The sequence below is a fragment of the Mytilus trossulus genome, chromosome 7, assembly GCF_036588685.1.
Source record: "Mytilus trossulus isolate FHL-02 chromosome 7, PNRI_Mtr1.1.1.hap1, whole genome shotgun sequence".
NCBI lineage: Eukaryota > Metazoa > Mollusca > Bivalvia > Mytilida > Mytilidae > Mytilus > Mytilus trossulus.
This window is the reverse complement of record NC_086379.1, coordinates 36018058-36090146: the sequence shown is the minus strand read 5'-3', so window position 1 is coordinate 36090146 and position 72089 is coordinate 36018058. Positions and strand designations below refer to the sequence as shown.

General features: G+C 32.2%; 2 protein-coding genes across 2 annotated transcripts; both read right to left on the bottom strand.

The window, feature by feature from the left end:
* Positions 1-44367: 44367 nt before the first annotated feature.
* LOC134725000 (uncharacterized) lies at positions 44368-48253 on the bottom strand. The gene is made up of 4 exons (XM_063588444.1): positions 47737-48253; positions 47345-47418; positions 46333-46454; positions 44368-45804 (listed from the first exon to the last, which is right to left on the bottom strand). The coding sequence occupies exons 1-4, from the start codon at positions 48096-48098 to the stop codon at positions 44704-44706; spliced, it is 1659 nt and encodes a 552-aa protein (XP_063444514.1). The 5' UTR covers positions 48099-48253; the 3' UTR covers positions 44368-44703.
* A 2096-nt stretch (positions 48254-50349) lies between these two features.
* On the bottom strand, positions 50350-70311 carry LOC134726990 (rhodopsin, GQ-coupled-like). Its single transcript, XM_063591377.1, has 3 exons — positions 69929-70311; positions 53909-54042; positions 50350-52274 (listed from the first exon to the last, which is right to left on the bottom strand). Exons 1-3 carry the CDS (start codon positions 70222-70224, stop codon positions 51463-51465), a joined length of 1242 nt encoding a protein of 413 aa, XP_063447447.1. The 5' UTR covers positions 70225-70311; the 3' UTR covers positions 50350-51462.
* Positions 70312-72089: the final 1778 nt, after the last annotated feature.

Genomic DNA, 72089 nt, shown 5'->3' with positions numbered 1-72089 from the left:
TTGAACGATACTGACTGGGATGATGTTGTTTTTAATTCAAATAATATAAATGATGTTTATATGAACTTTGTCAGAACATTTGAAAGTACTGTAAATAGATATATACCTACTAAAACTATTACAGTAAGACCAAATGATAAACCTTTTATGAACAACTTAATAAGAAACAAGATAAGACATCGTAATAGAATTCACCACATTGCGAAAACTTCAAATAATCCAGATCACTGGAAAAAATTTAGAGAAATTCGTAATGAAATTATCAGCTTAGTTAGAAAGGCAAAAGAAGAGTATAAGTGCAAACTGACATCTCAACTTATTGACAAAAATATTTCTCCTGGTAAATGGTGGCGCATTGCCAAGTCTGTATCAAATTTTACCAAAAATAGAGATTCTCCCCCTTTTTTTTGGAACATGATGGCCAAATTTTTATTCATCCATTGGACAAATCAGAGATCCTGAACAATCATTTTGCTAATATAGCTTATATTGATACAGAACCAGAAATTCCTGATAATAATGAGCCTCCTCCATGTCATTTAAATAAATTTGTCATCACTGAGAAAGAAATTTTAGATCAGTTAAAAGTCTTGAATGTTAACAAACCTCCTGGACCTGACGGTATCAGTCCTAGAATTTTAAAAGACGTTGCTAGCTTTATTTCTAAACCATTAACTAAGTTATTTAATATGTCTCTATCAGTTAAACAGGTTCCACTGTTATGGAAAATTGCACATGTTAATCCTATTTTTAAAGGAAAAGGTAGTCCACATTCAGCTCTAAACTATCGTCCAATATCTGTTACTAGTATTGTTTGTAAGATTATGGAAAAAGTTCTATTTAAACATTTGTATAATTGTCGGTGATTTAGAGACAGTTTAACTTACGCGTCAAACGTTAACACTTCTTTTAACGCCGTTTCCATTCACATTGTTAACGTCATCATATCTTCTGTTAACGTTGTGCTATTGTTATGTATCATGTTGCTATATTGAGTTTAGATTATACGCTCAAACGAACCAGACGTTGTTTTACTGCCTGTCTAGACTTTTAGCTAACCCATCCGTCACATTGGTGCTGTGACCAGAGGATATAATGACGAAAAAGAAAGCCATTAGAGTGGGCCATCGAGGAGCTGCAAGGAGATTAATGTCAAAGATTGAAGAGGAATTAGAGAAAAAAACAACACAACGCGACGAAATAGAAAGCCTATGTGAAACATTGAAGAAGAAGAGGGATATTCTTTCGGAACTTGATAATGAAATATTAGAGGAAATTGCAGAGGAAAACATGGAAGCAGAGATAGAAGACTCAGATCGGTATGTTTTAGATATAGAACGAATTTTGACAAAAGTACGCAATTCATCAAGTTCAAAACAGAAAAACAAATCAAATGAAACTAGCTCTAATCAGAATTTAAATCCAAATGCAGCAGATTTTGTTTTTATCAACTCCACATCTACATGTAATACTCCACATCCCATGCAGAATAATGATATGCTATACAGATCGTCAATGAGCGCAACAAATTCTAGCATCTACCACAAGCTACCAAAATTGAATCTACCATATTTTAATGGCAATTTGTTAAACTGGCAACCTTTCTGGGATGCGTATCAATCAACAATACACGATAACCAAACATTAACAGACGTGCAGAAATTTACGCATTTGCAAAATCAAATTCAGGGAATAGCCGCGCAATGTATCGCCGGTTTACCACTTACAAGTGCAAATTACTATCAAGCCGTATCAATACTGAGAGAGAGGTTTGGTCAGAACCACAAAATCACGAACGCATATATTCAGAATTTAATTGATTTACCCGCACCGAGGTCAAACGCAGACAGTTTGAGAAACTTTTCCGACAGAATTGAGTGTAGCATACGCGGATTAGAATCGTTAGGAACAAACGAGAGTACATTTGGAGCCATTCTTACGCCTATTATATACAATAAGTTGCCATCCGACGTACGAAAAAACATAACCCGAGATCGCGGAAACGACGACTGGGACATCGAATAATTGAGAACAGCAATAAAGAGGGAAGTATGCGTACAGGTTGCAAGGCAATCTACAGGTCCAAGTAATGAAGATTTAGAAATTTTACCGACCGCTTCGTTTATTGCAGAAACATTTTCAGGAAAGAACAGAAAACAGTCACGTAAGAAATGTTTATTTTGTGAAGAATCCCATCATCCAAATACATGCAAAAACGTGAAAGATGTTGAGAAACGAATAGAAATTGTGAAGCGAAAAAAGGTATGTTTTAACTGTTTCGGAAGGCATAGAGTAGCTGAATGTAAATCAGAATTTAAATGCCGCCAGTGCGGAAAGAGACATCACACGAGTATATATGTACAAGTACATAACACAGAACCAAAGAGCTTGACCGAAAACCAGTATAGTACACAAAAGACAGTAGCACATACCGCCGTAGAGGAAACGCCACTGGAGCTAACCACATCCTTACATTCTACTGTTACTGCACATAGAGATGTTTTACTGAAAACTGCCGTAACTCCAGTTTGGTCCGAAAATCGATCGATAATGACAAATATTTTACTTGACGAGGGAGCACAGAACTCATTCATAACTGAAGATTTAGCTAGAAAATTAGAAATTGAGTCCACCGAAAAGATTGCACTGAAAATATCTGGATTTGGAGGAAACGAAGGACAAGTTCGTCATCTCAATAAAGCAAACATAGCTATTGAAACAGTTGACAATCAAAGAATAGAAATAGAAGTAATAATTGTACCGAAAATTGCCGCTCCTGTTCAGACAAAATCACAAAAGGAAATCAAAGCACTGCCATACCTACGTGGTTTACGACTCGCACATCCGATATGCGCAGAAGACAAGTTCAACATATTTTTATTGATCGGCGCAGACTATTACTGGTCAATAGTTGAAGATGAAATAATAAGAGGAAATGGACCGACCGCAGTTAAGTCGAAAATTGGTTATCTCTTGTCGGGACCCGTACTTACTAAGAACGGAAGTACTTCGAAACAGTCATGCTGAATATTTTGACTGATCACAGAGCCGTGTTTTGCGACTTAGAACAGTTTTGGAACTTAGAATCGTTGGGGGTTTCAGGAAGCGATAATATTAAAAGTCAGTCTGAAGTTGTAAGAGAATACGGAGAAAAGTCTATAATACTAGAAAATAGAAAGTACACAGCTAAGTTACCATGGAAACCAGATTTCCTTCCGCTGCCGCATAACATGGAATTGGTTAAACAGAGAACAGGTAGCGTTATTAGACGTTTAGCAAACAAACCTGATTTACTTAAAATGTACGGAGATATCATAAAGGAGCAGGAGAGAAGACATTTTATTGAAAAGGTTGAGGAAACAAAACTTCCTACCGATCGATCCGTACACTATATCCCGCATCATCCTGTTTCCAAGGAATCATCTACTACGCCAATACGCATTGTTTATGATTGTAGCTGCAAAGATGGAAGAGACAATCCAAGTCTAAATGAATGCTTAGAATCACACCCACCTGTTATGAATGACATTACGGGAATACTTATGAGATTTCGCGCTAAGAAATATGCCAGAACTTCAGATTTAGAAAAGGCATTTCTACAAATACAGCTCGACGAGAAAGACCGAGATGCAACGAGGTTCTTATGGCTTAGCGATCCTACAAACACATCAAGTCCGCTAATAACATATCGCTTTAAGTCCGTACTCTTCGGAGCTACATGTTCGCCATTCATTTTGAGCCCCACACTTCTCAAGCACTTCAAAGACAATCCGGGGAAACTTTCAGATACAATTGAAAATGGGTTATATGTGGACAACATTTTAACTAGCTTTGATAACGAAAATGACGTAATAGATTATTACAGGAGATCGAGAGAATTACTTACGAAAGGCGGATTCAACCTACGCTCATGGAATTCAAACAGTCCAAAATTACAAGAAATCGCTAGCAAAGAAAAAACCTTAGACAAAGATGAGCTTACTAAAATTCTTGGTATGCAATGGAACGCTAAATCGGACAAGTTGTTTTATCAAAGTAACACTTTCGAGATGGACAAAAAAGGAAAACTGACTAAAAGATATATTTTACGGCAATCATCCAAGATTTTCGATCCGTTAGGACTATTAAGCCCAGTTACTGTAAAGGCGAAAATCTTTATGCAATCGACGTTCGGAAGATTAAAGAAGGCGATGTCGTTCAGATACACGACGAATCAAAGCGTGTGCATTGGAGACTTGGAGTTGTGCAGGACACTATTAAAGGCAAGGACGGCTTAGTACGCGTCGCTATGGTGCGTACCAAATCAGGAATTACAAATCGACCCGTGACGAAACTCTACCCATTAGAAGTCAACAGTATGGACTGTTATCTGAGACGAAGTGAACGAAGAAACTAACGTGTGTGAACAGACTTGTTAATTTTTCTTATTTGCGAAAGGACTGTAAATTCAAAGAGTTTTTTACGTAAATAATAATTTAATCCTTTTTTCATTATTTGTGAGATCAATCTATTTTTGTTCTTTCCGCATGCCACTATATATCACAGCTAATGGACATTACATCTGGTGGCCCCGAGTATGTCGGTGATTTAGAGACAGTTTAACTTACGCGTCAAACGTAAACACTTCTTTTAACGCTGTTTCCATTCACATTGTTAACGTCATCATATCTTCTGTTTACGTTGTGCTATTGTTATGTATCATGTTGCTATATTGAGTTGAGATTATACGATCAAACGAACCAGACGTTGTTTTACTGCCTGTCTAGACTTTTAGTGAGAAGTAATAACCTTTTGTCAAAGTTTCAATCTAGTTTCGAGCCAGGTGACTCAACTGGTAATCAGTTAATTGAAATATATCATAAAATTATTAGTAATATGGATAGTGGGAGGGATGTAAGGTTTGTATTTTGTGATGTATCTAGAGCTTTCGATAAAGTTTGGCATAAAGGACTTTTATTTAAACCTAAACAATCTGGCATAAATGGTCAGCTCTTATCTTGGATAGAGAGTTATCTTTCAGATCGTCAACAAAAGGTTGTTTCAGAAGGTTTTTCGTCAACTCTAAGAAGTATACATGCAGGTGTCCCCCAGGGATCAGTTTTAGAACCCTTTCTGTTTCTTATTTATATAAATGATATAGTTAATGACATTTCTAATGATATTATACTTTTTGCAGATGACACCTCTTTATTTGTTATAGTAGATGATGATCCTGATGTAGCAGCTGCTTCTTTGACTGATGACTTGGATGTTATCTCAAATTGGGCAAAATCATGGGCTGTTCAATTTAACTCTAAGAAAACTAAAAATATTGTATTTACTAGAAGGGAAAGGGAACACCCACCTGTATTTTTTGGGATAAATGGGGAAGAGGTTGAGATAATAAATATTCACTGTCATCTTGGGATATCATTTCAGTCATCAGCTTCATGGAACATACATATTGATATTATTTATAAAAAAGCATGCTCTCGTCTATCTGTGCTTCGTCAAGTCAAACATTTATTAGATAGGAGTTCACTTATACGTATTTATTATGCTTTTATTAGACCTATTTTAGAGTATGGTGATGTTGTATGGGGCAATTGCTCCCAGCACGAGTCTGAGCTTCTTGAAAGTATTCAGATAGAAGCCGCTAGAATTATTACAGGCTTACGACGTAATTCCTCCAGACAAAAACTTTATATTGAATTAGGTTTAGAAACTCTGGAGAATAGACGTAATAAACATAAGCTTATATTATTCTATAAAATTTTAAATGAGATGACACCTGCATACTTATATGAGTTAGTCCAGCCATATTTTCCCAAACAAACTTCTTATACTTTGAGGAATGAAAATAACACTTTTCATCCGCCTCTTGCTAGAACTAGCTCTTATTTTAATAGTTTCATTCCTTCCACTATAAGACTTTGGAATAGTCTTCCTTTGAGTTTACAAAAATCCCCAAGTTTGGGTATATTTAGAAGTGGACTGGATAAGTTTTATAGGACTGATGATATCTCTAAACCTTTTAACTATGGAATAAGGAAACTTAATATAAGTCATTGTCAACTCAGAAATAATGCTAGCAACCTAAAATCTCATCTGTTTAATCAGTTCTTATCAGAGAACACTGTTTGTGTAAACTGTAATCACCCTGTTGAGGATAACAAACATTTCTTTTTCATTTGCCCTAAGTACAATGATGTAAGACAGATCCTCCTTGATTCCATTAACTCCATTGCTGATAATGTTGATATAAATATTGAATTATTATAATTTTTGGAAACAGATTATTTTCATATGATATGAATATTGCTATTTTTAAATCTGTTCATAAATATATCAGTGACACTCATCGTTTTGTTTAAAACTTACCTGTTTTTTGTTTCATTTAGTTTTATTTTTTATTTTTCTTCTTCTCCACTTAAACATTATTTCATTTTATCCACTAAGCAAGCTTAGTGTCTCTTTCAAGCCATATATATATATATATATATATATATATATATTTCTAATGACTTATAAAGGATATTTGCATGTTTCAAGGTTCTTGAATACATCATGAGTAATTGCCTATATATACTTAAATATACTTTGCATTTAGTAAGTAACACTGTAAACATTTATTTTCTCGTGTGTGCTCATAAGTAGCATGCATGTTCCACTATATTGCATTATTTTAAATACAGTTGTTATAATTGAGTTATACCTTGAACATGTAATATGGAGAGAGCTTTTATAGGCTGTGCCTGTTGCTCAATCCTTTTCATATCTTAATGAATAAAATATGTTTAAAATCAAAAAATAAATATAAAGCGAACCCATGCAATTGTATTTTATTGGTTGAAAATTTGGTTAATCATAATTTTTAGCTGTATAAAAATGATTTTTAGGATAGATCGAATCAGTCAACCAAATATTTCTAGTTTGTTTCACTTTCAATTTTGACAATATTGTCCTTCTGATGACTGAACAAAACGAACACATGCTTAACCAAATTGTAAATAATGGGTTAAATGGAAGGACATATGAAGAGGGAGTCAATAAAGTCAGGTTTCAATTTCATAAATTATTAAAAAAAAAAAAAAAAATCATATTTCAACTTTTTTTCATATCTCGCGTAGCTTATGCCCCTTTAACAACATTCAAAAGTATGTAGTTTTGTAAACAATAAATCATTTTAAAGTTGGTACCCACAACACTCTAATCAGTTGCTTATTTCATTTTCTCTAACATTGCATTGTATAGTTCGGTATCGCAATTAATTGTTTCCAAATCTTTCTAACATTTTGAAATTTTGAAACAAAACCACAGACAAAATTGACAATCGATAGAATTGTTTTTTCGAGGTCATTTTTGTTATAGGAGTTGCTCAACTGTTTCAGCTCTTAAACATCCATCGATTTTAAATATTCGGCTTTGAGCATTCTCAATAAATACTTATCCAGAAAAGCGCATCAGACGCATCAAATCTATAGTGTTGTTTTTGCTCTTAACATTTTTCTACATTAAAATTGTCAAGTTTAAGAGTTTTTCAAATAATAAATCTTTTATGACAAGATAATAATATTTTAAAAGTATATCATCTTGGTCATAAAAGTAACAAAATAATAGATTCTTATAGTTTGTGTTAATAAGACTTTTATATTTATATTTCGGTTGTTTAAATTATTTGCTTTTTGTTCTACGTTAACACTAGCAAAATCTCGCTTAATATAAGCTATAATTAAAAGCTAAACATATCACAATAAAGTTGTTGTAAGGTTAAGGAAACATAAAAATCTGTTAATGGTAATTACTCAGAAATATTAGTAATACAGTTCATGCTATAGCCAGCCGATAACTTGTTTCTTACAGTATTTTTATATCCTTTATCGTGTAAGAAAATCACCTTTTCCAAAGAAAGCAACACATGAAGATGGAAGTATTAATTTTTAAGATGATTTATCACTTTGTCTTTATTCTTACATCAAGACAAAATGAATCTAAAATCAAATATCAAATTATTGAATGCACAAATAGATTACTCTATTTAACAAATGAAAAGAGATTTCGTTTACAATACTCTTCAATTTGGAACCTCCTACGTAAATAGCTGTCAAGATATAATAGAAGTAGAATGATTATGTGGACCTTTAATAAAGCAATATTTTGTCTTTGATGCATGCATGACTCTTACTTAGTTGTGTTTGGCTTTATACTAGCTGTCAGTATTAACGTGAACTCTCAGATCTGTATTAAGTGTCTTTATGTTGTTCGGATGTACATTACCCGGCCACACCCACTCTTTGTTTTTGTTTTGTGTATTTCTATTTACATCGAACGGATGGGCTTAACCTTTGTCAAATGAATTGCATAGTTTGTTTTTATGTTGTAACGTTACACGACTTAACTTGACAGACTCAGGACTTCAATTTTTTTAATTTTAAATGATTTGAATATTGTGTAGAGCCCGGTCTATTATTGAAGACAGTTTATTGCCAAAACTATTGTTTTTAGCTTTATATGTGGTTGTGTAGGGTCTTTATTTGTCACGTTGCCTATAATTTTTCAACATCATGACATTTAAGACCAATCTAACGTGATAAATTGATGGCAGAATTTTCGACAAATGTCAAAAGTTTCTAATTCGAATGAAACAAACGTTATCAACATATAAACTAACACTAATAGAGAGTCGAAAGATAACAGAGGAACATTAGAACACGAAAATAAACCGACAAAGTCATGGCTAAAAATGAAAACCACAAAGAGACAAATAATAGTACACAAGACGCAACATAGAAAACTAAAAACTGAGTAAAACGAACCCCACCAAAAACTGGAGTGATCTCAGGTGCTTCGGGAGGGTAAGTAGACCCTGCTCAACATCTACCCGTCGTTTTGGTCATGTAAATATAAACCCGGTAAATAGTATAATTTGGTATGTCACATTCATGAATAGGGAAGGGAATCGTAGTGTTGACGTAAAAAACATATTCGATATCATCTGTGAAACGGTTAATCTATTGTAACATTTCCAAATTGACAGTTACTTCTAATTTATGATTTCCAAATAAAAGAGATAGTATCATGTGACACACGTGGGCTTGAAAATTTGCACTAACATGATCACATAAAGGCAACAGTCATAAATCGATTAAGAGAAATAGAATCAGGGTAACAAACAAAAACACCAACTAAAAGAAGAAATATAAAAGAACCAAAAAGGAACACAGGAGTGCAACAAAAACAAACATCAACACACATAGACACAAAATATTTGATTACATCTGCCATATTCCTGACTTGGTACAGGATATTTTACATTGCTTGAAGAGCAAAAGGTGGGTTGGGACTTGTTTAATCAATGCCAAACTTGTCGACATTGTTAAAAAATATTGCTTAAACACTACGTGACAGAAATACAACAAAAACACACGCACGGCCATTCATTACAACAAATATAGTAAAGGATATTATCGAAGAAGACATCATGTCAAACCAATTATCACGTATTCGGATGATCGATTAAACTGGAAAAAATATTTTTAATTCATGTGTCACTGACGGTCAAAAAGGTTAACAGTAAGTAGTCCATACATACTGGCTATTCAATGGACATGTTTTATTACACATATAGTATCATGACCAATTTTAAGTACTTTAAACTAATTTGAGAGGGAATGTTCTGTAACCATGATATTAAGGGAATTACAACGTGAGCATTAAATTAACGTTGATACCAATCATTGTCTGGACTAATTTAATAACTTTTATAGAAGCACCATAACCTTATAATTTATTCCGAAAGCAAATAAAGTTTATAGGATACATCCACATTAAGATAAAGTTATAATGGACAATTTGATTCTTTTCACACGATCAAGATGGATCGAGCTGTGGGAATCAGTTAATACTAGGAATGTCAAACATTTAAATTATTTATTACCTTCAACTTTCTAGTTCATCGGTGTCAATACAAATTTTGAAAGTAGTAAACAAAACCACACACAGAATGTTCTTGTAATATTGTCTCTGATTTTGAATGCAGTAAAAATGTATTTTCCTAAATTGGTTTACTGTTTGATGTTCTTTAAACTTAAAAGTTCAATAAATTTAAACACACTTGGTATAGACAAGTAATATTTCTTTATGAATTTTACTCTAAGTTCCTTATATTTCGGAAACATTTAGATGAAATGGAATTTATCTTTTATACAGGTTGTCTGCTCTATGGTCGGAATGTTGTCGCTTTAACACATTCCCCATTTATTTTCTCAATTTTATTATGTTCTGCAAATGATATTGAAAGTACTGAACATAATGAAAAATGCACTGAATATAACGGCAGAAGTACCAAACATAATTTAAATAACACTGCATATAATAATGAAACTACATAATAAACAAAGCACCGAACATACTGTCAAAACTACTAAACATAATGTTAAAAATAATGAACATTATATGAAAACTACTGAACATTATATAGATTTTACTGAACATAAGGTATAAAGCACCGAACATATTAAACAATCAACATAAGAAGATCGTCATGTCGTTCCGTAATAGGAAGCATTATTTGTTACGTAGCCCATGACAGAATATACGTGTATCTAAGATTGTATCCTCCTTAAAATACTGAAGTTCATTCACCCAAACCTACAGATAGTTAACATCCGACCTGTAAATTACGGATAGTATCATTTCTTACCACAGATGCCATACCTATAGTAATTTAGTAATGAACTATCATTAAAACCAAACAATAAATAAAACTAAATTATCAAAACTTGTAGCAAGTTAAAAAACAAAATTGTTTCAGGGAGCCATAATTAATGACACAAGGTGTTTCTCTGTCCTGAGTGAAGTTGCATTTATTTGTACTGTAGTCCTAGCATTTAATGTTGTCATTTAAGTGTTATGTCTAACATTGCCATAAAAGCACGAGGTTTTGCTAGCCACAAAACCGTGATCAACCCACCATTTTTTTTAGATGTCCTGTATCAAGTCTGTACCAATTCTAGAAAAAGGCAGTTGTTAGCTAATAGTTCGTTTCTGTGTGTGTTGCATTATCTTTGTTTCTTGTTGCATTTCAGTGTTTTCTTTGTTTTCCTCTTATATTTGATGAGTTTCCCTCAGTTTTAGTTTGTAACACGGATTTGTTTTCTCTCAATCGGTTTATGACTTTCAAACAGTGGTATACTACTGTTGTCTTTATTTATGCTCGGACCAAGAATGTAAAGGCTACCTATGCCTAACTTTATTAATAAAGAACTGACATCGATGCATACTGGTCGATAATATTATAATGGGATATATTTCAACTGTTATCGTATTATCGAAGACACGACAAAATTTATAAAGACGAATAATAATTTTTCAAATCTCCTAGACCAACAATTTCCTTGTTGCGAATAAAGACAAGAGAGACATATTACATTACATTACTCATCAAAGCAATCAATATTACGAAAACTTCTAACAAACGAATCGTATCTGACAATAGTTTGAGTTTAAATACCCTGAATTATTAACAAAATATAAACTGCTTCAATGGGTCAACAAGGATAGTCCACAAACATTCACGAAAATCACAAACCAGTCAACAAATGAAATGTCTGACAAACAACTGTCATATTCTAGTGAAACTTAAAGCGATTTTTTTTTTATAGAAAAACATGTTCTGTTAGCAAAATGTAATGTATTTGAAAAATGATATGCATCTGTTTATTGAGAAGACTTCTGTATATTTCTTTTAAATCGCCTATATGTTCATCGAAGTCACTCTTTTTTGTCTGGTAAGTTTTTTTTATTTGATAATTCCTTTAGCAATGTTTTATAAATCATTAAAATGAGAGATATAAGATAAATGTCAATAAGACAAACATTCAAACCGCAAAGTGTGAGCAACAAAGCAAATTATTTTTTTCAGTTCAAACGTCAATATAAAGGAACAGCGGCTCATACTGTATGATGAACATCATATGTTCAAACAAAAGAAAGATCATAATTATACAGAAATTGATAATCACTGTATGGATAAAATGGATCCTAACAAAATTATCAGCAAATAAACTGTACTTAAATTATCCTTTTTTTAATATTTGCTTGTAGTGGATAGTACAAAAGGTGTATTGAGCACCAATTATATGACGCATATTAATTATTAACTTTACTTTGTACTTACTAAAAATAAGTTTTTATTTTGGAGGAATATTGGGAGTCTCCAGTGGTTGATTGACTTTTGCTCTCTTCATCATTATGTTTAAATCATTCGAACCATCTATAAGACATATATGTTCTTGTTGTACTCTACTGACCTCGTGGCATTTGCCGCATGACTGCTTACCACGAGTAATTTAGAAATAAAATTATAGACTGAAAGGCATATATTCCAAATAATATGAAAAGTTATTGTTCTATATCTTGGACAATATCCCTAATGCGCCTTGAAGTGAGGAACTCAAAAGTCATGTGTAAACAAAAAGTCTCTGTGAAGTGATATTTGACACATTTCTAGGATAAACAAATGACTGAGCTGAACCATTTGTGTTAATTTAAAAAGTAGGTGAACACAGAATAAATATGTAAAAACTATGGAACTATTAAATGTGTTCAAAGTATTAAATTTTCAATGATTTTATTGTGTTAAAAATGGGATGATTTTTATCAACGAGGAGCCGCATTACAAAAGGATACTCAGGGTTTGCTAATTTACAGAAAAAGTAATCTCACTTCGTACCACGAAAATTTAACCACATATGTGAAAATGTCTCAGCTTCGAAACGAGCCATCATACATATCTAAGTTAACGATATGTACTGAGCAACAGAAGAAAACGTTACCATTATGGCCTATGGAGAAACTAATACGCATCTTGACCCATCTGCATAAAAGTTAATACCATTTGAACTTATTTCCACTTAGAAAAAGGGTTTAATTTTATAACAATCCGATCTTCATTCAATGTTTGCACTGGACAATAAAAACGCGCGTCTGGCGTAGATATAAAATTTTAATCCTGGTATCTATGATGAATTTATTTACAACCACTGGGTCGTTACCACTGTTGATGGAGATTTATGTCCCAGAGAGTATCACTAGCCCAGTAGTCAGCACTTCTGTGTTGACTTGAGTTATCATTGATATGTTCATGATAATAAATTAACTGTGTACAAAGCTATGATTTTTTTAAATACTAAGCATTTTCTACCTCAGGGTAAGGAATTTTTGGTCTCCAATACTCTTCAACTTCGTCCTTTAAACATTTTTTTTCATTTTCGAGCATTACTGATGAGTCTTTTGTAGACGAAACGCGCGTCTGGCGTAAATATAAGATTTTAATCCTTGTATCTATGATAAGTTTATTTACCATAAATATTTTCAGTTAATTACATTAAAATCATCATACTAACATTACCCCCCAGATATTGGATGAGAAAAAACAAACCGACAAGATACCCTTCAGCTTCCAACACGAAAGTGAAGCAACAACCAAGTTTTCTATGTTATGAACCATAATGTAAAATAAAGTTGAAGAAATATTCTGTGTATGTATTGAAATTGTAATTTTTCTCTTACTTTATGGCCAAAAACCTCAAAAGACATTCATTATGACACAATAGTATCATTTCATTCATTGTTATGTTTATTAACTATTTCCCAATCAACAATATGAGGATATCGAATATGATGAATATGGACAGGGATTGCTCTTGTATCTCAGTTTTTATGAATGCTTTCAAAATTCGTGAGGCCACTCACCGATACCTACATAATGTTAACATCACATCAGAAATGTAATCAATAGAATCCTATATTGTAAGATGCGAAGCAATGTTAATTCAATGAAGCCTATTTAGACAAGGCCATTTTCGCCTCTAGACAAGGAAGATGTAGGCTTCATGTTTCTTACTACATCAGGAAATGAAATGACATATTGGTATAATGAATGGCGGTATGAGAAACACTAAACAAAGATAATGTCAATGATTAATAAACACAACCTGCTTCAAGGATTCATAGTAGTCAAAATTAGAGTTAGTAAACATCCACGAAATCCATAAATCAATCAACCGATAAAATGCGTGGCAAACAACTCTCATTTCTAGAAATGCTTTATGCTATTTGAATTTTGAGAGTAAAGGTTATATATAGATTATAGAAGAAGTGGTACGAATATCAATGATACAAATCTACATCCAAGTCACAACTTGTAAAAGTAGACTATTATATGCCAAAGTACAACTTTGTTTTCTTTTTTTGGCAAAATCTATTTGGAAAATCAAATGCCAATTTGTTTGTTGAAATTTCATTTGTATGTTTCTTGTTTCTCGTGACTATTTTCATTCAGTGAATTCTTGTTTGTCTGGTAAGTTTTACATTCTATTGTATTCTATATGAAAATTATGAAACGGAGAGATATTGGATAAATGTCAATAAGACAAACAATGAAACAGTATAGTTTGACCAACAAAGCAAACATATACCGACTTACAATCTTGAAAACTGAACGAAGGTATAAACTGTATGCTATCCTTCAAGTGACCCCATCTAGAAGAAATTAAACTTTTACACATAAATTCAATATGCCATGGCAGTTTATAGCATTTACTATCTTGATGTTGTATTATACATCGGGTACAATAAAATTGAGAATGGAAATGGGGAATGTGTCAAAGAGACAACAACCCGACCAAATTAAAAAAACACAACAGCAGAAGGTCACCAACAGGTCTTCAATGTAGCGAGAAATTCCCGCACCCGGAGGCGTCCTTCAGCTGGCCCCTAAACAAATATATACTAGTTCAGTGATAATGAACGCCATACTAATTTCCAAATTGTACACAAGAAACTAAAATTTAAATAATACAAGACTAACAAAGGCCAGAGGCTCCTGACTTGGGACAGGCGCAAAAATGCGGCGGGGTTAAACATGTTTGTGAGATCTCAACCCTCCCCCTATACCTCTAACCAGTGTAGAAAAGTAAAAGCATAACAATACGCACATTAAAATTCAGTTCAAGAGAAGTCCGAGTCTGATGTCAGAAGATGTAACCAAAGAAAATAAACAAAATGACAATAATACATAAATAACAGCAGACTACTAGCAGTTAACTGACATGCCAGCTCCAGACTTCAATTAAACTGACTGAAAGATTATGATTTCATCATATGAACATCAGGCACAATCCTTCCCGTAAGGGGTTTAGTATCATACCATCATAACATATATGAGAAGAACATAACCCGTGTCATGCCAACAACTGTTTTTAGAATAAATGTGTTTAGTTCCGACGCAAAGACCTTATCAGTGACTCAATATTAACGCCAAAATATGCAATCTTTAATGACTTGACAACAGTATCGTAATTATATCCCTTCTTAATAAGTCTATTCAAAGGTTTTGTAAGTTTATGAGGTGAATACTGACACCTTTGTGCTTTATAAAGAATATTTCCATAAAAAATTGGATGTGAAATACCTGAACGTATAAAAAGTCTGCATGTTGAGCTATATTTACGAATGATGTCTTTATACCGATGATAAAATTTAGTAAATGTTTTGACTAGTTTGTGATATCGAAAACCCTGGTGTAATAATTTTTCAGTAATACATAAATTTCTCTCGTTAAAATCTAAAACATTGTTACATACACGAGCGAATCGTACAAGTTGAGATATATAAACACCGTAAGATGGTGACAAGGGAACGTCACCATCTAAAAACGGATAATTAACGATAGGAAATGAAAAATCATCCCTTTTATCATAAATTTTAGTATTCAGCTTTCCGTTAGTGATATAGATATCAAGATCGAGGAAAGGGCAGTGGTCATTGTTAGTATTAGCTTTATTTAAAGTGAGTTCACCAGGATAAATTTCATTAATATACATACTGAAGTCGTCATTATTGAGAGCCAAAATATCATCCAAATATCTAAAAGTATTATTAAATTTGTTTATCAGATGTTGTTTTGATGGGTCTTTGCTTATTTTTGTCATAAATTGTAACTCGTAACAATACAAAAAGAGGTCCGCAATAAGTGGTGCACAGTTAGTCCCCATTGGAATTCCGATAATCTGACGATATACGGAATCCCCAAAGCGAACAAAAATGTTATCTAGTAAAAATTCAAGGGCATATATAGTATCAAAGCATGTCCAATTAACATAGTTTTTTTGTTTATTGCTACTAAAAAATGACCTAAAAGAGTTTGAACATATATATTCACATTCTGATTTTTTGAATGCCCATTTAATTAGATGTGTGAATTTTTTCTTAATGAGAATGTGAGGCAATGTGGTATACAGGGTAGAAAAATCAAAACTTTGAACAGATTCAAAATCACCAATATAAGCATGCAATTTATCAAGTACTTCCAACGAGTTCTTGACACTCCAAAAGTAATTTATTCCACTATTTTCGAAGGCCTTATTTGAACAATTTATTATAAGGTTTTTAATTGTACCAAGTGTGCTGGTAAGAATAATAGACAATTTAGTAGTTGAACAATGGCTTGAAGACGAAATAAATCTATATTTGTAAGGGGTTTTGTGTAGCTTCGGAAGCCAATACATAGTTGGAACTTTCATTGTATTTGGCTCTGCTTGTAAAGCGGTGGCTAAAAGTTTATGTTTGTTACAGATTTCGTTTTCTGAAAATGGAGTCAGTTGGAATGTTGGTGAATTGGTGATTTCCTTTTTCAGAACCTCGATGTAAAATTTACGTCAAACAATAATAATATTATTAGCAGCTTTATCGGCCGGGACAAAAACAAATTCCTTGGCTAGTTCTTTTAGTTTATGTTTGATACGAGAAATAGGTTTATTGTGGTTATTGTTAATAGTAAAATGTTCTTTAAAATGTTGAATACGTATATCAACTATCTTCATTACTGAATTAAAAAAAGAGTCCAAAGATTTTTTGTCAGCTTTTTCCCGTTTTATCCATTTCATACAGTAAGTAAGGAGTGAGTCGTGGATGATATTACGACACTCATTCCAATTAATAATTGACGGGGGACGATATTTAGGTCCTTTACTGAGAAATGATTTTAACTCTCGGTCTTGAACGATGTTAAGATCTCCTGTTATAACATGGGAAATGGGTCCATAAATATATTCGGAATTACTGCAATTACATGAAGTAGGTGTATTTTCACTGATATTAACATCTTTACACAATTGACTATAATTAAACACAAATTTCCGGGTAGATTTCTTGTAAATATAACAAATAAGAGGTAGCTCAGTATTGTCAAAATATCCAGGAATTTGTTCTTTAACAGAATGGTCGTTAAATATACCGGCAATATTTACAAAATCAAAGCCTTTGTTGACATACTTAATTTTAATAAAATGTTTTTTATGATCTTCAGGGCAATCAATTTTGGGAAATAATTTAGAATAACAATATGCCATAATAATTTGAACAATTTCATACTTAGGACTGCTATATGAAATTGTGTTGCAATCCTCCAAAATTTTATTTAACTTATTAACCGGTAACGAACAGAGTTTTGTTAACAGATAATGTCTGCCGTTGTTTTTTGAAATAGAAATAAGGTCCGAAATATTGGTATGATTGGCCCGAAATTTTCTTTGATTGCGATTTGTTCTACAACCGTGAGAACGATTTTTACGAACAGTTTTAGAAACAATATCCAAAATGTTAACGGAATTGGTTCTAGATATATTACCAATTCCCATGATATTATCATTTAGACCGAGAGGGTAAACTGTCTGTAATTTTTTAATCCAATTTAATTCAATTATTTTCCGTGATCGTACAAACTTTGAATGCGATTCACCAGGCTGCTTATTTACTACTTCTAAAGGTTGAACTGCTAAATATTTAAAAGGATGGTTGTGCTTCTTAAGGTGTTGGTAAATGATACTTTTGAATTTATTAGGTCTTTTAAAACGATACAGATGTTCTTGAGTGCGTTTTGATAAATATCTTCCAGTTTCTCCTACGTACTGAATACCACATCCCGGTTTGTTTCATGTGAGTAAATAAATAATACTGTTTGTTTTTCAAGTAATATCAGTTTCAAAATTTAAAGAAAATGTGCGACCATTAAACGTGGACCTTACCGTATTGTTGGTGGAAAGACGGGGACATGTAAGTCATTTTTTGGCATGACACTTATCGATAGAAGGGTAACCACGATTTTTATTGTTAAAAATGTTAGCGATGGTAGTATTTTTAGATAACCGATTTTGAAAATTGAGACGTGTAGATACCCTTTGAACAAGTTTAGTATTTAGTATTTTTCCGTTTCTTAGTTTCATAATTGTTTTGTTAGTGAATTACATAATAAAGGAGCAAAGATTGGCGTCCAGAATATGAACCAGCATACAATAATTAAGTTAAGTAAAAGTGATAAATGTCGAACGCTATCAGTATTAATTACCCGAAAAAGATAGTGTATATCAGGGTATGACTGATGGCTGACCAATTAGTAGAATGGGGCTGAATATTGAAATACTACTTTTTGATAAACATTCCTAAAGTAATGAACTAAAGAAGTTCTCGCTCGGACACACACTCCATATTCTAGTATATTATAAGAGCATAAACCTGAAGCACGGGGAGGCACTCTACTGCCTCCACACGGCACTAAAGACAAACTCTGTAAAAAATAAAATTGAGAATGGAAATGGGGAATGTGTCAAAGAGACAACAACCCGACCAAATTAAAAAAACACAACAGCAGAAGGTCACCAACAGGTCTTCAATGTAGCGAGAAATTCCCGCACCCGGAGGCGTCCTTCAGCTGGCCCCTAAACAAATATATACTAGTTCAGTGATAATGAACGCCATACTAATTTCCAAATTGTACACAAGAAACTAAAATTTAAATAATACAAGACTAACAAAGGCCAGAGGCTCCTGACTTGGGACAGGCGCAAAAATGCGGCGGGGTTAAACATGTTTGTGAGATCTCAACCCTCCCCCTATACCTCTAACCAGTGTAGAAAAGTAAAAGCATAACAATACGCACATTAAAATTCAGTTCAAGAGAAGTCCGAGTCTGATGTCAGAAGATGTAACCAAAGAAAATAAACAAAATGACAATAATACATAAATAACAGCAGACTACTAGCAGTTAACTGACATGCCAGCTCCAGACTTCAATTAAACTGACTGAAAGATTATGATTTCATCATATGAACATCAGGCACAATCCTTCCCGTAAGGGGTTTAGTATCATACCATCATAACATATATGAGAAGAACATAACCCGTGTCATGCCAACAACTGTTTTTAGAATAAATGTGTTTAGTTCCGACGCAAAGACCTTATCAGTGACTCAATATTAACGCCAAAATATGCAATCTTTAATGACTTGACAACAGTATCGTAATTATATCCCTTCTTAATAAGTCTATTCAAAGGTTTTGTAAGTTTATGAGGTGAATACTGACACCTTTGTGCTTTATAAAGAATATTTCCATAAAAAATTGGATGTGAAATACCTGAACGTATAAAAAGTCTGCATGTTGAGCTATATTTACGAATGATGTCTTTATACCGATGATACAATTTAGTAAATGTTTTGACTAGTTTGTGATATCGAAAACCCTGGTGTAATAATTTTTCAGTAATACATAAATTTCTCACAAATCTTCTGACTGATATGGTACACGCAGGATAGCTGAAATACAATTGAGAAATAAGATTAGATAAATAACTTCGAATTATCTCCACTAATATGAAATTAAGATAAAACATACCAAAGTCTTACTGTTATGCAATACAGGTGAGTATATGTTTTTATATCCACTATCTTCATATAATCGAAACTGGTGATTTAAAGCAAAAAACTAAACCCCAAAATGACGGCAAGACTGGTTTAAAAGACCATACAACGTTAAATGTAATTGATGAAAAATACATAAGCAAGACAAAACAAATAACGTAAGTCTAATTACACACATCATTCCTACGTTCCATACTATCAAAATTAATATCATCGAATACATAAAATTTTCTCTCTACTATTGATATAACATTGATAATAAGTGCATGGAATCGAAAAATGTTGTTAATCACTGCGTCTTGTTTTTTTTATAAACATCAACTCTGACTGTTTCATACCATCAAACTACATTTCTTATTTCTTTTGAATAAGAATGATGTCTTGGATAACGGAAACAAAAATATTATGTAACAAGGAGAATGGATGAGTCTAATGATAACGGATCAAGCGTCTGGCGTTCATAATTTTAATCCTTGTATATCTGACGAGTTGTTTTCCTTAGTCTTTAGTTTGAAACATTGGTAAATATCATGACTTACTGTAATGATTATGATGGTTCTGTATGACACCTGTTAAGTTCAGCTACGTATAGTATGAGTAGGATGGCATGATTTGTGAGTTGTTTAAGTTCGTAGACCTTGCTGTCAGTAAATGGGTACTTTTGGATACTGTCCTCGTAAAATTACTGTCATTGACATATAGCCACGGTATCTTTCTATTTTTATTGCAAAGCTCTTTATTGTTGTGCTTAGCCAAACCATTTATTTGTTTTGTTTTATTTCATTTTAACGCTTTCTCATTTGACGTAAATTTAAATTTTCAAAGGGGATGGATTGTCTTGGAAAGTGATAAATCTGCTATTATATTCATTAACTATTATTATCTTTATAATCTAAATAAATTTAATGAGCAGTCTTTGTATAATGATAATCAGTGAAGCTTTAAATAAATTATCAGAACTAAATTGCGTCTAATTGTTGTGACTATGTCTTTAAAATTACATCATTGTTCAATTAATACGATGCTTGACGTTCCTGAGAATTGTTATAAGCGAGGATAACATAAAATGCGTATGGCGTTCATTATCATTGAACTAATCTATATATTTGTTTAGGGGCCGGCTGAAGGACGCCTCCGGGTGCGGGAATTGCTAGCGGCATAGTAGACCTGTTGGTGACCTTCTGCTGTTGTCTGCTCTATGGTCGGGTTATTGTCTCATTGTCACATTCCCCATTTCCATTCTCAATTTTATTTAAGCTACAGTTTTATCATCGATAATGGTAGTAAACACGAGTGTTAGGACAAGGCCAAACAGCTGTTTAATAACGTATATCAAAAATATAACTGTGAACGTTCAACACGAACACAAAGACTAGAATATAAAAATGTAGAACCTCAAAACTATTAAAGGGATATTCAAATAATTAAATATCTAAATATATAGTTATCCATGATACACATACTTATTATTTTTACAGATATAGGTAATTCAACTGCCTTCAACAATGAGCAAAATCAAAATCGTAAAGAAAGATAGATTGCTCTAATTCTCTCAGTCAAAATTGAGTCGTATGGACTTGTCTATTATTTTTCGGTCCCTTTTAGCCCTATGTTTGTTTTGGCTTTTTTTTTATTACATTATTGGCCTTCAAATGTTTGTTTTGAGCGTTCTTTAAAAGTTGAATTTAGAAAGCTCTTTTGACGCATGTAAATTATAAAGTCTAAGTAAATTTCATTTTTTTTTTATATTTTCAATATATTGATGATATATCAGGTACAAACTTTTTGACTGGTATGGTACACGGGATAGTGAAAATACAAGGGAATTTGATGAAGAACTATAGAATAACTAATCGAAGAATTCAAAAAGAGACGTGCATGAGTTAACTATTAGTGTTGTTCTGTAACGATTTGAAAATATTTTTCGATATATGAAGTCTTTAATTAGTTATTCTTTATATTACATTTGCAAATGGCTTTTTTAAAGAAATCAATGTAAACATGTCTTTTAACTACGTATTCACAATTTGTTTTGATCCGACGTTATTGACGTCTTGACAACGCCTATTGTTAACGTTGTATGAATGACGTCAGAGAGTGAAATAACCACGTTTATTTCACATGTGAAATTATCGGTATTTATCTAACTGGGAAATCAATTAGTACGGTGACGGAATACATTAGTAAAAAGGCGATTATTAACAGAGTTTAATTTCACTTTCGGGTATACGGCTAAAAATTGATATGCATCTAGAGAAATGATTTTACTTTAATTTTATACAAGTCGTCAAAAAGTCGTACGGTGCAGTTTATTTTAATTTGCCGTTTTGTTAGCAAAAATGACAAAAAATGTGGACTCTACGAGGCATGTGATTTCGGCAATTTTTTTTAAATCGTTGCCAAACATATGTATTCCGTATAGGATTTGAATAGCACATATAATATGTTATTCATTAAGCAATAAAAGTAACATTTTAAGTCTTTTGTTCAATAAATATGAAGATACAAAGTCGCTTCACCGTATTTCAATACATTGCAAGAACGCACGTATCGTTAAATTATGAACTTATTTATACAACGTGAAAATTCAGCAAATACTCTTTTCAGTGACATAATTTTTTATCATAACAAATTTCACAAAAAGATGTAAAATAGCATTCAAAATATTCACCCTCAAAAAACATTCTTACTTAAATTTCCGGAAAGTCGTGTCAGGTACGGGTGATCTGATATTATAAACCTTATTGATTTTGAACTTCGAGCGCACCATATGCTCGATTACTACATAGCAATTATCACTTGATATTTCTGGTGAAAGTTTTTGGTTTCTTAGATATTTTTGTTTGTTGTTTGTTCAATTTTGAGGTTGTGTTGATTAGGTTGAATTCTTTGAAGAGGAATATAAATTATTTAGTTGGAAGTTATTTTTAGAAATTGAGGTCTGGCCTAACCACAAAAGATGGCACAACAGGGAAGTCCGTTGAAACTTGGTCCAAGTACTGCAAAGCGACTCAAACCAAGTTTAATATTAGAAAAATGTGTAATTTGCCAGAAAAGCAGTAATGAAACAGTAGTTTTATTTACACATTACAGTAAATCGCGTTTTTTTTACTGTAAGCGTACACATGATATTTACTTGAAATTGATTAGTGTATATGATTCATTCGATGATATACCGAATGACAGTTTAGAAATGGTTTATCATAAAAGTTGCTACAAGTCTTATACAAGTGAACCTAACATTGCGGTGTTTATTAAGAGACAAGATGATGAAGTAGCGGAATGTTCAGTCCAGTCCAGTACAGTCACGAGTATCTTAACTCGATCTATGTCTTCTCCTACCAATTGGAGTGCTTGTATCTTTTGTAATAAGAAAAGCTACAAGCAAGACAAAAAACTTTTAAAAATTGAATCGGATGAAAGGGTTAGTCGTATAACAAACGCTGCAAACCATAACGGTGATTTAAACTTGCTACATAAAATTAGTCAAGCCAATTTTAATTTTTGAGGTCGTTGGTAACTCAACTTCAGAATGTGAATCCATAAATGCAGGTGCTTTTTCCAAATTAATCTCTTGCATAAATGATGATTTATTAAGGAATAAAAAGGCATTTCTATTATCCTCTTTAATTGAGAAGTTTGTTTCATACCTACCAGAAAATATGCCTACAAGCTTTACAACAAGGAAACTGCAGCGATATTTGGAAAACCATTACGGTAATTCTGTTGTCATTCAATCACAACAAGGTCAGGGTAAGTCCAACGTGATAATAAGTAGCAATATAACACTAGGGGATGCGATCAAGGCAGCCAGTAATTTGAAAACTGATTTAAAATGGTCAAATGAAATACAAACGAGACGTATTTATAGCGAACAAACGGATGACCAACTCCTTTATTCAGTAGCAAGTTTATTTCGGAGAGTCATTGAAAAAGTAAGAATTTTTAAAGAAAACTACCCAACTTCAACAGAGGTATCATTCGAAAGTTCTTAACAGTCAATGCCCGTTTCTTTGGTCAAACTACTAAGTTGGATTACAGACGAAAAGCCCTTTAGCACTTGCACGGAATGTATTGTTGCAACTAGCCGCAATATCCTTACACCTTTTCATCTTGGTCTTGCAATTCAAGTTTACCACGAGTTTGGGTCGAAGCGCCTTAATGAAATTCTGAACACGCATGGGTTTTGCGTTACCTATACCGAATTGCGGAGATACCTTACCAGTGTTGCAAAACATGAGATAAGTCGTATTAGTGGCGATCGATACATCCCAGGGGGTATTCGTCCCATTTCAGAAGGAGGTCAATTGATTCAAGAGGGTTCTGATAATATTGACATAAACGCCGTGACAATAGATGGAAAAAAACACCTTCCATTCTCTAGCTAGGGCTGTATTTCAAATTAGATTAACTGGCGTTCATGGTTATGGTTCAGAACGAATTAAGCGAGGAATAGAGAGATCTTTGGCTATAGATGATACAACAGCATAATTGACCGATGCCATTCCTTACCTTAAACCAAAATGTAGATCAGAACCTCCACGACGATCGGATGCTTTCGATAAACTTCAATTATGTGATTATAATAAGAGTAATGATGCCGAGCAGATATGGGTTTTCTCCAGACTTTTGTCAAGGGATGTTATAGAGTTCCCAATGGAAATAAAAGTGAATGAACAAAAGATTCCTTTTTGGACAGGGCACAATTGTCTTTTGTCTAAAAAGGGCGCCGATGTTACAGTTGTAGCATATCCTCCAATTATAGATTCTAAACCGAATGATATGGCCACAGTGTATACTGCCATGCAGAAATGTCTTGACATGTCTAATGATGCTGGACAGGATTACGCTATTCAAACATTTGACCAGCAACTCTACGCAATCGTACAACAAGTCAAATGGTCGAAGCCTGACATTTGTAATCGCCATATTCTCAGGCTTGGTGGTTTCCACAGTTTGTCGTGTTTCTTAGCCTCTATCGGGAAACTTTGGGCCGATGGCGGTCTTCGCGATTTGTTGGTAGATTCTGGTGTGTACGCTGGAAATACAGCCGAACTTATGTTGAACGGTAAAGAGTTTAACAGGCCTGTCAGAGGGTTCACGCTCGTGTTTGAAGCCCTTCAAGTTCTTTTTATATCAGCATTTATACACTGGTGTAGGACCTTTGATTACTTCGATCAGATACCATCTGCGTTCTGGAATGTGTTGTTAGAGTTCCATACAAGTATATGTGATCAAATGGACTAAGCCTCAGAAATTAAAACTAGACTGGAAAAGACGTTTAAAGACCATGTACAGCCTCTTATTGGTCTGTTCAAAGAATGGGGTCACGATGCATCACCTACTTTCAAATATTGGGACATGTTCCTCGTTGCCGTTCAAATTATGTTGTCAAATGTACGAGCAGAAAGAGAAGGTAATTGATCGGCACATTTAATGTCTTCATCCAAAATGCAGATGAAGATGAAGATGGAACAATGAGAAAATCTTGTAAATCGGATCTAGTAAAACAGTTTGAAAATGAAGTCTCGCCGGTTCTTTCGTTGCCAGATTTTGATCCTTCGTTGACAACTTATATAAGAGACGGTATGGCTATAGTTCAGTGCATAGATGCAACGAAACATAAAACCTTTGGAGATCTTGCTCTTGCCTATTGCAATTATTCAGCAAGTTGTTTTACAAAAACACACACAGTGGCCGATGTTTTTGATCGGTATGATGTAAAACACTCCATTAAGTCAGCTGAAAGAGAGCGTCGTACCAAAGGTGTTTCAGGTTATTGAAGGAAGAAATGTCCCCGACTGGAAGAAATTTCTTTCTGTTAAAGAAAACAAGCAGACTCTCATTAAAGTTTTTAGTGACTTCTTGGTCAAGTTCATTAAAAGCAATCCTCTATTAGTGCTCCCTGGGCATACTTATTATATGTCAGGTTCCTTTGAAGATCCTGAAATTGCTAAAGTTATTTCTGACCAGGATGTCGTTGAATGTCCTGAATTGTGCAGTACTCAGGAAGAGACAGACACCTGCATGATCCTTCAGGCTTTACATGCAGACAAAAGATTGAAAGAGATGGGAAAGAAAGGCAGGATTGTTATCGAAACATCTGATACAGAAGTCATTGTTCTCTGTATTCATTTTTTCAAGCAAATGACCAATACGAGTGAATTTTGGATCCAAATGGGATATATTGGTACTTTAAAAGATAATAGAAGGTTTTTGCCAATTCACCAACTGTGTTCTTCTCTCCCTGAAATCATTTGTAGAGTTCTTCCTGCCGTACATGCTCTCTCTGGGTGTGACACTACATCTTCCTTATTTGGAATTGGTAAAAAGTCGGTGTTTAAAGTACTGAAAGATGCAGTATTTGATTTCAGTGATCTGTACAATTTAGGAGTTTCCGACACAGAGACTGCCATATCATGCTCAAGACGGTTTGTGGCAAGACTTTACGACCAAAATCAGAAATATGCATCCTGCCATCAAGACATTAACTAACTTTGAGTTAAGCTTGCTACCAGCAAGGATTCAAGTCTGGTCAGATTGTCACCCTCTGATGCGGCGCTTCGACAGCATATCCTTCGTGCCTCATTTCAGACCAAAATTTGGCATGCTTCTTGTCTTGCAAACCCACCCCTGCCTTCATTATTGGAATACGGGTGGAAATCATTCAAAGATTCCTTGCACCCTGTCTACTTTGAAGGAAACATGTCAGTAGATTTTCTGCATGACCTCGTGTGTTCGTGTAAGAGAAAATCACAATGTAAAAAGTCATGTGTTTGTGTCGCCCAAAACCTTGCATGTACCGACTTATGTTCCTGCCAAGGATCAGAATCATGCAAGAACGTTTATACACATGTCCTTACAGAAGAAGCTTGAGAACTAAATTTTATTTGCCGGTATATATAAGGCTTTTGGTGCGATTTTCAAATTGAATGTGCATTTCTGATTTTGTATCACTTAAACCTTTATTAAAAATCTAAAGTTTACGCTATTCAAACATTTGACCAGCAACTCTACGCAATCGTACAACAAGTCAAATGGTCGAAGCCTGACATTTGTAATCGCCATATTCTCAGGCTTGGTGGTTTCCACAGTTTGTCGTGTTTCTTAGCCTCTATCGGGAAACTTTGGGCCGATGGCGGTCTTCGCGATTTGTTGGTAGATTCTGGTGTGTACGCTGGAAATACAGCCGAACTTATGTTGAACGGTAAAGAGTTTAACAGGCCTGTCAGAGGGTTCACGCTCGTGTTTGAAGCCCTTCAAGTTCTTTTTATATCAGCATTTATACACTGGTGTAGGACCTTTGATTACTTCGATCAGATACCATCTGCGTTCTGGAATGTGTTGTTAGAGTTCCATACAAGTATATGTGATCAAATGGACTAAGCCTCAGAAATTAAAACTAGACTGGAAAAGACGTTTAAAGACCATGTACAGCCTCTTATTGGTCTGTTCAAAGAATGGGGTCACGATGCATCACCTACTTTCAAATATTGGGACATGTTCCTCGTTGCCGTTCAAATTATGTTGTCAAATGTACGAGCAGAAAGAGAAGGTAATTGATCGGCACATTTAATGTCTTCATCCAAAATGCAGATGAAGATGAAGATGGAACAATGAGAAAATCTTGTAAATCGGATCTAGTAAAACAGTTTGAAAATGAAGTCTCGCCGGTTCTTTCGTTGCCAGATTTTGATCCTTCGTTGACAACTTATATAAGAGACGGTATGGCTATAGTTCAGTGCATAGATGCAACGAAACATAAAACCTTTGGAGATCTTGCTCTTGCCTATTGCAATTATTCAGCAAGTTGTTTTACAAAAACACACACAGTGGCCGATGTTTTTGATCGGTATGATGTAAAACACTCCATTAAGTCAGCTGAAAGAGAGCGTCGTACCAAAGGTGTTTCAGGTTATTGAAGGAAGAAATGTCCCCGACTGGAAGAAATTTCTTTCTGTTAAAGAAAACAAGCAGACTCTCATTAAAGTTTTTAGTGACTTCTTGGTCAAGTTCATTAAAAGCAATCCTCTATTAGTGCTCCCTGGGCATACTTATTATATGTCAGGTTCCTTTGAAGATCCTGAAATTGCTAAAGTTATTTCTGACCAGGATGTCGTTGAATGTCCTGAATTGTGCAGTACTCAGGAAGAGACAGACACCTGCATGATCCTTCAGGCTTTACATGCAGACAAAAGATTGAAAGAGATGGGAAAGAAAGGCAGGATTGTTATCGAAACATCTGATACAGAAGTCATTGTTCTCTGTATTCATTTTTTCAAGCAAATGACCAATACGAGTGAATTTTGGATCCAAATGGGATATATTGGTACTTTAAAAGATAATAGAAGGTTTTTGCCAATTCACCAACTGTGTTCTTCTCTCCCTGAAATCATTTGTAGAGTTCTTCCTGCCGTACATGCTCTCTCTGGGTGTGACACTACATCTTCCTTATTTGGAATTGGTAAAAAGTCGGTGTTTAAAGTACTGAAAGATGCAGTATTTGATTTCAGTGATCTGTACAATTTAGGAGTTTCCGACACAGAGACTGCCATATCATGCTCAAGACGGTTTGTGGCAAGACTTTACGACCAAAATCAGAAATATGCATCCTGCCATCAAGACATTAACTAACTTTGAGTTAAGCTTGCTACCAGCAAGGATTCAAGTCTGGTCAGATTGTCACCCTCTGATGCGGCGCTTCGACAGCATATCCTTCGTGCCTCATTTCAGACCAAAATTTGGCATGCTTCTTGTCTTGCAAACCCACCCCTGCCTTCATTATTGGAATACGGGTGGAAATCATTCAAAGATTCCTTGCACCCTGTCTACTTTGAAGGAAACATGTCAGTAGATTTTCTGCATGACCTCGTGTGTTCGTGTAAGAGAAAATCACAATGTAAAAAGTCATGTGTTTGTGTCGCCCAAAACCTTGCATGTACCGACTTATGTTCCTGCCAAGGATCAGAATCATGCAAGAACGTTTATACACATGTCCTTACAGAAGAAGCTTGAGAACTAAATTTTATTTGCCGGTATATATAAGGCTTTTGGTGCGATTTTCAAATTGAATGTGCATTTCTGATTTTGTATCACTTAAACCTTTATTAAAAATCTAAAGTTTTCACACAGTTTAATGTAGTACTAGTAACCCAAAATACTTTTTACAATTGTGTATATGTTCAGTGCTGACTTGTGTTCCTTGCAATTCATGGTATAACATATAAAAAGTTTTTTTAAAGCCACATATCAGTCTGTGTTTATAGAGTTTGTTGTAAATTTAGCGTGTACTAACCGTATCCTAAGTGTACAAAACTTAATTGTTTAACCTATACTGGGTAATAAAAGATATTTATCTTAAAGCAGGCATGTTTTTTCGTATTTTATATTCATTTATTATAGTTTTGATGCTTGTAATAATGAATGTTTCGAAAAAATATTTCTTTTTAAGTAAAACAATCACCCCCCTTTTTTTAAAAGTGTTTTACTTTATCGAAACAGTTTATTTTAGGATAATTTTTGATTTGTAGGTGAAAAATGGAATGAAAAAACAGAACCCATGCTGTTTTGCTAAAAAAATAATATGCGATAAGGTATTTTAGTTGTTATCTAATTTCCATTGCAATTATGTATGGAACATGGTGATTGACCTTTGATCTCGACTTCTGAAAAACTGCACCATTTTTAGTTTTGACGACCAAATTAATTTTAAAGTACATATATTTTCGATTCGAATGATATCTGATACAGCCGTATACCATTTTTGACGATTAATTTTTTAAAATGTTCACTCTGGTCACCGTACTTGTTTACTGTAATGCAATACGAATAGTACATGCCTTTATATCTACTAACTTCATAATCGAAACCGGTGACTTAACAAAAAACAACCCCAAATCACAGCAATAGTTATCAAAGGTACCAGAATGATACTTTCAAGAGTTTCAAGACCAAACAACGTTAGATGTAATTTTGATATATAAATATACATATACATGTCATTATTAGTATATGGAATCGAAAAACTGTCTTATATAACGGAAAGAAACGATTTTCATTTAAGAATTGAATGCTTCTTTTTGTAAATTTATTGGGTGGTAAAAGCGTTGACCGAAGTACATTTTGTATGAAGCGCGGAAGCGCTTCATTCTAAAAATGTACGCACGGTCAACGCTTTTACAACCCTATAAAGTTTCAAAAAGAAGTATTCAATACTTATAATTACATTTTTTTAGCTAAAATCATGAAAACACGATTTTTATCCAGTTTTATTTAATTCACCTGTGTACTTTTTTGTGGGACCTCGTGTCATCATGCATGATAAATGTTATTGTCTGATGCAATTGTTTACGGAATAACATGTTAGCCAATCAGAATAACGTATTATAATGAAACTAACATCTAATGTAATTATAATGTAATAAGGTCAATGGAAATAAAAAATGATGATAATTCCGAGGACGACACGCGCGTGTGACATACACAATTTTTTATCTTGGTATCTTTTATAACCTTATTTCGTTGATCTATAATTTGAGACAGGCAATACGTGAAATGTTCGTCTGTATATCTGTGACGTTTGTTCATGGCATTTCCCGATGGCTTGTTATTAACTGTTATTAATATGATGTTTCTATTTGACATATGTGAAGTCGGATTTGATTGTATGATTTTAAGTCAGTTGGTTAAGCTTGTTGGGCTTATTCAACAAAGAGGTATTTTAATTCTTCTTTATAAGGTGACTTTTAAAGAAATATCCAACCTATCCTTTAAATTGTATTGCAAAGAGATTGAATATTAAACTCCGTGCCCTTTTACCAGCCAATGACGTTTCTCATTTATATAATCTCGATTAATTTCATTTTTCGTATGATGATAGCTAATAAAGCTTTAATAAATTGAAACGAAATATGATTAAATCGCTATCTAATTGTCATAACTATGTCTTTAAAATTACATCATTGTTTAATACGAACATTGGTGTCACTGAGCATTGTTATATACTAGGATAGATAGAAAACGAACTTTGATGTGATAGTTATTTAAATAAAAGCCCCCGATGACCCTTCTATAATATTCAAGTTCGGTTTTATCAAATTGTCGACGTGCGTTATCTTTAGTTTGTACATGTCGTGCGCACAAGTTCAAAAATCGTGATAATGAGGATAATGAGAAGTTGCGATCACGAGTATAGAAGTCGTAACACACGAGTTTGAAAGTCCTGTGCACTACTTTTTAAAATTGTACGTTTTGTTTTAGAGTTCCAATCATCTCCACGTTCCACTCCCTATCAATCCAAGGGTAATACTTAATTATATAAATATCTGGCATGAGTTGTATCCGTTAAAGCATTTCCAATGCAATTTTCTATATAACTTGTATTTCCAATAGAGTGACTGAGACATAACTGTTTTAAAAACAGTTGTTTAACATTGATTTTCGAAGTGTCTTATAAACACTTTTAACTAACATTCTTATAAAATTCTGGCAAGAATTCTATATACAGGCAATGTTTTTTTTAAAGACATGCAATTTTCTGAATGATTTTTCTCTGGTGCCGGAATAACCTAAATCAACTCCCAGTCCTTCAACAATTTTTGAACTGTTTTTGTAATAAATGTTTCAAATCCATAATGATTAATACGAACCAAGTGCCAATAGATACTTGTTTTTGTTGTTGGATGTGAGTACTTTCTTGAAGCTTCAAGATTAATAAGAGCAGCATGAATATTATCTGCATTTTTGGGTGTTGCATTGCGTCAGCTGTAGCAATTTCATACGCGTTGGCTGTTGCATAGGTAAAGCGTGTATATATTTTTCCATTTTCTGGCCCAATATCTAATTTTAAAATGCATGCAGCTCTACTGATCATACAGTAAAGGGTGGCTCATGATCTGGCAATAGAAACCGATTGAATTAAACTGTATCAGCCATACACGACATACACAAGACAGCAGGTATCCAGAATATACGGAACAAGAAAAAGTGAGAAATTATAGGAGGCTCAATAGACTCATTGCAGATTACCAAGTCTTGTTTTACATATAACTGGTTAATGTTTAAGATAGTCATTATTAGACACGGGTTATGTTCTTCTTATATATGCTATGATGGTATGCTATTAGGTGCCTGATATTCATATGATAAAATCTTTCAATCAGTTTAATTGAAGTCTGGAGCTGGCATGTCAGTTAACTGCTAGTAGTCTGTTGTTATTAATGTATTATTGTAATTTTGTTTATTTTCTTTGGTTACATCTTCTGACATCAGACTCGGACTTTTCTTGAACTGAATGTGCGTATTTTTATACATTTACTTTTCTACATTGGCTAGAGGTATAGGGGGAGGGTTGATATCTCATAAACATGTTTAACCTAGCCCCACTTTTGCGCCTGTCCCAAGTCAGGAGCCTCTGTCCTTTGTTAGTCTTGTATTATTTTAATTTTAGTTTCTTTTTTTGGAAAATTTGGAAATACGTATGGCGTTCATTATCACGGAACAAGTATATATTTGTTTAGGGGCCAGCTGAAGGACGTATCACTACTTTGACGATCTGTTGGTGACCTTCTGCTGTTGTTTTTTCTATGGTCGGGTTGTTGTCTCTTAGACACATTCCCCATTTCCATTCTCAATTTTATTATAGAAATTATGAGATTCTGTATGATTTCCAATGAAGCAAATATCTACCAAAGTTCAAATGAAGTGGTTGTAAGCAATTGTTTTATCAACCGCTGAAACAAAATCTTTTTACAAATAATACTTTAATAATGAAAGTACAATGTTTATAATAAATCAAATATTTTGAGATTGACCCAGGCAATCAAAGTGTAATAACTTTCTACTAGGACGTTGGAGTTCGTTGATCTTTCTTTTTGTAAATTGATATTTTGTTAATATTCCATTGTTAGGTTTTTGTTAAAATTGATTTAAAACCATCATATCCTGTTATTTATATGCCAATGCGATTAAATGACACGTTCTGTGTTTTGAGTCAAACCACTTCTTTCCTTTCCTTTCCTTTCATTTCGTTTTAACAATTTCGCATTTGAAGATTATTATATCATTAAAGATGTTGGATGATTTGTTATTTGGGATAATGATCAATCTGTTGTAGTAGTCAATGACTTTTCTCATCTTTATAATCTCGATAAATTTAATTAGGAGTTTTCGTAGGATGATAATAGGTGAAGCTTCGAATAAATAATCCGACCATAATTGCATCTTAAATTGATTAAAATGTGATGACATCACTATCTAATTGGCATGACTTTGTTTTTAAAATTACATCATTGTGCAGTAAATACGATAATTGGCGTCACTTAAAATTGCTACAAGCTAGGATAACAAAACAATGCAAAAATATTTTGAAGTGATAGTTATACAAATAAGAGCCCCCATTAAGACCTTCCTGTATATTCATTTTCAATTTGATAATCGTTCATGTTCCACGAGCATTAAAGATTTTAATACTTTTCACTATTTAAATTGTGGAACGTCGAAAGGATATTTAAACAAATTCCTTCTTTTTATCACTCCGATGTAATGGATGCTGTTATACCTCTTTATTGTTCCCCTCTCTCTCTCTTTAAATAAAAAAAATAAATATCACAAATAGTATAAGTTCACACAGACAAACACTCTAAGAGTAGTTGTATGCTTGACAATGATAGCAAACTGGCACTAAATAATGCATCTCAGATAACAAATTTGATCAAAGAAAAACGATTGTTAAAAAAAAGTAAAAAGTCCATCAATTCACATGATACCAATATGTATTACTGTGACGTTCCAGACGAACATAAATAGTCGGATAGTTCCTGGTTATAGGCAAATGAATACACTTATTAGTCAAAATTGTATTCACTTATAGACTTGGGAAGAAGAAGAAATAATAACATGAAAAAGAGTTTAACCGCTCGTAAATCAATAAAAACAAGTATTAAGTTTCACAAATAAACCAAAATAAGAAGAGCAGCAATAACCTTACTTGGTTCCCTTTTCCGGACTAAGAGTTACAACTGTAAGTCCATATTTCATCGACTTTAATATCAGGATAAATATTGTAACTAGAATATCAAAATATTGAACCCACAAATACTAAAGGGAAATTTAAATATAAATATATGGAAAAGTGGTATGATTTTCAAAGATACAACTATTCTTTAACATAAGTGACTTCGATGTCAATGGAAATATATCATCGATTTGCCTTTAACGATGAGCAAACCAAGTAAAATATAGTAAGATATATGGTTTCAACTCCATCAGAAAATGTTGATCGAAGATTGATTTTTATATTATGTTTTGATCTTTTTTAGCTCTTGGTTTTTTATACGTTCTTGGGTTTTGAATATTAGTGTTGAGCGTGACTTATTAAGGTAAGTTCAGAAAGCTGTTCAGAAACATGAAATGTAGTAAGTGTTCATTCATATTTTACTATGAATGCCCCGTTATTTCAAAATGTCAAACAGTTCAAACAAAAACAATCAAACATCTTGATCTATTTTGTTGCCTTTTCAAAATTATATACTTATGAGTATGTACTAGAAGTGCGGTTTTAGGTTCTTCTGATAATTGTACTAGATGTAGATATATGTGCTATGTTTGTATGAGTTTGGCCTGTGATATGGAATGATTGTAAAGATACGTCTGATTCCACGATTGAAAATTTGAATGTGTTATAGGTCCACTTGATTCTATGGATATGCTTTTAAGTAGTATATTTTGTCAGATATGATTCTAGTGCTATCCTGCTGAACAATATTTAACTATGTGAAAGCTAGGCAAACAGTTCAATGGAACACAATGGCCGTTTGGTTCACAGTCAGGCTGTAGATTTTGTTGTCGTTTTTTGCTGTTGAATACAGTTTTTTGACCGTCTCCTAAAGTATTTGAATAATAGATGTTTTTCATGTCAATCGTATTATTCAGTTATAATATTGATAGTATATTAAGTTATAATGTGTAGGTTTGGCTGTTTTATTATATTGATGTAACCTTCGTTGCAAGGTTTTATGTACTCAGTTTCATGAGTTATGTTGTTAATCAATGTTATCGTGTCTTATACTTTACGTTAGCAAATGTTAAGATCCTTTTTTTTCTTTCGTTTCAATTTATTTTCTTTCATTATTGTACTGGTAGATGTCAATACTATTGTATCATGCTATATAGCACGTAGTCAATACAGTTATTGAACAGTCAGGAAACAGTCCCAGGAGAATTACATAAAACATTACATAATAAATCTTAGTATGAAAAAACACTGGAATTTACATTTATAAAGTTAATGACGGCTTCTCAATTTCACTACTCTTTATTATAGTTCTACGCAGATAAAATAGAATATGAAAAGGATTCACAACAAAGATATTTCAGTGATTTGAATGTGTAAAAACAAACAACTTCATCTAACATAGATAGTAACATATTTCTTTAACTCGATCTTGAAAAAAGTTTTATCGAACATCCAATCTTCTTGAATTTGTATAGTATCACACCGCTAAGTATAAATCATATTATCTTTACTAGACAAACATTTAAAAGATGTCGCGATACTATGAATACTAGCCGAATAAATGTGTTTTTGTTACATAGTTTAAAGACCCAAATATTGCAAAACACTAATCCTATCTCCATGACAAATATGTTGTCCCCGCAAATAAAGCCCTAAAACACATTGTTTTTGTGTGTAAAACTCATTACATTAACTGCTTGATAAACGAATTAGGTATTGACAATTCACTTGGAAACTCAACATATTCCCTAACGACACTTACCAAAGAGAATATCCTGGATAATCAAAGGTCTGTTCTATGTTCTTTTTAAAATGTCAACCAAAGATGAAGAACTGGATCTTCCATCACTGTATTGGATACCTAAACTACATAAGTGTCCTTACTAATAACGGTATATTGCTGGGTCTTCCAAGTGCTCCACGAAACCTCTTTCTAAATTATTAACATTTTTTTTATATTAGCAAACAAAGACGGAATTCAAAGTTATTGTGAAACTGCCTATTCTGGAGGTGGCGTGAATCAGTGGATACTTCAAGCATCGAAAGGTCTTTTAGAGTACAGACAATCTAACTCTCTTTCATCTTGTAATAGTATTAACACATTTGATTTTTCTATTCTTTACACAAGTATTTCACATTCCAAACTAAAAGACAAAGTAAAAGAGTTGGTATTGCTTTGCTTCATAAATAAGATTGGCCAACGTAGATACAAGTATCTTGTCTTACAGACGGATACACCTACTTTGTAAAGGATCACTCTGATTCAAACAAAAAATTCTCTGAAACTGATAGAAGATGCTTGATTTCTTGATTGACAACATATTTGTTATGTTCGGAGGACATGTTTTGCAACAGACTGTCGGCATTCCAATGGGAACAAATTGTGCCCCTCTACTTTCCGACTTGTTTCTGTATTAATATGAGGCTGACTTCATGCAGGAACTTATTCGTAAAAAAGATAAGAAGTTAGCGATATCCTTAAACTCTACTTTCCGCTATATAAATGATGTTCTTTCACTAAATAATTCAAAATTTGGTGAATATATGGAACGCATCTATCCCATCGAACTAGAGATAAAGAATACTACAGATACAGCTAAGTCGGCCTCATATCTTGACTTACATCTAGAAATTAACAATGAGGTTCGGTTAAAAACAAAACTATACGACAAAAGAGATGATTTCAGCTTTCCAATTGTGAACTTTCGATTTCTAAGTAGCAACATTCCAGCAGCAACCGCATACGGGGTATATATCTTCCAATTGATACGATTTTCCCGTTCTCGCATTTCCTATCAGGATTTTCTTGATATAGGTTGCTTACAAGGAAGCTATTAAACGAAGAGTTCCAAATAGTAAAGTTGAAATCATCCCTTCGTAAATTTTACGGACGCCATCACGAGTTAATTGACCGTTATGGAATAACCGTTTTACAAATGATATCGGATATTTTCCTTACGTCGTAACTACAATCCCTTTCCCTTTCATGGATGCCACCTACCGAATAAGAATATTTACCGAATTTGTTATCACATAAGCAACACGACGGGCATGTGGATCAGGTTCTGATTACCCTTCTGGAGCATCTGAGATCACTCCTATTTTTTGGTGGGATTCGTGTTGTTTATTCTTTTGTTTTCTATGCTGTGTTATGTGTACTATTGTTTGTTTGTTTGTGCTATTCATTTTTAGCCATGGCGTTGTCAGTTTATATTCGATTTATGAATTCGACTGTCCCTTTGCTATCTTTCGTCCTGCTTATTTATATTACATCTCTTCTATTTATAAAGTTTGCAATGATTCAAACTGTACGACGTTGAATACATCTTAACAAGTGTATTATATCGATGAATATGTGAGATAATCATGGATCTTGAACATATACTTATTAGGTACGCCTCAGTCATCTTAGAGTCTTTAGAGATTTACCAATACAAAATATATACACACCAAAAAAAGTTTTGAAATAAGAGTGTCATTTTTACTGCTGAATTTGATAAAAAAAGGAATGCATTAATATAGTAAAGAAGTAGTACAGATGTTCTACCTCATGAATATACTATCGTATTATAGTATGTGTCGAAACCTTTCGGAATATCGGGTTCTCAACGCTTTTTGTATTAACATTTGTACGTTAGTTAGCCTTTTTTACTTTCTTCGATTTTAACTTAACTAATGAGTGTTTGTTTGGAGAAACTCGTACCTGACGTACACAGTTTGAATCCTGGTATCTATGCTGACTTTACTTACATTTACCAAGTTTGAGAGTTACATAATATTACTTGCATAATATTACTTACTTATTTACCAAGAACATAAACGGAACTAAATGCGCATTTCGACAATCAATGCCTCTTCAGTGATGCTCTAAGCCAAAACATTTGAAATTTCAAGGATCATCCAAAGGATAAAGAGCTATGAACAAAAAAATGAGGCAGATACATTCCTTAATTTTTAATAATTTAGCAAAATACTGATGTTCATTAAAATGACGTCACAGATCTAATTTGAAATGTTAGACTGATGAGAACTGTTGGAGATTTTGATTCTATGCTAGATAAATAAAGTTAAAAGGAAGTAGAGAGACATAGAGTGCCGATAGTTTTTGTAAATTCCCATTCAAATATAAACACGATATAACTAAAACCTATACATCATTAACAAAAAACTCAAGTACCGTTGTAGGATAAGATAAACTTACCCTTCCGGAGCACCTGAGATCACCCCTAGTTTTATGTAAGGTTCGTGTTGTTTCTTCTTTAGTTTTATATGTTGTGTCATGTGTACTAGTGTTTGTATGTTTGTATTTTTCATGTTTAGCCATGGCGTTGTCAGTTCATTTTCGATGTATGAATTTGACCGTCCCTTTCGTATATTGTTTGTATGTTTTTTCTTTTTCATTTTTAGCCATGCGTTGTCAGTTTATTTTCGATTCATGAATTTAACTGTCCCTCTGGCATCTTTCGTCCCTCTTTTATATGAATTATTTCATTAAGCGAGATAACGCTTAACATTGATGTATGGTTTGAAAAAAAGTAAAATAACAATAATACCAAACGCCGAGGAAAATTACAGATGGATAGTCCGTAATCAAATGACAAAATCAAAAGTTCAAACACATCGAACCCATGAAGTATATTTTAGAATTACGTAAGCAACACAACTGGTATTTACACTGTAACTATGATTATGTCTCTGTTCCATTGATGCAACAATGCGATATAGCTATATTGATAAAAAAACATTTGTCTTTGCATTAAAGTTATTAAATAATATTCTGCGCACTTGCTCCTCATTTTCGATCGGTTGATTAAATATTGCACGTTGAATGCGGGCATGATTAGCAGTTTAAAATATTCAGTAACACGGATGATAGCGACGCATCAATCCTTTTAACAAACACAATTTAAAGTTATTTTTTAATTACGAACCATGTGGGCTTCCAAGCCTTAGAAATCGGCAGGATCTGAAGTCATTGTAATTAAAAATCAATAAATAAAAAGAATAAAATTCAAGGTTTGCTTGTTTAACATGACATTTGAAAAGATTTAATGCAAAATGGAATGAACTGCGTCAGGCCTTTATGAAGCTATTATCTTTGCTTGAAATTATTCACTCAAGCGTTTTATGAAATATATATTGTTAATCTTATTTTATCATTTTGACTATTAGATCATGAGGACGAAGCACATGTTTTGATGAGGTTATTTATATACAAAAATAAAAACGCAAAAATACGGAAATCCGAGGAAAATCTGAAACGCAAAGTCCCTAATTCAATGACAAAATCAAACGCTAAAGCACATGTTTGTTTTGTCTGTAAATTTCAAGTTCATACTTTAACGTGTTTTTTTAGTTAAACTAAGGATTCCGTCTCCCTAAGCTAATGTTAATCTGAAACAGTTATGGCTTTACTTCTCAGGCCATTTTAATTATTCTGATCTCAGATATTTTATATTATCTACAGAAATAAAAATTAGCCCAGAAGAACGTGTAGTACGAATTGAGAGGAGTGTTGTACCTTTTAATTTTCAATAAAAGATATTAAGACTGCATCATGTGTACCTTATATTAGAGCCAATTACGAATAAAAGACTTTTTTTTTATATAAAGTTCCTTCACAGAAATAAATCCGTTCGTTTGAATGAAATTTGAGGGCTTTTGGAGTTGAATTAAATCAGGAAAACTCAAAACCATTGTATAATGATTTACATACTTCTGTTCACACCAGACATAATCTTTTTACAGGAATAAAATGATTTAGCCAATACTATGCTTGATGTTTAAGTATAGGTAAAGTCTAGTATATCAAATTTTTAAGAAACTATATTTATTACCTTTTTCTATTTACACATCAAATCAAATAGTCTTAATTATTTAATTATAATTTTTTTCCATTTACATTGATTCATAAATTGTCTGTTTTAGAACGGTATATTTTACCGCTCATGTCTCAATAATTTTAAAGCGTTTAATATACAGTTTATAACACTGTTAAATGTATGTGCATCGACGAGGTTAATCACTTCATTGTCGAAAAATAAATAAGCAGAGTTCCTAAAGCCAATTATGAGACTGGTAATGATCAGTTTGCTTTGGAAGTTTTTATATGTATCAATAGTATGGAAAGGTAGCTCCATGCATGTTATAGCAACATGTCTCTGTAGTATAAAAGAATATCTCCATGACAAAGTCAAATTAGATAATAGTATGAAAAAAATATTCTATTTGATATCAAAACGTCGTTATAGTATCCAATTTTATTAAAGGTATATATTTAAAATTGACCGAGTAGTATATTCAAATGTCGTAATAGAGTGTCGAAAACTTGCTTTATGATATATCTCAACCCTAAAGATATAATTATCGTTATTATAAGGCAGCTGTCGCGTTCAATAGAAATATAGAGCTTTAACTTATTATAGAACCAGGTTTAATCCACCTTTTTCTACATAAGAAAAGGCCTATAGAATTTTGTGTGAGCTTTTGATTATACTATTTAGTAACGGATTTTCCGTTTATAATTTTCATCAGAGTTCGGTATTTTGTACTTTTTATTAATAGGTTCGAGATATTTTTGTAGGTGTATGCACTTGTAGATAATGTAAAAATGTATTAGAATATAGCCAACCTCTTATCTTATCAGTTAAAAGAAACTATTCTAAGTGTTGTAATCAACAGACAGTCAGCTTTCTTTTTTATGCAAGCCAACAACTCGTGAAAAAGAAAGATATATGCTTTCTATATGCAGTTTATTTTTATTTGATAGTTTGTCAGTCATATGATATATGGTAGCTTTAACTGTTGGTTTGGCTAAAGATTATATATAAATTAGAATTTCCTACGACACAGTTTAAGTTGTGGTATGTTTCTTTTATCTAAGGGAATGACTTCTAATTGTCATAAATGTAATGGCAGAACATAGGTATTGAAGATTGAAGTAGAAGCCCGGCTTTGAATGTTGAAACAATTCAAATTGATAATTTAGTAAGAGGTTCCGTGGAGCACTTGGAAAACCCAGCAGTATACTGTTGTTGTCTAAAGATTAGATATGTTAAGAATGTACCTATAGCACATGAGAATTACGGTACAAATGTCAAGGCTGAATAGAGGTTTTATAGATTACTGCTTATGAATATAGCCGAAGGGTCCAATAAACTCAGTTTCTTATTGATACAATGTTTTTGTCTTGTTAACATCTGATGGGAACCGAGTGAATTGAACACACAGATTTGCAAAGTGTTAAATGCAGAATGAACCTCTCATTTATGTGTTTTTGAGTTTATTGTGACTCCCATTTTTACTGACCTAGTACACATTTTTTTAGAGGCCTGCCGATGCCGATTACGGGTGTGAGATTTTCTCACTGTGTTGAAGACCAATTGGTGACCTTCGACTGTTTTCTGCTCTTTGGTCGGGTTGTTGTCTCTTTGTCACATTCCCCATTATGGTAGTACAAAGATTCATTACTAGTTGATGCGATTAAGATAATACATTCCTTCGATAATATCATGAAACTCTTTATGTTTTGTCTTAAACACTAGTATCATAAATTTATGATCATATCATTGAAATTAAATGTAAACAGAGACATGTGACTAATGTCTTATGCTAGATTTTTATAGGGTTGGCTTTAGTTGCAATTAATCTTTTTAATCTTTCTGTAGATCGTTCTGAATTTAATTGCTAACATTAGTATTTTTATTTTTTATCTTCAGTTCCACCACCAAAACACACGGAATAAAAAACGTAAAATATTCATTTCATGTTTATAAACTGAAGAGATGACAAAGCAAAAATTACATCTCCTCTGCTTGATATACACAGAATCGTTTCTATTAATTATAATTTAGTAAATCTTGCGTAGTAATTATACACACATGGAATGATCATAATTGTGTAAAAAGGTCATCGGCTGGTTAAGTGGAATAGATAACATGAGGGATTTTGACAAGGTTCCAGTGTGATTATAATTGTTAATGAATTGGTAACATATTGGATAGCATTTGTGATTTCAGTTTGAATATACAAATGCAATTCTGGTAATACGTAAGATTCAGATTACCTAACGTCAAGAACTCTTTTGTACATGAAGGTACGTAAGTCGTGTGACGTCGGGGCAACTATTTGTTTACATTGACGACAATGGACTCTGATTTTAAGAATAAAAACGTCCCGGAAATCAAACAGTTCTTGAAAAACAGAGGTGTTAAAACAACGGGTTATAAAAAGAGTAAATTAGTTGAACTAGCTGAAGAAGCGGAATTACAAAAGATTCCCGCCTTTGAACCCGATAATTACATATTCGCAAATAAAATACGGCGAACTGTAGATGGTGTTGAGTTGCCGCATCCCAAGACTGTTATTGATTGGTCTGATGATTTAAATACAATTCCAATAATTGAAGCGTTTGATGTTAATCATTATTTAAAAAACATTTGTAACTGGACAAATGAACGTTTGAAAGGCTATAAAAATGACAACAGTTACCGTCTTCATTCTAATGGACATATCCGTGATGTTAGGCAGTCAAAATTTCACAGCGATATACATTATGTAAAAGCAGCATGTGTACCAGAAGAGAGGCAGTCTGCTGACCCGTACGAAGTTTGGATAGTGGTCCTATTTGATGGGTCAATACATTCAGCAGAATGTACATGCGTGGCGTAAGTTCTTACCTGAATAATCCGAGTCCGAGGGTGAGGGTGCCGATAGGTTTTACAGAATAGAGAATAATGGGGTGTTAAAATATAAAGAATAACACAAGAACATAATGAATAGATTGGTTAAAAAGTATGCTGATAACAGAAAAGAATAATAATATCAAGAATACGGTTATCAAGTACATGTAATTGTATAATTCTGATTAGCCATTTATCTTTTTCAAATAAAAATGAAATAATGAGCGAGAAAAATAAAATAAAGATTAAAAAAGATGAATAATCCCATCAAGAAATGCCAAAAAAATGTGTATTTTTATTATGTCATCTGTTTTTGATTTTTAACCTACATGGAATGCCACATTATCAGTTCACTCCAAATTAACTGTAAAATTAAAGGGCACATAAAATTAATTTCCAGTTTTTTTCCTCAGAATTATCACCTTCAAAAAAGAGATGCAAACAAGCGTGGATAGTCAATGTTGATTTTTCAGAGACAAAAGATTTTTTTTTCAAGCAACTTTTTGTTTTTATTTTTTAAATTTAGGGAAACATTGTTTTTTTTTTTAATGTTTAAATTTCCCTCGAGCACTTCTAAAAAATGAATACTTCAGTGTATATAATTATTTTACAGTGGTGATGGAACATGTAAGCACGTGGCAGCACTCCTGTTCGGGATGCAAAGATTTTGTCAGGATTTGTCCGATAGATCGGTTATTTCTGTTACTGACAAGGCTGCTAAATGGGTTAACCCAGTCAGAACATCAGCTCCAGTAAAAATAACCTCTTTAGACCTGAGGAGTGAGCCTACAGGACAACCACCAATCAAACCAACAAGTGACCATTATAGGCCATCTTGTCATAACATGTCACCAAATGCTATAGAAAAAGAAATGCTTCGGTTAATAAAATCAGAAAACTTACCAGCATGTGCAGCATATGTTCTGTCAGATAGCTCTGGTTCGGAGTATGATTTTGAGTGCCTGCCTGTCAACATACTAGATCTAGCAACACAATTTAATAATGATAATTCGTCAGATGATTCACTTGAATCTTTTATTGAGCACATACATAGAAATATCCCTGATAATTATTTCACTGATATATTCGAAAAGACCATCAGTCAGAGTGATAGTGATTTGTGGTTTTATCAGAGACATGGCAGAATAACAGCTTCCATTTTATATAGTTGTCTTCATTTTACAGGAAGAAACCCTGATGGCCATCTAGTCAAACTCATTTTAGGTCTTGCAAACAGTGTTAATTCAGACTTGCCTGCTTTAAGACATGGAAAAAAATTTGAACATGTTGCTAGAGAGTCTTATCTTCATGACAAAAAAAACTTGCATGATAGTTTAGAATGTAAATTATCTGGGTTTGTAATTGACAACAACAGTCCTTACTTAGGTTGCTCTCCTGATGGTTTACTAGAGTGTAAATGCTGTGGACAAGGTTGTTTGGAAATAAAATGTCCGTTTAAATTTTCAGAAGAAACTCCAATCAATGCTGCTTGTTTAGACAAAACAAACTTTCACATAGAAAATGATACCCCACTAATGAAGAGAAATGACACATCTCCGTATTACTGTCAAATTCAATGTCAGCTTGCAGTTACTAAAAGAAAATGGTGTGATTTTGTATTATTTACTTTTAAAGGTGTACATCATGAGCGAATACCATTTGATGAACAATTTTGGTCTAATGTTTTACCAAAACTTGCATCATTCTACAGTTCATATGTTCTACCAAAAATTCTGCTAGTATAGACGTTAGAATTCCACATGTATATTTTGTATCAGTTGAATACTTTGTTTGAAGTTCATTACAATTCACGAAATAAAACAGTGATAAAGTTTGGTTATATAATTTAATTTGATTAAACATAACTAAAATAAACAATATTAAACATAATAAATATCATCTTTTATTTTAAGACAACTTATGATATATGCTAAATAGTCTCTATTCTTCTAAATTTATAAAAGACAACTCTTTCAAATGGGAGATAACCTACTGTTGTGCCTAGACGTGTACATCTGTTAGTTTTGACAATACACGATAAAGCCATATTTCCACTACTTATCAGTTTTTGAAAGAAAATTTTAGAACAGAATAATTCTCTTTAATATTAAGCTGTTGATTTTTTTTAATCAAGGAATATAATTTGTAGTATTAACATGAATCATAAAAGAAAAAAAGAAACACTGGAAAAAAAAATTGCCAATCATTGCTCCTTTAATTAATATATATGTCAAATAAATTTCCAATGATTTATAAAACAAAACACGTTTTATAACTTTTGAACTAATGGTTTCATCAGGTTACAAAAAAATCCTGCAACCTTAAGAGCCTGATTAGCTACAGAAAGTGAATTTATTGGCATAACACCACTTAAGAATTTATAAGATTTCAGTCTCTGGATTGATCTTTCTACATGTATTCTCAAAGAGGCTATGGATTTTGATTCCTTAATCTCCTTTGCCGTAAGACATCGTCCTTTTCCATGTTTACATGGTCTGGTAAATGGTGGCATATTTAAGGTGGCACCTTTTGATAATAATAAGTCTTTGATTAAAAAACCTCGGTCAGCCATTACATGATCCCCCTTTTCAATCAGATCAATGAATCCACTTCTTTCAGTAATGCTCCTATCAGAAATGTTACCAGTCCATAAGTCAGATATAAACGAAAAAGCTCCATTTGGTGTTATACCTACAAGCGTTTTAAAAGTGTTCTTTGACTTGTAATTTGACCACGTTTTTGACTGTGCTGTTGGGTTTCTTGGTCTCTGCACATAAAATTCAGTAGCATCGATGATTACACGAGTGTTAGGATATTTTCTACGAAATGATAGAGGCATGTGTTTTTTAATCTTTTCTTTAGATGGCCATTTAATAAGTGGTCCTAAACATTGTGCCATTAAAGATATCCAAGTCGTGAAAACCCTGCTAATTGTTGACTGTGAAACACCAAACAAAAGAGACAACACATATGTGTTTAGTCCTAGCCTCAATCTCAAAAGAGTTATAACAAACTCTTCAAAAAAAGTCAATTTCCTTGAAGCACCAGGTTTTTTCTTATTATTTACTTGCCATCTTTTACCGTCACTTGAGTCGGGACCCATCCAGTATTTCATTTTTGAAGCATGTCCTTCTAATAATTTAAAAATTCCAAAAAGCATTGAAATACTTGGCAGTCCAAGAAAACATTTAACATTACTATTTGATTTAGTCAACTTTTCAACAAGTTTGTCCTTAAGCAGTTCATCTGTATTATTAAACTTCTCATTTAAAACTTTATTTTCCTCTTTGGTAGCATGAAGTTCAACTTGTAGCAATTTAACTTGCTTCTGTAGCTGGTTATTATCTGTCTCATATCTTTGACATTTTTGCTGTGAAAAAAAGTAATAATTATAAATATATAAATCAAGGCAAACAATTTATGAAATTGTTTTTGTATTTTTTGTTTACTTAAGTCAAGTTGTTAACAATAAAAGATTGATTGATTTTTGGTTGCTTAACATTCAATTTCAGTGGCAAATATTTCATGCATGTTCAGAATGAAATACAGTTATATGGTAAAATGACTTAAAAAACCCATTTACATGTAATACTATATTTCAACATGTTCATGTTGGATTACAAATTTTAAAAGTAATTATATATTTAGTAAAATGTTTGAATAGATCATATTTAATATTGATGTACTAATTTGAATATAAAAGCACCTTGCTTCTTACATTATATCATTTTTTATGTATGAACTGCCATATAATAAATTAAAACAAATCAATTTTTGATTGAAATACATATTATTTCTATAGTTCATAAGATTAAAAAATATCTTTTTCATGGCTTTTGACTCTTATATCCAATGGAGGAATTTTCAATATCAAATAAAATCCCAATTAATTTCGTACCTCTAAAGCGTTGCTATTTTCAATTAATATCGCACATTTTTCCTCAATGGAGACATCTTCACTAACTTCAGTGCTAGTGCAATAAGTGTGGTCCAAACTTGGCTTTTCAATGTAGGAAATTACTGAAAGTAAGTAAATATGTACCATTTAAATTAGAATTATTTGACTACAATGTACATCAGTCAGGATCATAGACTGGTCGATTTTAAAGAATTAAACGTACAAAATGTGCATGTAATTTAGAAAGTTGTAGTACAAAAATGTAGTTAATCATTTTATAAAGGCCAACTAGAACCATATGTTTAATAATAATACTTTATTCCGAAAGCAATACAGCTTATAAATAGGATACATATATACACAATTTTACACCAATATAAGAATTTTACAAGAGATATATAATATATATAAATATAAGGTGTGCACGAAAGAACATATGCAATGTAATACATAATACATAATACTTAAGAGCCATAACTCTCAGAACACATATCTTTTCTACTGGACCTTTAACGACTGTCCACCAGTATGCCAGTTGATGGTGTACATGTAGTGTGCAGACAAAATTAATCTGAGACTCATATCTATCTTTTCAAAATACTTTTTAAATTTTGTTTTTGAAGTTAGGTTTATTTTGTGATAAAATAATATTGGCAATTATTTTATCTTGAAATTGTGAAGATAAATTGTTTTAAATTTAATATATGACTTTTATATTTGTATTTTAATTAGAATAATATTATAATTGTTATTTTAGCATTGTTTACTAATTGATTTTATGTCGTCATTGACTGATTAATCACAATTATTATTGTTAAATTAAATTATGAAAACCGTCCATGCACTTTATATATATATATATGCCTATCAGAACATGCAGTCATACAATAGACTGACCCCTATGTTCCTTGGTTCAATTACAAGTAGCTCCCTCTGATTTACAACAGTACCATGGTGGCACACTGACTATTCAGTCATAACATCAATTTTTTTTAGTTTTACTTAAAATTACCTGGAATATCTGGTATGTTATTCTTTTGTCTTGGTACTTTTGGCAGTTGTGAAACTGTAACAATGTTTGCTGGTCTGTAAAATATATATATACATGTATATTAAAAAATAAATATATCTTCATGTGCATACAGTCCAATATTTAAAAAAACACTGTTCGTGAACATGAAAACCATTTTTTAAGTTGTCAAAGCTAATTATCTTGGAGCCTCGTGGACATAAGAGGGGTAATTTCCGCCTCTTTTAAACAGATAAAAGGGACTAACATCTACCCCCCCCCCAAACACACACACAATTTTCTTTTACTGTTTCATCATAATAGGCAAACAAGACAAAAATATATTGAAGAATGAAAAAGAAAGAGGACACTAATTTCAACTATTTGTTACTTACTGTGTTGTCAATATCACTTGTTCAATGGGACGTAAGGTACTGTTCTTGGTGTCTCTTGGTGTTCCAGTTTTGTAGTTGTTGTAGGCAAATAGGGTTGGGACTGCATTTTCCTTCGTAGGTCTTCCTTCAATAAAGTGACGGGAGCAAAGTGCATGCCAGTGACAATTTGGATCGGGATTAAACCCTTCCCTTCTTATCTGAGACAACCAGAGCTTCCTTAGTTTAGGATTCTTTATGACTGAAGGAAGTACATGAAAGTCGACGATACATCCATTTAAAATCATATCAGGATACTTTACAGCATTATGTTTCTTTCGTGAATCGTTGGAGCAACCCTCCGCTATGCAGTGAAAATTCACCATGCTTCTTTTCGAAGCTTTACCGCTCAAAAACTATCATAATAATTTTACATGACGTACATTATATACATGTGCTTTGACACAAAACATGCCCATAATAACGCAAAATCTCGCAGTAAACGTTATCACTAGGGCGAGACTAACGGTAACCTCAAATACGGAACGGATAATCTGAATCTTACGTATTGATCATTGAGTTTACTGGTCAGTGCTTCATTGTTCATATAGTATAGTGACGATAAATGGGAAAGTCAAAAATCAAATTAGGGAAACACCGGAGTTTCCATAAAAAGCTATGCTATCAATCATTTAGGAAATTGAATACTTTGACAATTTGTATTATGACCAATAACATGCCAGAATAAGCTAACATCATGTGTGAAGGATATAAGAATGCGTTTAAAAGTTACATTAAAACATGTTTAAAAATGGGCACAGTCGTGAAGATGCTGTTTTGAACTTATCAACAGAACGATGAACTCACGACAAAACCTGTGTTGTGATAATAAAATGTCTATAAAATCATTTAAAATTTAATAATCAAACGAAGGCGACAAAGAAGAAAGAAAACACATCATTGAAATAAGAATATGTTTCTATATGGTTATTTCAGTTGTGCTATTAGGTAGGTGAAAGATATAGAAACACTGACACCATATCATAACATATCATAACTTACTTTAATTTTGATTTATTCGAGCGTCACTGATAAGTGTTTTAAGAACAAAACGCGCAACGGGCATACACAATTTTAATCCTGTTTTCATCGACAAGAATGTAGTTGTAGTTTTCAAGGTTTGAATGTAAGCGAATTACTTCATGCTTCAAATATTACTCTTGGAGACCCATGACGTGGTCATTCATAACTGACTTCAAGATATAAGTTTGGCTCATTGTTGAAGGCCGTTACCTATAATAAATGCTTATTTCCATTTATAAGTTTGAACTTTTCTGAATATCTGTTTCAGTGGCAATCATACATCATTGTTATCTTTGTTATATTCGACCGTTAAAGTCATTAAATAGTAGTTCTCCTTCTCTATGGAGATCACTAGAATATGGTTAACATTAAATTTATCATTGGTAAGCGACGCTACGTACAATGTTAAATCCTTCTAAAATCTATTCTTTTGTTTGAAGAGTTTGATGGTTTGATTTTGCCATTTGACAATCGTGCTGGGATCACTGATCTAGCAAATGTTAAAAAAAAAACAACATGTCAATTAGTTTAACGCTAGAAATCTTAATTTCTGAAATTTAAGCATGCCTCTAATGATTATTACGTCTTTGTCTAACGTACTTTTACTAATCCATTGATATCCAAGAAGTCCTTGTCACCTACAGTAACAGGATAATTGTGTACATAAATGTAAGGCAAATATTGATGTCGACCTTACATTTCTATAGTGTATTACATTTTGTAATACAAAGATAAGCGATTTTGTAAATCCTCTTTTTTACCATTTAATCCTCTTAATAACAAATCGTATATGGTGTTTGATAATCATTTTTCTCTAATTTTTATTTGATGTATCCCTTTCCTGACCTGCTGATTATTTTTATTTAATCGCCATGTGGTTCGACGGAGTAGTCTAGTTCTACAAACATGTAGATTACTAGTCTACTCTTAAAGGAGGGTAGTTTACCTAGCCCCCTCATACGTATCCTAATAAGGACTTCACCGTTCAGCTAGCAAGGTATTTGAAACAGGAATTTTCAGATTGACTTTAAGACAACACATTTAGGTTCATTCCACGATAACAGTTTCCTTTCTCTTGCTTGTATAACAAAAAAAGCTGAATGTTAGGCTTGCCACAAAACCAGGTCCAACCCGCCATTTTGACTTAAAATGTCCTGTACCAAGTAAGGAAAAAAATGGCTTTTGTTATATTATAGTTCGTTTCTGTGTGTATTGCATTTAAGTGTTTCTGTTGTGTGTTGTTTTCCTCTTATATTTTATGTGTTTCCCTCACTTCTAGCTTATAACCTGGATTTGTTTTTTCTCAAACGATTTATGAATTTCAAACAGCGGTTAACTACTATTGCCTTTATTGTGAAGGGGTCTTGTATAACGGGGGAAATTTTACTGTGTACACATAGTTTAAAGTTAAAAAGATACAAATAATAGAAATTGAAGACGAATTTTAGTTTCACAAAACACTGTAACAATATTACAACGTAAATCAAAGTTCGTTGTTTTCATTATTAAAACAAAATAGATTTGTGAATATAACAAATAACATACAACATAACAACAAATTAACAATAATTTGATCACATTTCAAGAATTTTATCCTATTAATACATGTTCTTCAATTTGGGTTCATAGCTGAATCAGTACATGAAATACATGTATACAAAAGATACAGACGATATCAAGGATACATTCAAACTCACAAGTTGAAGGAGATAACGCCCTTCTGCTAAACATAGAAAAGACCAAAAGGTATACACAATATTATAAAAATAATTCTACGACGCGTGTTACATGTTTACCATTTAGAGACAATTGACACCACCTCCGGTTTTTTTTGGGTTCATGTTGTCAAATTTTTACTGTTGTTTGTTGTTTTTTATTTCTTTTAAGGCAGTGCCTTTTATTTGCAGATAAGGAGTTTGAATGTACTTTGGCATCTTTAGCCTCCCATTTACATAGTAAACTATAGTTTGAGTAATACGAATCATTAGATTCTCCAAAAGGGTGAGCAGTACCTCTTGTCTTGCTCATGCAAGTGCAAAATCTGTTGAAAAGTTTCATTCTACAATTTGAGAACCGAGGGAAAAATTGTAGTCACAACAATTGGAACATATCCAATAGAGGAAATAAGAAAATTTGGAAAAAGATTATAATTGATATAAAATAAAAAAACCTCATACAACTTCCTATGAAAAAACAAAGGAATCAACGAAATATAATGAAAAAAAAAGAAAAATCAATGTTTAGCAACGAAAATTTAACACGATATATGTAGTAATACTTTAACAGCCCCTAATTTTGGAATCAGGTGTTACTACATTTTCTATCAATTAACACGACTCGTGTCTTTGAAGAACTTATATGTAGGCAAGAGTGATATAAAATTACATTACAAACTATAGCAGTTAGAAAAACAAAACAAAAGTATATATGTTTGTTTCACATTTGAATTTTTCTCTGCTATTTCTTTTACATTTTCAGTCGAACTGATTTTATAATACATCATAAGTATAGAACATGCGCGATACTAAATGAATATATCAACTGCTTTTAGCACTGTTGGCATTTTCAAACATGTAAATATTAAATTCAGTACATAAATCCAATGCTGACCTTTGTAAATTCACGAAACAATCGTGTATGAAAATTAGTTCATGTTGAATGAAAAGGTCATAGTACAGTTGTACTTCTACTTCTGCTAATCATTCCCATGTTTGGGCTGGAATTGCTGTCTCTGTCAAAATTTAATTTCATGTTTTGAGTATTATTTGAGTTGTTTCTATATGTCGCGTCTCCTGAATTTTGAAAAATGCTTCTTATCATTTTTCTATACTTTGAATGTAATAACGTATAGATAATTGGGTTAAAAAATGAAGACATTTTAGCGAATAGCCCAGGTAAAGCAGACGACAGCGGGGTAATGATTGACGTATCGCTAAACTGGCCAATCAAAGCAATGATAGCGTAAGGTGTCCAGGAAATGCAAAATACCACAACAAGGATCATCGCAGCTTTTGTAGCACGCCATTCGACCTTTAGTCTGTCTTTACTTGATGAAACCCGCAAGCATACCGCTTTAGAGTTTGATTTCGAGTGCGAAATCTCGTGTTGACGGGAAAATACCACTGTCACAATTTTCAGATATGATAAAGATATTATAATCAATTGTAACACAAAACAAAACACTATTAAACATATCACATACATTCTGTTGTTAATAGTTTTTGTGAAGTAATCAAATGTACACGATGTCCTTGACCCCTCCATCATGTGTCCTCCCCAACCAAAATACGGTAGAATTGACCATATTAATGAATATATCCATACAATGACACATAATAAAACAACTCCTGGATTCGATAGTCTGTTGTTATAGGTAAGATGACACGTGATAACAACACAACGCTCTATGGCTAGCACAGTCAGTGTATTTATAGATACGAAACCGGAAAGTCCACCAAAGAATGCAAAAAGGTGACAACCTGAAACGAAATATTGACTATGTGTTAATATTGCTATATATTTTGGTGGTTTAGAAATTAGCGATCATGACATGTTGGTTTTTATAATGCTTCACGTTGAAATGCCTGACATTTACTCTATCCCATGTCTGAGCGGGAGACTTTTTTCATATAAATGTCACCCTCTGGTGAAGACCATTCAAAAACTGGTAATCTGAATGACAATGAATTGAATGAACACCATGTAATTAAAGACAATGATTAAATTCCACGTTTTGACACATAACTTGTTCGTTGACTGTCTATTAAAAAAGCACATCTTGCCTCACTTCTGTTGATTTTTCGAAAACCTTAAACGTTGTTATGTACGTGCCGTCATAGTAAAATATTTTGAATTTAAAATTCAACCGTAAGAGACAATAATGAAAGGGAATTTAGTTTACTAAATCGAAAAACACATAGCTGAGAAGATGGTAGAGCATATTGGTTGCCATCAAAAAAGCATTGTCAATCTTGGCTTAGCCTCGTTTGACAATGATTTATCGGGGTAACAATCTGCTGTATCACCCTATCAGCTAAATGATATTTAGACTATATCACTTTTTTCCCTGAATACGAATGGAGATTTTCACATTGTTTAATAAACTTATAGATGATGGTTGAACTTATACTGTGTTTATATCTGGTATGTTTTAGATTGCAAATCAATTTGCTAATTTCAAGTGTTTCGATACTTAATGGGTTTTGTTTTCGTCATTTCGATTATTCAATTGGTTGTAAAGTTACTGATAACACTGTTGGAATTATATTATTAAGTTAAGCAACCGATATTAAAGAAAAAGAATAGATATAATACTTCTTATTTTTCACTGATAATTTTTATTTTACATCTATTTTAGGATCAATTGGATTTTTTTTTGCTGTAACTTTCTTTCGTTTTTGTTTATCCACTAATTTATAAAAAAGAACATGGTTTGAGATTTTAAAAATTAGTTTAACGTGTCACATATTTAGGAGTCTGTTTAAAAGGAGGAACCTCGCAAGCGATAATCCTACACCAGTATTCGTATTTGAAATTGTTATATTAAAATCAAAATGATAGAACGCATTTGAATAGGGCTGGTTTATCGTATAGTGACAATGGACAACAAGAGCACTTGGGGTCAACATCGTTTTTGTTTATGGATTTCATGTTGCTCAGTCTTTCCTTCATTTCGTCGTTTTATTTTTTTTACCATAGTGTTGTCTATTGTTGTTGATATTTTATTGTCTCCTGAGGTATTTCTCACCTATTAGCTAGCTTTTAGTTACTTAATGTAACTGCAAATACTGTTTAGTCAATACTTCGATACACGACGGATTCCACATGTCGAGCAGGTTTCAGGTTGGGTCCGTGTTGTTCAGATATGAGTTATTCTATTATTTGTCATTTGGTTTTATATTTTTCTAAGCCACTGCGTTGTCAGTTTATTTTTGACTTATGAGTTTGAATGTCCCTCTGGTATCTTTCGTATCTCTTTTCGTTTGGTTTATATTTTTGTTTTGTTATGCTAAGTTCAACATGTCATTATTCAATCTTTGTGAGAATACTATGTATGTATATATAAGTATTTTCGGAAACATAAACATCTACTTTCAATTTTGTTTATTCTTACCCATAACTCCACCTATCCATTGTGCACGGAAACTTGAAATCACTAACAATGGAACATTTGCAACTATAAGTAGTGTATCACCCACTGCTAAATTCAAAACAAAGAGGTTTGCAGATCGTCGTAAACTTTTATACCTGGAATGAAAAAAAATAATTATTGTACACAATGTGCAGACATTGTTATTGTTATTTGAATCAGGGATATGATACCAAAATAGACATTCAAAACCAGCAGACAAAACACAAGGCATCAATCGGCCAATTATTTTGTTTTTAGATACAACTGTCAACATACTCTACTCATAAACATTAATTTGGAGCAACTTAAACCAAAGCAGTGATGAACGCAGGTGCCCCATGCTACACTAGTCATACCCGTCGTGTTGTTTATACTAATTCTTGATAAACATTTTAAAATGTTGTAATTTCTTAAGCATTTTATCAATTGTATCGTGTAATTATATTTTAAAAAATCTAGTTTGCTATACCTTCTATTAAGATTTTACAACTATACGTTTCTAATGTCAAAACATTGTGAAAAAGGTGTGTTTTTTGTCAAACTAAACGTGAGAACAATATTCATGTTGTAGTGTTACTATATCTGGTTTAATTATTATGAGAAAAGGTGTGAATAATTGATAAAATAAAATGTATGTGCTATGATTGCAGATGAGACAACTCTCCGTCAGAACCAAACGACATTGTTTTATAGTTGTCAAGATGTTAACATCGTCTTAAAAGAGGGACAAAAGCTACCAGAGGGACAGTCGATCTCATAGATTGAAAATAAACTGACAACGTCATGACTAAAGCTTAAGATTCTCGTAGTATTTTCTGGAGTTGGCAGAAAAAAAATAATTTCAATATAAAACATTTGTTTTCATATCGCTCATCGAAAGGACAATTGCATTCACACTGAAAAAATATATTTAAAAACTGTATATATGAAAAGGGAAGATATGGTATTATTGCCAATGTTACAACTTCCTCCAGAGACCAAATAGCATAGAAGGTTAACACATATAGGTCACTTTAGATGTTTTTTTTACTGAGTAATTTATTTTATTTGTTTCCCCAATAGATATTACAAATGGATCTATTTCCTTGTTGTTGAATTTTGCATATATTGTATACAAGGGAAAAAAGAGTCACATCAAAGCAGTTTTAACATTTTAACAAACCAATAAAACACAACTAAAAAAATGACACCGCACATTAAAGAAGTATATATTTTCTTTATATATTACGATAAAAGTGATATAAAGAATAAAGCTTCACAATAGACGTTTCATACAAAAACTGATATTAACAGACAATATGCCATGAGGTTTTTGACCTTTTTGAACACTACAGGATGAACAAATCATTAATGATAATAATCTTCCATATTTTCTGTCAGATTTGATTTCTGTAGACTAATAGAATTCCTATATATTTATGCAACTAAGTATCTATGTAAATCGCATGATGATAATTACCTTGTAATCAGTCATAGACCTGATCATGTACTCTAGTATTTAAAAGACACCAAGAAACAATTAACCTCCATCAAGAAAAGAATGAAATATAATGTATTTCAAATTCAATAAGAACAGCTACCTAACGGATACAATATTTATATTTTAAAAAGCAATCCATATTGATGGGCAGTAGAACTTTTCGTTTTGTTTTGATTCTTTGTTAATGAATTAAAACATTTTTTTTTTTATCTATGATCAATAAGCCAAGGATGGTTTCATATTCAAAATGTTCTTATTGTTAACGAGGTATAATGGACAGATACTTATCTCTGATGTTTTGTTTGTATTATGATAGAACAGTTGATCAATTGTTATAGACATTTTATAATTCATCTGTATTGTCATGTAAGTATAAAAAAAAACCCGACTCAATGGAAAACAAAAAAGAGATTTGTATTTAGATATATACACAAACAAAAATGTTGTCGATGATGTTTGAATAACTTGTCCAACAGTTATAAAATGTGCAAGGATTATAACTTTTAAATACGCCAGACGCGCGTTTCTTGTACATAAGAATCATCAATGACGCTTTGATCAAAAAGTTATAAAGCCAAACAATTACATAGTTGAAGAGCATTGAGGACCCAACATTCCAAAAATGTGATGTAGGGGAAAACACAAAATATTCGAAAATTATTTTTTGCAAAACATCGTCTTTTGACATATGGAGATGGATAATTAATAATTTATAACCAAAAGATTTAATGAAACATTTTAAAGGTCAATGGTACTGCTGTTCAACGTTCAGTATATGGATTATAGTATAATTGTTTAGTGTTTTTAATATACAATAAATCTACGACATTATCCTCTTTTGATGTTTACATCAAATGAGAAAAGTATCTAATATAAAGAAAAAAGATCGGCATTCTCATCTTCATAGTTGAAACAAATAATAAAAAGCAGATTTAAAGATATTAAAAAAAATCATTTGTTCAGGGATGTAGGTGTGAATTTATTTACAGATGGATTGTTTATTTCATTTGTATATTTGATATCTTTTTTTTTAATTAAAAATCATGGTTATTGTGTGTAATGTAGTATTATAATTGATGTATTGTCGAAAACGACGATTTGAATAAAAAAAGGATGTCTTCGAGTTTCTGTTTTAATGATGTATATCTCACATCTCCTTGTATTATGATTTATAAAATACGAAAGGATCGATAATTCTTTTACTTTATTAGGAATAATGTCAATATAAAAATTAGAGAGTTGTGGTATGGAAGTCAACGAAATCTCGACCAGATACCAAATGACGTAAAAGACTGTATAATATAAAGACATCCACCACAGGCACGGAAACGCATTCTAATAAAACCACATAGCACAAACAACAGAAACGGCAGTAAAAATAAAAAGAAACCCAAATGCATGGCATATTTGATATTGATACAACTTTCGTCTTAGGCCAAACTGACTTCACTTAAGTTACGAAAAACCTTTTAATGTAAAAATTAAAATACTCCAGACAATGGCTGTACCAAGTCCGGAAATTTGACAGTTCATCCATTCGTTTGATAGGTTTGAGATTTTGATTTTGCCAATTTGTGTAAGGTACTTTCAGTTTTGATATTCACTCGGAGTTATGTATTTGTGGTGTTTCTACGAGAAAACAAGCTAATATCTGCCTTTTTTCAAGTTAGTTTATGCAAATAACGACTTTTTATCATATAAAGATAATGTCATGGTCAACGCCAACTCCTGACGATTTTATTTGTGGAGTAAGCACTAACACATTTGACGGGGCTAACCCTTTTAGATCTTAACTTCTCGAACATTGATTAGACAATCCATATTACCTACATAAAGAAAATACAATAAAGACAAGTACAGGAAAACACAAAACTATATACTAGTATATATAAAAGAACGCGTGTATAACACGTAACATAAACACAGAAGAAACAACAAGATATGTCTAATCATGGAATGATCTTATCAACCTTAGCAAACACAATGTAATTACTCTTCTGATAAACAGCATGTCGTTTTTTCTCAAAAAGTTTACATTTAAAAATTTAAAAAAAAAATATTCTACAGCATGGACATAGTGATCTTGTACAATCTCAATTTTTTTTTTTTTTTTTTAAATTAAAAAAAATCCATTTTCAGTATTCTTGTAAATAAGCGATATTATAATAATAACCTTTCCCGAAATAATTATTAAGCTTAAACACAGATTTGAATGACCAATTCCTCAATATGGTAGCTTTACAAACAGTGTTACCGTAGAAAGCTACAGTTTTATTTCTTGTAATACTAATGATAATAGTAATAATTATAAAAGACATTAAAAAGAAAAAAAAATGATTGTTGTTCCTTATTTGCTATAAATTTGTCGCTAGTTACACATGTATGCATGTCATACTTTATATAAAGCCTTTCTATCTGTTTTGATTTACATGTATATAAGAGAATTTTACTAATATGTAGATTCTACCTGGAATGGCAGCAATGCGTCATTTGAGAAATGTCCTTCACAATATGTTGGTTAATTAGGTATTGAACTGATTTACTGTCTAATGTCTTTTTAATATCACTAATTTGACTATAATATAGTGTTATAACCTACGAGTATTTGCAGGTTATTGATTGGTGTTGATTCTTTACTTGCAATGTTCTAAGCCATAAATGGTCAATGAAATAAACTTGATGACTGCTAGCCAAGTACATGCAGTCAGGACTTCAATGTTGACATGATTGTAAATTAACTGTGTAATAAAATGTGTATTTTTACTAGACACTTGCGATTTGTTTTACCCAGAAATAGATAACCCTAGCTTTATTTTACAAAACCCTTAGGAATTTCGGGTCCTCAATGTTCTACAACTTCGTAGTATATTTGGACTTTTAACTTTTTTTTATTCGTGTGTCACTGGTGAGTCTGTTATAGAAGAAATGCATCTCGGGTGTAAGATATTAAAATACTGATTTCATTGGCATCATGCCATATCGTTCTGCCTTTTACTTATATATATATATATTATCAACTACAAATAAGAAGATTTTATATGTGTGCAAATGAAGCAACACTCCATCCATGTCACAGTAGTATACATGAAAACAATTACAGGTCAAAGTAGACCATTCAACAAGAAGCCTTGTCTCACACCGAACTGTTAAGCTATAAAGCGTCAAAACAATGATTTGTGTAAAACGATTTAAACAGTTAAAGCAACTATCTCATCTTTATAAAAAATGCTCTTCCATAATGTCTTTTTTAATCCCCCTCCCTTCAACTGGTCGATGATATTGTTGATTAATGCCAATACGGTAGGGGGAAGGGGAGATCGTTAATGGGATACAAATATGTTTACCCATTTTCCAGAAATTAGCTTTTCAAATTGTACCAATTATTTGTTTTATCTCGTCCTGAAAATTTTTAGAACTGGCTTGTTATTTGCACACATCGACCAATCAACACATCAATCAATCAATTATAAGATCTGCCACAATGTACGGAAACTATTGCCTTCCGAACTTTTACAATTTACCTTAAGCGTGGGTGTGAAACATTGGCAATTATAAACTAATTAAAGTCGAAAAATAAAATGGCGCTTTCGATCGTTTTTCTGTGGTGTAGTTTTTAAGCCGATACCTAAACATACTATGGTGGACGATTAACTGGTATTAGTATGACGACGAAATAAAACAGTATTTTGAATAAATTATTACTGGTAAAGAATTTGTTTGTGTTGTTCAAGTTCAAAGTCATTTTCATTACATCAATCGTTTACAATAATTGTATTGGTTGATAGTTCTTTGTTAATTACACAAACAGCTATATGGAAAGGAAAGGAAGTTGATCAATCCAAATATCAACGACATTATCTTACGATTTACACGTTATTTCCAAGTTTTTCACAATCTAAAATATGTACTCAAATATTTATTTTTCGAATTACCCTTGCATTGCGATCATCTAATGGTTTTTGATCAATTTGAAAAGAAAGCTGATTTAAGGGACCACAAACCTGGCCTTATCATTCCATTTCTTAGTTTTAATTTGGAAGATCAGACACCTTTTATATAAAATTTCTGGAATGAATACGGTAAATGAAGAAAGTGAACGAATGAGAAAAACGGAACCAATTAAAATAGTTTCAGAACGTAATGGAAGACGGAGAAATTATACATATTTTCATGAAAGGCGAATCAAAGGAATTAAATATAGAATAATGATTATAGTTCTGTATCTGTTTATTCCCTCTACATCACTGCAAACTTTAGTTGCATAATAACATATATCCTATCAGATAAACATGATAATTAATTGATAAACAATATTTGAGTTTGCTACATTTAACAAATATTTGTATGATTTTTAACGGAATCTTGCTCAAATGGCACTTCTGGTTCTGAAAAAACGAATGCGCGTTATGTTTGAAGCAGGAATATTAATTAAAGTCATGACGCCAATAAAATGCAAAATATTGCAGGAAAGGTTAAATGGGTCCCTGCAACATTTTTTATTACAGAGATTCTAAATGATTTATAGATAATAAAATTAATATAAAAGTTTAAAATAATACTGTTATTTTATTTCTATGATATAAATAAAAACATAAAAAGCGAAAGAAAAACAGTTAGAAAATTAATTATAACAACTTTTTATTTTCAACTTCTAAATTGAGGATAAGTGTCAAAAAAAGCTAATTATCAAATTAATGCATGTACCAAATACCAATATGTTTCAAGATACGGCAAACTAATCAGTTGAAAAATGAATAGATAAAGAGCGCGGTTTGGCTAGTCATTAAACCAGTTCAACCAATTATTTTTTTTAACAGGTCAGGAACAAGCCAATTGATATCTAATATGTTCGTTTTTATGTATTTTGCATTGTCGTTTGTTTGTTATTGCACTTGAGTGTTTCTGTTGTGTCATTGTTTTCCTCTTCACGTTGACGCGTTTCCTTCGGATTTAGTTTGAATCCCGGATTAGTTTTTCCTCTAATCGATTAATGACATTTGAACCGCGGCATACCACTGTTGCCTTAACTTAATGTCAAGCTTAACGCTAGTGATGGTTTACAATAATTGGTGCATAAACTAAATTTCTACTTATACAAATTCCAAATCTTCAACTCTTTAAGTTTATATATTATTGGAAACTCGTGTTTTTATGCGTAAATAAGTGAGGTGATCACGAACATATCTTGTATGCAAATATGTTTAATTGGTTTTGTTCCGTTTTGAATTTCATCCCATTCTTAAATTGTGAAAGATAAAAAAGACATACATTTATTTTTTTCTTAGATTGATGTTTATTAACTTCTTTACTGTTTGAAAGATACTTATAATTAGCAAAATAATGTTTAAACTGATAAATTGTAAGAAATTATTATAATTGATTGGACAAAAACACGATCAAACACTGCTGTTGTGCAAAATTTTAACAGCTAAATGTTATTTGTCTGAATGAAGGTCAGTCTGCGACATTCACAAAAACATTTTATTTTTACAAAAACACAGTCAATATATAGATATCGATATGTTTTTCAACCTTGCAAATAAGCCGCCGTTATCAGTTTTTGCTTTAAAGCAAGATATGATCTACAAATCAGCAGCACATTTATTTATAGCTTTTATGTCCATTCTTAGTCATAAAACCATAGTTATACAGTACTTTATGTTGATAGCTAGATAAAATCCAATATACATGTTTAATTATAGTTCAACCAGGAATCAAATGTTTTATCTGTGATATAATGTGGGAGCACATATTTGTGTTATTGCAAAACATCAAGAGAGGTCCCCTTCAGACAAAAAACGTATCTTGTAAGAGTGCGGATGGTTAACTTGAATGTTTAACTGTTGGAAATTAACTTAAGGATGCTCGCGGGTATAAGATTTTTAGAAAAAAACTAAACATTTATTTTTCATTACAAATTTTATTAATTACCTCTAGTAGTTGTTACTTTATCATATGGTACAAAAATCATTCCAAAAAAATAATTCGTGTTGACCCCAGGTGACTTTTAAAATGTAGATATCATTGAAAAAGCTCCAAGTTATCTCCCTTTGGTGCAAAAATGCCATTGTTTGGCATTAAAATTGAAATATTTTTTTAAAATCATCGGTGACCTATATCTTTTATTGTTGTTTTCGAATAAGCTGTACACAAACTAAATTATTGTTAAATTTAAGCGATTTCTGTAATTTAGTTCTTTTTTTATTTTGATATTACCGTTATTTCTCCTATTAGATCAACAGAAAAAAAAGGATATTGACCAAAATGTATGCTTCTTTTGAAGGCAGATTGTGAGCGTAAATGAACGGTGACCCCATTTTTTTATTTCATTTTTCCATTAAGTATAAGATAAAGTTCATTTATAGAAAAATATAGCGAAATCCTATATTAAATAAAAAAAAATCATTTAGAACCGCAAGCCCCCTTAAGTTTATTCCTGACAATATCCTATCTTGTCAAAAAACATATATAGGCGTAGGTTTGATCAGCCCTTTTTAACCTCGGATTCCCAAATATTTTTTTTTTTATAAATACAACATAATAATCTTTCAGGTGGTCATTAAATTTTTTTCTGTAAGAAATCACTAATTGTTTTTTGTAAAATGTGCATTCGTAAACTTTTTTTTAATTTTGGGGGTGGGGTGGGGTGGGTGTGGACGTTGCTCGTATTTCTACATCTGTTTCAGGACAAATACATTTAATTTTAACAATTCATTAGTTTTGACATTGCAATGACGTCTTAAAGAACACAAAAAAAAAACTAACTTAACGTATCTTACTCCATAACTAGAGAGTGAATCTTAATATGGTTAGACGAGAGCATAGTTCTGTTATCACGTTTGTAGTAGCTGTCTCATTAAACGTTTACATGTGATTTCTTATAATTATCAGATATATGTTGACATGAAACGATACATCATAATTAATATTATCGATCACAGGACTGTCATATCTAATTGACACCAACAAGACTATTGACTTTCCCCTAACATTAAACGGAAGCATTGGTCATTCTATTTTTCTTACTTGTAAATATAATTTAGAGATAAAATGCTATGGTTAACTCGGTTTCAGCAAATTTTTAACTTTTTAACTTTGCTGAATCAAGTATCAAGAGTAAAATTCGAGTAATGATTATAATATTTATAATTAAAAAGAAAAAAAAACAGTACTGTAGGAAGGTCGACATCCTAATTAACTTTACAAACCTGTGAACTTTATAACTACAGTTGTTCAACTAACCGATTTTAGGGCGTAATAATTTTCAAAGCAAAGCTATTTGTATCTCATGTTATCTTATATGTAACCCATATCTTCGAAATAGATGTTCCATTGTCTATTCAATCTCGTTGTTTATTCATTTTATGAAACAATTTAGATTTGTCGAGTATCTATAAAAAGTATAATGTGAGCATGACAATGATATTGATAAGTGAAAAAAGAAAAACAGTTCTTTAGGAAGGTTTTTAACTCAACTGCAAACCTTTGAGTTAATAGTTAACGTTCTACTATTAACAGATGTTATGGCTAAAATTGTTTTAAGCGCATACATCTCTCCATCTCGTTAATATTGAATGCAACAAAGAATCGTCAATATTGCTGTTGTTTACCACTTTAACTTTAATAATAATTTACACATTTTATCACAATACTTGATTTCAATATTTCATCTGCTCTCTCTAATTTCTTTGAAGATACTTAAAAGTTTATATATCTCGTGACACGATATTCGACGTTATTTTATCAGTTATCACGAATATGACTATTTATAAATATTGATCGTAATATTTGATCATGAAAGTTTAAATTATTTCGGTTTCTATACTTAAAGATAATCTCTCAAGATAAAGCATGTCAATATAATAATCATAGAGATTTGTCAAGATAAAGCAAAGACAATCATACTTTATTGTTGGTCGATAGAAATAAATATCATAATGCTTGATATTCGTTTTTTTCGCTTCATAAACTAGAGCGCTAATCAAGGAACTTGTTTTGCTCCTATAGATCTATTCGAAAGTAACCTTACTCTCTAAATGCACAGCTCGTGAATCTCTAGGTCAGCAATGATATGGCAAAACAGAAGCGTCACCAGACATAAAACTTTTTGCAGGCGATTTCCTTTTTCAACAATCAGACCAAACAATGTTATTTTTCTCAAAGACCCAACATCCTTAGAAGATTGGAAGCCGATCAATAAATGGCAATACATACAAATAGATATATAGAAATAACACAAAAAAGGGCAAACAAAAGTTTGAGACATTATACACGCTCCATGGACATTCACTCGACGGTAAAGTCAGTATATACCTACGAGTAACCATTAACGACACATAAGCTAGTGATAGATAAATTGACAACATCACAATCAAAAGAAATAAGACATTCAATTTGTTCAATTTGGAATTTATCAACCGAAAACTAAAGGCATCTAAGGTGTAAAAGCAGCAACGTATCCTTTTACTCACACTGAAATATGCTTGTACAGTTTGGATCGATCTATCAAGTCAAGAAAAGATTAAAGCGATTTAGAAGTCCATAAAACAAGAGCAGCGAGATGTGTCCAGGACAATTACAAAGATGGAATATGGTGGCATATTCTCCTGTACAATTACACTTTCTCCTGTTTGCTAAATTAATTTCCGATTTATACTGCATCGATGACTGACCCCATTGTGAATTATAACGATAGACATTCTGAATTGATCTTGTTATCATGGATTGATAGTTAATTAGACATTTTTGTCACATAAACATATAAATAAGAAGATGAGGTATTGATTTGATTGAGACAAAGATCCACTAGAGTTCAAATGGTTAAAACAATTATAGGTCATTGCTCGACCCTTCAAAAATGAGAAAAAATTATATGATCAGCGATAAAAGGCACTGACATGTAGAATGTGAAATATTTAAATGGAGGAAAAAACCGATCTCATGTATATCAATACAATTTACAAAAAGATGTGTGCCAAACATAAACAAACAAGAACCATTGGATAACAAGTTCCCAACTTTTGGTAGGTGGTACTACAGAAATGTGCCAGGTTAAACATGTATGTGAGCGGTCAAGACTGTCATAACGTAGGTCAGTGCTGAAACAACACAACATACGAGCATGAGCTTATTAGTACTGTTTTTGTGTATAAAGGTTTTAAATAAACATATCTTATTTTCTTTATACCCGCGCATTGAGATATTAAGATATAAATGTAATGCATCGGTTGTAGCATTGGTGGGTTAACTCCTACATTACTTGTATTCAACATCAAGAACATAACCCGCACGGAATATCCCAATGTGCAGTTATGGATCATTAATAGGATAAAATTATGTAAAACATTTCTTTTATATTATATAGCATCGTGAGACCTTACTTATAAGCTTAATGTGACAAAAAAAGATGAATAACAGTAAGTTTTGAAATCTCTGTCATTGACGGTCAAGATGTAAAATGTGAAAAAAATTAGAAAACTAGAATTATGGCAGACCTGAATTATCGACAACCACTGAATACCAGACTTTGTAACAAAACAAAACTTTATAACAAGATAGATGATTTCAGTTTTCCAATTTAAACTTTCCATTTCTATGTAGCAACATCACAATAGCGTGTGCATACTCTTATATCTCTGAGTTTATACAATATACCAAGACTTATAATTCCAATCTAGATTTCATTGAAAGAGGGTTTTATCTCACATTGAAACAATTTAAACAAGAGTTGCAAGTGGTGAAGTTGACACATCCTTTTGTAACTTTTACAGACATCATTACGAGTTGATTGACCGTATTAGAATATTTGTTTCACATATGAAGATGGATATGTTCCAGTTGTCGTAACCACAACCCCGTTTTCGTTTCCCCGAATTTAACCTATTAAATCAGACTTATCATCGGTATGGTTCTTACTTGAGCACCACGACGGGTGTCACATGCGAAACAGGATGTGCATACCCTTGAGATATTTTGAGACCTTGATTTTCGTTTGGTTTTCGTTGCTCAGTCTTTGGTTTTCTTTGTTTGTGTTTTGTGTACAGTTGTTTATCCTTTGGTCTCTGTCGTTTTTGCAATGGCGTTTCAGTTTGCAACTTATGAGGTTGAATGTCCCGTAAGTATCTTTCGCCTCTCTTTTACTTTGCTATAAGTAACAAAATACAGAAAGATTATTCAACAGAGGAAACGTTTTTACAATTGAAAGTGTACCCATACAAGAGAGTGATTTGCTTTTATGTTATTATTGATCTCTTCCAGCAATGGTTGAACCCAATTCCTCTGGAACAGCAAGATATCACTTTATGCAAAAGAAATACTCGAATACCCCTAATTAAAGCGGAATATGGTTTTATTCTTGGTCGAAGGACAAATCTATTCACTCTTCCTTTCACGATTGTATCATCTAACACCATCTGTAAGCTGAACTCCCCCTTCTGTATCTATTTAAGACAAGTACGCTAGCAATTAAAAAAATTATGTCATTGTCTATATTTGACAAAACCTTACGGGATATATGGATACTCAATGCTCGTCAACTTCGTACTTTATTCGGCCCTTTTAACTTTTGAATTCGAGCGGCACGGATGAGTTTTTTGTAGACGAAGCGTGTATATGGCGTACAGAATTTAAATCCTTGAAACTATGATGGGTTTACCCTAATTATATAATCATATACATAAGTTAATAATATTCAAATGTATGTACAATACAGTATTCCTGACAAAATTAAACTGCGCATGTTTGACCCCGCATGCATATTAGGTTTCCTCAGTTATGATTATTTAAACTACATGTACAGCAAGAAAATCATTTTATGTGTACTATGTAGAATATTTGTTTGAGTAACATTACAGAATATATTGATATTCCCGCATTTGCTTTTATCATATTACTAGAATGTGCATTACATAGGTCGAGCAGTGGCAAGCCATTCACAGGCAGAGAGAAGTATGGTAAGCAAAGGTGGCAGCAAACTTCGAACATATGATTTATTTAAGACAAATTTTGAATCTGAAACAATAAAACATTCTAATAAAATGTCTTTAATCCATATAATTGAAGTATTTTGATGTTGAGTGGCACAATTTTAGATTCGAAACAAGGAGAACCTGAAAATTTACATCTACGAGGTCGAGTCTATTTTATCGTAAAAAATAATTAGGAAGATGAATCCTAAAGTGTCCTTTCGTTGGAGGATGAAAGGCAACATTTATTTGATGAAACAAATTGTATTGATAGTGATAATATGTTTTTGATGATTAACAGAAATACAGGTTTTCATTAATTAATATATTCTGGTTCGTAGCCTGTTTACAGATTTTATTTAGACGTAGGAATGGTGTATTCTTTACTTGTAAATGTGTTATTATGTGCTGTAATTAATTAACGTTGTAGTATTGCATAGGTTTGTACAGAAAGCTTATCTATTATATCTGTATTACATTTGTAACAGTGTATATTTTCCAATTTATGACGGTAATACTGACTTTGCGATTCATCTCACGTTTGCTTTCAGATTTTATGTTCTGACAAAAAAGCTTTAATCATCCGAATTTATACTATACATGTAGCTTCTTCTCTTAGCATGCCAATGTCTTGCACATAATATATTTAGATCATGTTCCATTAGGGCCACCTGTCGTATTGCAGATTTTAGTACAAACGTGATTACTAGTCTAATTTGGTAGGGCACATTTGAGGAAAGGGGACGGGATTGTAGCAACGCCATGATTTGTGAAACGAATATGCCATAACGGTCAACCAACTTGTGATGGCCGTAAAACTTACAAAAGAAAGATTTAAACTTCACCACTTGGAAGTCTTGGTTGAATAACTTCCTTATTAGCAGCAATACTCTTTCAGGGAAATCATGATAGGAAAAGAAAATACAAGCCCTGATATATTGATATACACTTTGTATGCAGGAACCTCTGGAAAGTTACAACATATAAATAGAAAGTTCACAATTAGAAAGTTGAAATCATCTCTTTTGTCGTAAAATTTTGTTTTCAATCGACTCTTATTGTCAGTTTCTAGATGAAAGTCAATATATGAAACAGACCTAACTGTATCTGTTTTATTGTCATCTAAAAATCGATTGGATAAATGCGTTAAATAAAGTTATAAAGTTTGGAATATTTTTATCCATTCGTTTGATGTGTTTGAACTTTTATTTTGTCATAAGGACTTTCTATATATAATTGTCCTTGAAGCTCGATAATTTTGTTATTTTACTTTTACTAGTATCTTGACTACCATCGCTTTGAAACTGATTACAATAGAACGTAAAATATACTTCATTAATATTTATATACTGCGATTTTACGTGTGATTCTTCGTAATTACGTTATTGATTGCTAAGTAACTTCTTGCCTTTCAATATTGATCACCACTGTTTAGTTTAAACATATTTTATTTGCTGAATTAAAGCAAAATGGATTAGACACAAGTAAATTATACTTATGAAGTCTTCTCCATAATACAATATAAAGTTACAATAATAGTATAATATAATGGACATGCAAATAAAACAAACAGTTTATACAATATAATACTAGCTTTCATAGGTGAACAAAGAGGAGACTAACTAAAAAAGGAAAAAGAAAGTTTGAAAAATCGTATACTTCTGTGACGATGACTTGTGGATTGATGACAACGATGACGTCCTGTGTCAGCAATAATAACGCTCTATCAAGGCATAAGAAATCTGTTTGACCTTTTTATGTAATTCTGAACATGTTTGAAAATTTGAATATTTTGTTCGTTCGAAAGTTCCAAGTGTCCGCAAATTAATAGTTTTGTATCTACCACTGTATTTGTTTTACCAGTGAAGTCAACACCATAATTTATTATATTTTAGTTCAATAGTTGTGTGTATTATAAACTAGAATCCAGTCATTACTTTTACAAAATAAGAATGAAAGTTTAACCTTATAACCGAATTGATAGCCCATTTAGCGCCAAATCAATTGAACCACTTGTCTTAAAAGATGAGTTGAATAATATTTACTTTACTTTCATTTTAAGGAAAGATCAATTTTGGGCATACTTTTAAAGTTTTGCTTATATGTAATGTTTTTTTAAATATTGACATGAATGTTGTTACCAAACTAAAGGTACGATGATATTGGGATGTCAGATTATTGATAGATAAAGAAATAGATTCAAACACGATAAAATTTCAGCTACAAGCATATATTTTTTATTGTAATCAATTAGATGAATTTACTGTTCAAAACATTCATCCCTTTCGACACACAATTAATTTATGAAATATGATATTTCATTATTGTGCAATTTTAACATTATAACCTTACATAATCCCCACATTTTACTATGGTGTGTAAAATATAATAAGTAAATATGTAGCTATTATGAGCAATAATTAATCAATTTTGTTGAAATTGGTTATAATTTGACGCCGATATGTGTTACATGTTCACCTTAAATATCCTATCGATTCGCTAAAATGTACTCTGCCAGCTGTCACTTACGTCGTCTATTACAAAAAAATTAAATCAGACATTTTCATTATCTAACAGTCATGAAGTGCATCGAAAGTCTTAACGAAAAAAAAACAAAGATTTACAAACATAATCAAGCTATAAATGAAAAAGAGATATTTGTATGTAATATACAACCAACAGTTACGCACTGAATTGAAGACTGAGGAGTTCAAATTTACAGAAATTATAGAAATTCGATAAATCGTATGACAAGAAAGGTCTGTAGGACTCTATACAATAAATCATCTGTGCAAAAGTTATATGAAAGTAATTTGTAAGCTTTTTAGAAATTATACAGTTTTTATTAAATATGTCAACAACAAACAAAAAATCGGAAATTAAGGATTTGGAAGATTTTGATTAACGATAAAGTATTGGATAGTTTTATACAGTGTTATGACTTACCATTTTTGCTTGTTCAATCTATTGTATTCTTTTTCAAATTTCTCAAATCTGCAAGAAGTGATTAACAAAAATACCGAACTTTAAGGTGAAAACTGAAAAGGGGTTGCCAATAAAAAATGACAAAGTCAAACGCTACATTATATCAATTAACGAACCGGAAGGAAGTCAACAGTCATATTAATGAATTGGTACAGAAATTTTCCGAAGAAACGTGGTGGATTAAAACTATTTTTAAAGCTTGATATACCAATTGTGTTTAGTTTCTACTTTTTAGAATGGTCATGTTGAATGTTTGCAATAAACTAATAGAGTTATTGCCAACAACAACACCAGCTTACAGATACTGAACAAGATAAGCAGCATGAAAATTAAGTCACTTCATACATCTTTCATATGTTTAAGGAAAAAAAAAGAAACAAATAGAACTTTCTTCACAATTTGAACAAAGGGTCTTACCTTGACAGATATAAATATGTTACACAAGCGTTCCCAGTTGGAATAACAATCCCGCTTTATTTTGCAATTGCAAACTTGAATTTTAGGATTAACTACATAGCAGATTGTACAGCATTTCATATAAACTTTTTAAAATATTCAAGTAAAACTGCTTACCTCACAAAAAGACAAATCACTATTAAATTTCCTATTAAACCTCCTGTTCCTACTATCAGAGCTATAAATCCAATCAGTATGTGTACACCATATGATATTTCTGGTTCGTTTTTCCACATATCATGTAAAAGAGGAAACTGATATTGAAGAACATGTAAAAAGTGTTCAGCTCTCATAGTATCATCACTGTCATTTTCACCAATCTTAAATGATATATTATGGGTATATTTATTATTTCTTAACGTTAAGTTTAATTTATCAAAGCTTGATAATGGAGCAATGAATGTCGTATCCATTATCACTGTATTAAGAATCTCTGGATTGCTCTCTCATACCAAAAATAAATAAACTACGGCTTTTCTTAGAATATGAACTTTCAGGTAAAATCGATGATCCAATGAAGTAACATGTAACAAGTTGACAGTCTTTATGTCTATATATCCAATGTCATATTACGTTTAACACATATATAACTGCAACAACACAGATAATAGATGAAAATAGATTATTGACCAAGATCAATTATTAGAAAAGATAACGAAAAAATCGTATGATACTTGTTTACTGCAATACCTATTTTTATGAGCTTCCAACTTCCGAAGAATGAAAAAGTATCGAATTTACATATGCTGTGAAAATGGTTTATTTGTTGAGTATTAATGCTAAAAGCGCAATCAGATATGTCAGATTATATGCACTATCCTGTCTAACTATGTTATTCTTCATTAAATGATTGGTTTTCAATATACCTTCATAATGCGATTGCATATGTTCTAAAACAATAAGTTATATTTTATTTAAGAACAAAACTATAATATATATAAACGACTAAAAAGTGTACAAAACAAAACCAATAGTAAAAAAAAACCACAAATATATGTAATTCTCTATAAATATTTCGGATAACAGATATCCTTCATTAGTATGATTGTAATGTAAAATGAATCATATTAATTTGTTCTAATTTAACTTTACAAATGTAACCATCTTGAAATTTATAGTTAAACAATTAAAACCGAACACAACATCTCTTGTACAAGTGTAAAATAATTTCAGATATGACGTATGTTGGTTATCATGGTTACATAGCTATTTACAAAAGAGAAGCATAGATATAAGTAAAAATGATAATGTGCGATATAAACAAGTACAATTAAATTATTTCAAAGGTAAAGATTTTACAACAACGCCTGCATGGAAATACATTCCCAATTATTATCATTGACCGGTCTAAGCTGATATATTTTTTTTCAAATTTAACGTTAAAAATGATAACAACATAACCTGCGTATCTGAACATCACAAATAAGTTTTGATAATGATTAGTGAAAAACCCCAAAATTAAAAATAACCAAACGTGACTGCGTACTTGTCCATCCAAAAATTAATACAACCCTGCGACTTAAGCTGGTATTTTTCTAGAATTAAAAAGTTGGTAATAGTAAATAAATAGTAACATAGAATGTGTTGTAAAATGGTATATAGCTCACATGAAAAGCATTGCGAAGATTTAAACTTCACCTTTCCATTAATTGCATTTTGTGCCAAAGTTTTTAATTTTCATATTCATAATATTTCCCTAGAGAGTCTAGTTCCCTCCCTAGAACAAGCAGTGTTGTGGTATATAATTGTAATGGGCAGTCGATTGTGATCTGCCTTAGTGTGGACAGGGGATCTCAAATGTCGACTGAGATTGAAAGATAGTATGATTCCGCCTGTTTAACTATATATCTGAACAAATGTTTAATCGTGACGTTTATATAGTTTCTTGCTAACTATTTGCGGAAAAAAATATTTCTTAAATCTACTAAGAAATTAGTACAAATAGTCTTATCTTTTAAATTACGGATAATATTCAGATGCCTAATAAGTTAAGACAGACGTTTTATGCTAAATTTATGTCTCTCTTACCAATTAATTTTGAACTCATTTGAAGATTTTTTAACAAATTGATGAACATGATTAAAAGGTTATCATTGGTCATCTTCTTTTTTTTTTTTATATCAAAACTCACTCACAATATCTTCTTATTAAAAAGTTTAATTTTCAAGAATCATCGCTAATCCATTGTATCATTGAAACATAATACGCACAAAGACATAAAATAAACATTGTGTTATGCATCCTTAATATTGTTAAAGACAATAATCATTCACAAAAT

What these genes read in the sequence shown, in the direction of transcription:
- LOC134725000 (XM_063588444.1), bottom strand. Translation starts at nt 48,098, where the DNA reads ATGGTGAATTTTCACTGCATAGCGGAGGGTTGCTCCAACGATTCACGA. An exon ending in CAAGTGATATTGACAACACA is followed by an intron (nt 47,419 to 47,736) that starts GTAAGTAACAAA and finishes TATATTTTACAG; the next exon opens with ACCAGCAAACATTGTTACAG. An exon ending in TAACATACCAGATATTCCAG is followed by an intron (nt 46,455 to 47,344) that starts GTAATTTTAAGT and finishes ACTTACTTTCAG; the next exon opens with TAATTTCCTACATTGAAAAG.
- LOC134726990 (XM_063591377.1), bottom strand. Translation starts at nt 70,224, where the DNA reads ATGGATACGACATTCATTGCTCCATTATCAAGCTTTGATAAATTAAAC. An exon ending in GTGATTTGTCTTTTTGTGAG is followed by an intron (nt 54,043 to 69,928) that starts GTAAGCAGTTTT and finishes TTTTCATTCCAG; the next exon opens with GTATAAAAGTTTACGACGAT. An exon ending in ATGGATAGGTGGAGTTATGG is followed by an intron (nt 52,275 to 53,908) that starts GTAAGAATAAAC and finishes ATTTCGTTTCAG; the next exon opens with GTTGTCACCTTTTTGCATTC.